Genomic DNA, 72,089 nt, shown 5'->3' on the forward strand with positions numbered 1-72,089 from the left:
TTGATGACAAAAGAGAAATGTTGCTCACTTGTTTGACAAAGTTCTTGCTCCATAAAAAGTTTATGGCTCATAGGACAGGATGCCACTTAACAACACAGAGGTAAACAGTGGAAACTGTTCTGTCTATGCCAACACAAGCAAGCTGTCCAAGATGAAATTAATCAGACAGACAACTGATTGCAGAGAGCATAAATCATTGACATGACTGTTTTGTTAGAGAAAGATGTCAGTCAAGTTCAATTAAATCCATGTGATCATATTATAAATAATGTAGTTTCATAACTTACAATAAACGTTACCATTCCTTTGAGGTTTTACCCTCTCTTAATAACAAACACCCATTGTGTCGTTTTCTGGAGTGGTTTATCGATAATAATATTTACATTACAGTAGTGGAAACATGCGTTAATTACACATTTTCTTTTATTGCTTTCTGAGGAAATTTGATGAAGTTCAGTGAACTAGCTAATATACAGGACCGGCTCTCCAAGGTATTGGTGAGCATTAAACAAGACATCACTTATGCAACTGCTGGGTGTGTAGTCTTTCTAATTACAGTTGTGATCAAAAGTATTATGGCTGGGTACTTTTGTCGGACCCAAATGCAGAGGACAGAGACAGATGTCAGTCTAAAAAGTGTTTATTTACAACAATACTAAGAAGCAGGGAGCGAGGAGGGCAGGCAGGCTGGACGGAGTCAGTTGGTGGCAGCAAGGAGAGGTTCCAAAAGTGCAGGTGAAAACTGTGGGCTAACCAGAGAGACGCCGGAGGATCTGCACACGAGGAGAGGAAAAAACACAAAGCATGAGACGATGTCCAGGCTGCTGCAGCAGGAACCACTAAGACACGTCCATGAACACAGGACAAACACAGGGAAGGAGCAGGTGAGGGTAAAGGGAGGGTGGAAACAGGTAGGGAAAACACAACAAACAAATACAACACATAAAAGTTTAAATACATTTGTAAAGAACGTGTATATCACAGCAGTCATTAGCCTCAATGATTTCTACAACTCTCATTTTCCTGTGATGGAAAGTTGTGTGACTCAAATGTTCTTTGTAGCATGGCCTCTTAACCTCTTCTGAGTGATTCTGATTGATAACAGCTGGTGACTTTTCTGGGCCCATTTTAATAGGGCTTGTTTGATACACCCATTAGACTCAGCCACAAACACTACAATGGGAAAGTCTAAGGAGCTCAGCATTGATCTGAAAGAGCACATTACTTATTTGAACAAGTCATGAAAGTCACCTGGAGCCATTTCAAAGCAGTTACAGGTCCCAAGATCAACTGTACAAACAACTGGTGGAAGTATGAAGTGCATGGCACAGTTGTGTCACTGCCACAATCAGGAAGAAAACACAAACACAAACACCTACAACTGGTCAGGATGGTCAAGAGTCAACCAAAAACCACCGAAAAGCAAATCTGCTATGAATTAGGAGCTGCTGGAAGACAGGTGTCAGTGTCCACAGTCAAGTGTGTTTTACATCAACATGGGCTGAGAGGCTGCTGTGCAAGAAAGAAGCTCTTGCTCCAGATGCAGCATCTTAAAGCTCGACTGAAGTTTCCTGCTGATCACATGGAAAAAAAGAAAAAACCTTCTGAAGGAAAACTCTGTAGTCACATTCAAACTGAGTTGTTTGGCCACAATGATGGCCACAGCAATATGTCTGGAGGAGAGAAGGTGAGGCCTTTAACCCCAAGAACACCAAACCTACTGTCAGGCATGGTGCTGGTATCATTATGATGTGGGGCTGTTTTGCTGCCAGTAGATCTGGTGCTTTAAAGAAAGTAAATGGAATAATGAAGAAGGAGGATTGTCTCCAAATACTTCAGGAAAACCTAAAATCATCAGCAGAAGATTGGCTCTTGGGTGCAGTTGGGTGTTCCAACAGGACAATGATCCCAAACACACATCAGAAGTGATAAAGGAATAGATCAATCAGGCTAGAATTCAGGTTTTGGAATGGCCTTCTCAAAGTCCTGACTTGAACCCCGTTGAGAACACGTGGACTGTGCTGAAGAAACAAGTCTGTGCCAGGAAGCCAACAAATTTAGTTGAACTTCACCGATTCTGTCAAGAGGAGTGGTTAAAAATTCAGCCAGAGGACGACCAGAAGCTTGAGGATGACTATCAAAAGCACCAAACTGAGGTGAAAATGGCTGACAGACATTTAACCAAATATCAGAATTACTGTAAGTATATTTTTGACCCAGCAGATCGATAATGAATTCATTGGAACTGAAGACTGCCATGATATACATGTGCTTTACAAGTGGGATGTAAACTTTTGACGACGACTGTACATAATTCCACAGTCTTGTACGTGATTAGTTTGATGATAAACTGCCACTTTCTTGAGTTGAAAATGTATATTTGAAATTGACAAATATTGCCATTCTCTACCATACTGTTTCTGAATTAAGGTCCCATGGTGGTCCACCAGAAAGGCCATACCTTTGCCTCTCTATATATGTGCGTTATGCTAGTAGCGGCTAAACTAGCTGCTAGCCTCAAGCACACATTATTATGGAACCCACTTCTGTTCTCGCAAGACCTGTCCTACTAGCCTTACGTTCTCCAGCCTTGATATACTGTAAACTGTTAACTCACTTAGTAGCTCGGGTAATGTCTGTTTTCTGCAGTTTTTAAGCTATAGTTCTGCAGGTCAACAGCAAGACACAGATGTCTTTGGCCTCCCTTCTGGTCTTCTGCTGCTCCTGTCGGGGTCACTCATTCTCCGGAGTCACTCTTCACTGTGTCTCTGGGCTTATTAGGTAGAGTGGACAAATGGGCAGCCACTGCTCCACAGCCTGGCCTATTGGCTCTACGTAACGAGCCCAGAGACACTGTAGCTGCGACAGCCAGTTGAAGTGGTGTGTTTACCGGGGCAACTATGGCTCGCAGTCCACTGCATGAACTCCACTGCTGGCTGTTTGTTTTAAACAACCACGAGAAAAGCACAAGCACAACCCATTGACATCTGACACCCACTGAATATCTAACTTGTAGTTTACAAACCCAATCGACACCGACCCAAGTGACATCACTTGAGGACTGTGTTGCATAGACCTTTCACATTTGTTTTTAATATATATATATCTGTCTCTTGCAAGTTCCCTAACTTTATGGAAGTGCAAAGCTTGATTGCTGGGATTCCCCTTTGTGTGTGAAACAAACATTGCTGACACTTCTTTGTGCCGGTCAGTCATCAAACTGTTCCATTCATGTCTTACCTCAGCAGCTGTATTTTGATTCTCTCAGTCATAAAACTGCTGTGATCTGATCTCATCTGTCCATGTCTGTTCAACTTCTCTGATTCTGATTGGGGATAACATGTAAGACATTCTGCCCTGTACCACCTGCTTGCCTTGTTTAGCAACTGATGAATTTGTCAACATGAACATGTCAACATTGCTGATTTGTCAGCATTTCTGTTCCTGCGTTTGTGTCAGTCTTCCTGTGGTTCTCTCTGCTCTCTGTTGGTCTGTTATGGCCCAAAATCACCCTGATCATCCATCCTCCTAATCCCCTCCTCAACTATTCATCCCCACCTACACCTCCTCCACTTAATGTTTTGGGTTTTCAGCTCTGCTGTGGACAGAAAGCCCATTTAGACAGTGTGTGTGTGTGTGTGTGTGTGTGTGTGTGTGTGTGTGTGTGTGTGTGTGTGTGTGTGTGTGTGTGTGTGTGTGTGTAAAACAGTCCTTCTGCGTCCATTTTAGGAGGCGAGGTGCGTCAGAGCGTGAAGGCTAGCTGTCGGTCCGAATTACATTCAGTTGTTGGGCACTCTGTGTGTGTGTGTGTGTGTGTGTGTGTGTACGTGTGTGTGTGTGTGTATACGTGTGTGTGTGTGTGTGTACATATGTGTGTATGTGTCTCGGAACACAGCCTGTGCTGTAAAACAAAATGAAGGAATCTCTGTCTTTCCTTACTCTGCCACTGCTACCTCTTAATTACCTCCAAAACACACACACACACACACACACACACACACACAAGTCTGTCTCTGTCTCATGGGTTCTCTGCATTGCACAAGATGCATGTTTTACCAACTGCTTTCTACTCTCATGCTTAACCCAGCTAAACCAACACACACACAGACACACACACACTCACACAAATCAGACACACTTCGCTGCCATCCTTACACCTCAAATTTGTTCCTGTTTTTCAGTTCCGCTGCTCAGACATGACCTCCGGTAACCTTTATGGGGACCCTCCTGCTGTGTGTGTGCTTGCTGGTGTACGGATTGGGCAAGAGATCAAGAAAGCATGCGGGAACAGACAACTTTTGAACTGAAATTGTGAAATGCAGCACCATATCACCAAATCTTGGAACATATGAGTGTGTTTGTGTCTGTTTTCAAGCTCCAGCAGCAGATAAAGATATCGGTCAGCATTTACAGTTCAGGCATTATGCTCCACAGGATGAATTACAGTGAACCTTACAGTACAATAAACAGATAGCTACCTTCACTGGCAGAAGAAGAACTCAGACTTTTTACATAAATAAAAGTAGTAATACCACTGTGTAGAAATACAGTGGAAAGTAGAAATTTGTCAGTGTGGAAAATAAAACAACAACACAACAATAAAGTACTATTATATTTCTTTAAAAAATGAGAAATGACATGATTAATATTTGGCAGATATGTATCTCAGCACATATTGCATCATTTCTTTGTAAATGGAGGAGCTAAAAGCTCTCAAAAGCGCAATGAACAGTGCAGCAGAGGTTGAAAGCAGGTTGAAGTGGGGTTCAGAGGACGGGTGGGCGAATCGAGACGACCGTGCTTCAGGCTGAGCTGCCACAGGGCTGCGGTGGCAATGTTCTCACACCACACACTTCCTCAGCCTTCTCACGCTATGAGGCTCACTGAGCTGTCAGAATCGCTCAGCGTGCACATAAAGTATGAGTGTGCACCATGTCGTTATGAAGGCTTCAATTAATTATATTTGTTTCAGGAAAGCTTTAATATTTTCTTTCCCACACAGGTAGATTTTTGCCTGAGAAAAAAATATGTTAACATTTCAGGCTTGTTTGGAATAGACAGGAAGCAAACTTGACGGGAGGAAATATAGGACAGAATCTAATGCAAACATGCTGTACATAGGGTAACACCCCAGCGGTGTGAACCCAGGACTAAAAATGGATCCAAAATAACAATCAGTAAAGAGGTGATTCATGCAGCCACCACCACCAAAAAAAACCAAGTACAGTTATAAGAGGACTGTAGAGTGGACCTGCTCTTTTATTAAACACCTGTGCTGTGATGGCCTCTAGTGGCTGGTTCTAGATATCGCAACAGGTCTGCAGACAAGAGGAGAGGGGTAAGCTGTGGACTGGATCAGGCATTCATAAAGCCAAATACTGTAAGACCACATAAGAAATGCAGCCTTATACATAATAACAATCTTTATCTCAACTTTTCAAACCAGAGTTACATCGTGATTCAAACAAGGGAACAATTACAAATCAGCAAATTAAAAAAGAAAAAGATTTTGTAACAAAACAAATCCAGAAATGAAAGAAAAAATAAAACAAAAGATGATGAAGGTAAAATAAAATAATAATAAAGCTGTATTTTCTTGGGCTCATGTGGATCCAAGAGTTCAGAACTATAAATAATTGTGATGTGGACACAGCTCTAAGTTCTGGCTAATGCCTGGCATCTGAGTAATGTGCATGTTATTTAGATTTAACTCTGAGTCCTTTGATTGAAAGGTTTACTTCAATCAAAATTCAAAATTAAGGCTGTCAAGCGAATAAAACAACTAATCTAATTAATTACAGTCTTTGCGATTAATGAAATTAATCATGTTTGTCAATATTTACGGTAACAATTTAAAAATATGTCAGTGCAAATGGATTTTTGCTAGATCAGTGAAGCAATGAATAGACATTCTAAACTTTGAAAGGAGGCGACAATCCTAATTTTGTAATACGCCGATAGAAAAATCTTGCATAAGTTGCACAAAACGGTGCTCCTGTCAACAGTTAAATCTGGGTGTTTACTGAAGCCCCACTCCAGTGTGTTTTGGTATTTTTATGATCAGTGTTTCATAATTTTTGACAAATAACTTAAATTAAAAACTAAATAAAAATACGTTCAGAATGGACTACATTAGAATCTGCTACAGTTATACGTAGAAAAGCCTCTGTCGTCCTGTCTATCCTACCGACTCTTCATCACATTTCTGCCCAAAAAACAGCATCTGTCCCCAACAGCAGAGCCAGGCGGCTCCCGCAGTTGAATGGAGGTGATTATGTGATGTGATTCAGAGCAAAAAACTTTAACTCACTGTTTCTTTGTCAACTTTGTCACAATTGCGTTGTTGTAGTTAATATCTCTGGAAACTTATATTGAAAAAATTTCTGCGACAGTCAGCCCTCCTGACCAAGACTTCAGTGAAATTTCCCCAAGTGAACAGCATCCCTCTCCATGAGTGAGAGCCAGACAGGGTCCATATTTACTGATGGTAATTATGTAATTATATAATTTAGAGCAAAACACTTCATTTTCCAGGATGCATGGTGGGTCAGGATCTCAATCACAACATTTTATAACTGTATCCATATGATTATAAACAGTCGATGAATACATGTTTCACCTGGCGGATGGAGGAAACTGGTCGCTCCTTTCCTTTGCAGGCATAGCAGCTCAGTTCTAACTTGCTGCATGTTCCTTGGATTGTGGAGTTAGCTGGCAAACTTTGTGTGACAACTGCTGGTGCTAACTGAGCTGGGGTACTAGCAGGACCTTGCATCACTGCTGCAGGGAGAAGTTCTGTGGGCCTGTTGGAACTGCAGCTGTCAGCTCAAGGCAGCTGTTGGGCCCAGAAGAATCCAGGAGAATGAGAACTTGGGGGCAACCCAGTGGGGGCAGAGCTAGAGAAGAGCCCTGAAGAGCGAAGAGGGCAGGCAGCCTGGAGGGAGAATAGGTGGAGAAGACAGAGAACAAAAGAAGGAGCTGGAGTTTTGACTACCTGGTCAGTGGGGGGTCTGTCAGGGATCCCTGCCCCAAACACCCAGGACCTGCTGCAGATGCAAATCAGCAAAGGGCATGGTGAGTAGGCACACAGTGTTGTAGCTTGAGCATGAAGTGGTAACATGCTTGTATGAATAATCTATTTTGAAATCCATCACTCTGTTGTAAATTATGCAAAGTTATGCCAGGTTCCACATACCACCTTAAGTTTTGTATTGACAGATTCTGAATCAGTAATTATGATCTAAAGTAGTAAATAAAGGCATCGCACTTGAAAGATGAAACTTTTGTCAAAATTGCTTAGTAAAAAGAAAATTATGAAATGAGTGTAAATGGCGCAATTTTGATGTAACAGAGGCTAATTCTGCTATCCTTTCTACAGGACAATCACTGCCGAGACTGTAGAGGATTGCGACAGCGCTATCAACAGCCTGACCTGTTGGCCAACACTGATCTGTCAAGAAACCTCTGGACATCCTTTTAGTGTTATTTATTTACGTGGTTTCCTTTTCTCGAAAAGGCATTTATCATTCTCAAGACTTTATTCAAACATGCATAATGCAAAACAAGGAATAATTAAAGAACAATGAATAAATACAATCTTATGTCCATCCAGTGGACATAAGATTGTCTAACCAGGTCTAACCAGTTGTTACTGATTAGACCCTGCTTGGAATTCCACCAGATCCGTGTTCGGTCCGTCTCTGAACAGTCACTGCAGCGTTGCGTATCTTCCCCCGTTGCAGCTCCGTCAGTCCTGACCCTTCCATAGCAGATAAGCAAGGCTTCTATTTCTGCTGGATGCCGGAGCACAGTGCATCAATTCAGCCGAATTCAGCATAGAGCAGACAGGGAGTTAGACACTGAAACAACAATATAACATCTGTTTAATTTTCATAATAAAACACTCTCAGAAAAGAGACAAATCCAAGCACTTCTTCTAATCCTTCGGTTGGGAACACTTCTTGTGGTTGTGTGAATAACACATACGTATAACTTGTCGCGCATGATACTGTAATTATCGCAGGAGCTCCTCGGTCTCGCAACTCCAGCTGTCCAGCAGTGTTGCACTCAAAGTTCAGCCGGAAACAACAATGCCTGGAAACAATGCCTGGAAACAAGGCAAAGCCAAACAACATATGAAATAATAAATTGTTCATTAGTGAGCAGATATACAAGTGTTAATTTATTGCTAATGTTTGCATGATATCAATCTTCTAAAGTGAAAACGTGTTGCTCTTTTAAAATGTTGGAATAATCCTTTTAGTGCTATTGACAACATAATAATCCAGTGTAATGATTAATATCTTTCATTTTAGTGGAAACAAAATGCAACAAAAAAATAAAAAGCACAACAACTTGATAGAGGAATGTAGTTTTGGGGGTTTCACTTTCAGGTGTTTGAAAATATAAAGAGAGGGCATTCAAAATGAAGGTAATTATTGTTAATTAATTTTTTAAATATGTTTATATTCCATTCTTTCTAGCATTAAATTGTACATTTATTCTGAAATATTGTTTTAAAGGCAAAATGTTAAATGTGTTTTATGTTAAAGATATACCTTACCCTTATACCTATATTTTACTCAAATAAAATTCTTACTTAATGTATTTATATCTCTGCATAAGCACACTACATAACTGAGATATGACCATGCGAGCGTCTTAAGCTGGATGATCTCATACAACCATAAATAATGACCAGACTTGGCTGGGTGGCGTAAAAATAACCCAGTATGTCAGAGCTGAGGAACTGGCAGCCATCTTGAATCTCCCTTTCTATTTCGGTCCCTGGCATCCCCTGGTTCACTGACACTTTATTTTTGCAGTATCTTCATTACAACTTTGGGCCACATGAGGGGAGCTTGTTGGTATCCAGTGCTTAACAGACATGATAGTGTCAAGTGACCACCATGTGACCTTATTTCAGGGATAATGTCCACAGTTGTTAATGGCAAGAGACAAATAGTTTTGTATCCTGTTTGAATTGTTCCATAAATGACACATATGAAGTTTGTTAGTTTAAATCCCTTTATGCTATATAAGAGAAACAAAAGCAAAGAAAAACTAATTTATAGAGTGGAGTGGAGTCCAGATGGTGAGTTTGTTCTGTGCACCACTCTGCAAGATTGTTGATTTCCTCCTGATATGAACTTTCATCATTGTTTAGAATGCGGCCGATGATGGTGGTGTCGTCCGCATACTTAACAATAGAGTTCTCTTGCTATCTGGGAGTGCAGGAGTACAATTTTTGTCCGGGGTCTGTTTTTGGAGAAGTACAATATCCAGTTGCAGAGTGTGGTACTCAAACCGAAAGTGTTAAGTTATCCAATCAGCTTCATGGGTGAGATTGTATTAAATGCTGAGCTGATGTCTAAAAACAGCATTCTGACGTAGTTGTTATTTTCAAGGTGTGTGAAGAATCTTGAATCCCTTATCTATACAATATGTTTTAATAATAATAAACATATTAACTGACAGTCTAAGGACATAATGTAATGTACTGGGAGGCAACACAGTTGTACTTACATCATCTGTAATGTCCACTTTCAAAACTACATTGACACAATATTTATATAATGTGCTTGGCTGCACAGATTGTAGTTTGTTTGGCCCAAATCATGTCATGTAATTTCCTCACAGTCCACAACCGGAGGGTTGGGAACAGGAACCTCTTCACTACACTTTTGTGTTTGAATATTGCACAGTGTAAATGTCGAACAAATTCAATGAAGATCTGTAACAAAATGATGCACAGTATGGTAAGGGATTAATGAAGATCTTTCAAGGATTCAATTTTATCTTATCTCATCCAACTCTTATTATTAACTGCTTTGAACAAAATAAAACAAAATAACCAACTGTGATGTCACAGTTGAACAAACAGTAAAACTGTGACGTCAGAGTGGATCAAACAGTACAACTTTGATGTCATAGTGGAACAAACACAACCAACTTTGATGTCACATTGGAACAAACATAATCAACTGTGACGTCACAGTGGAACAAACATAACCAACTGTGATGTCACAGTGGAAAAAACATAATCAACTGTGATGTCACAATGGAACAAACACAACCAACTGTGATGTCACAGTAGATCAAACAGTACAACTTTGATGTCACAGTGGAACAATCATAACCAACTGTTATGTCACAGTAGATCAAACAGTACAACTTTAATGTCACAGGAGAACAAAAATAACCACCTGTGATGTGACAGTGGAACAAACATGATCAACTGTGATGTCACAATGGAACAATCATAACCAACTGTGATGTCACAGTTGAACAAACAGTAAAACTGTGATATCACAGTGGATCAAACAATACAACTTTGATGTCACAGTGGAACAACATTACAACTTTGATGTCACAGGGGAACAAACATAACCAACTGTATTGTCACAATGGACCAAACACAACCAATTGTGATGTCACAGTAGAACAATCATAATCAACTGTGATGTCACAGTTGAACAAACAGTAAAACTGTGATATCACAGTGGATCAAACAATACAAATTTGAGGTCACAGTGGAACAACATTACAACTTTGATGTCAGAGTGGAACACACATAACCAACTGTTGTCACAATGGAACAAACATAACCAACTGTGACATCACAGTAGAACAAACATAACCAACTGTAATATTACAGTGGAACAAACATAACCAACTGTGACATCACAGTGGAACAAACATAACCAACTGTGACATCACAGTGGAACAAAGATAACCAACTGTGATGTCACAGTGGCTCAAAGAGTTAAACTGTGATGTCACAGTGGAACAAACATAACCAACTGTGACATCACAGTGGAACAAACATAACCAACTGTGATGTCACAGTGGAACAAAGATAACCAACTGTGATGTCACAGTGGCTCAAAGAGTTAAACTGTGATGTCACAGTGGAACAAACATAACCAACTGTGATGTCACAGTGGAACAAAGAGTTTAACTGTGTAGTCACAGTGGAACAAACATAACCAACTGTGATGTCACAGTGGATCAAACAGTACAACTTTGATGTCACAGTGGAATAAACATAACCAACTGTGATGTGACAATGGAACAAACATAACCAACTGTGATGTCACCGTGGAACAAACATAACCAACTGTGATGTCACAGTGGACCAAAAATAATCAATTGTGATCTCACAGTGGAACAAACATAACCAACTTTGATGTCACAGTAGAACAAACATAACCAACTGTGATGTCACAGATGAACAAACAGTACAAATGCAATGTCACAGTGGAACAAACATAACTAACTGCGATGTCACAGATGAAAAAACAGTACAAATGCAATGTCACAGTGGAACAAACATAACCAACTGTGATGTCACAGTGGAATAAACATAAACAACTGTGATTTCACAGTGGAACAAACATAACCAACTGTGATATCACAGTGGAACAAACATAATCAATTGTGATGTCACAGTAGAACAAACATAACCAACTGTGATGTCAAAGTGGAAAAAAGAGTTTAACTGTGATGTCACAGTGGAACAAAGAGTTTAACTGTGATGTCACAGTGGAACAAAGAGTTTAACTGTGATATCACAGTGGAACAAACATAACCAATTGTGATGTCACAGTGGAACAAACATAACCAACTGTGATGTCACAGTGGAACAAAGAGTCTAACTGTGATATCACAGTGGAACAAACATAACCAACTGTGATGTCACAGGGAACCAAAAATAAACAATTGTGATCTCACAGTGGAACAAACATAGCCAACTGCGATGTCACAGATGAACAAACAGTACAAATGCAATGTCACAATATGAACAAACATAACCAACTGTGATGTCACAGTGGAATAAACATAACCAACTGTGATTTCACAGTGGAACAAGGAGTTTAACTGTGATATCACAGTGGAACAAACATAACCAACTGTGATGTCACAGTGGAACAAACACAACCAACTCTGATGTCACAGTGGAACAAACATAACCAACTGTGATGTCACAATGGAACAAACATAACCAACTGTGATGTCACAGTGGATCAAACAGTACAACTTTAATGTCACAGTGGAACAAACATAACCAACTGTGATATCACAGTGGAACAAACATAACCAACTGTGATATCACAGTGGAACAAACATAACCAACTCTGATGTCACAGTGGAACAAACATAATCAATTGTGATGTCACAGTAGAACAAACATAACCAACTGTGATGTCACAGTGGAACAAAGAGTTTAACTGTGATGTCACAGTGGAACAAAGAGTTTAACTGTGATGTCACAGTGGAACAAAGAGTCTAACTGTGATATCACAGTGGAACAAACAGTTTAACTGTGATGTCACAGTGGAACAAACAGTACAACTTTGATGTCACAGTGGAATAAATATAACCAACTGTGATGTCATAATGGAACAAACATAACCAACTGTGATGTCACAGTGGACCAAAAATAATCAATTGTGATCTCACAGTGGAACAAACATAACCAACTGCGATGTCAAAGATGAACAAACAGTACAAATGCAATGTCACAGTGTAACAAACATAACCAACTGTGATGTCACAGTGGAATAAACATAACCAACTGTGATTTCACAGTGGAACAAGGAGTTTAACTGTGATATCACAGTGGAACAAACATAACCAACTGTGATGTCACAGTGGAACAAACATAACCAACTGCGATGTCAGAGTGGAACAAACATAACCAACTGTGATGTCACAGTGGACCAAAGAGTTTAACTGTGATGTCAGAGTGGAACAAACACAACCAACTGTGATGTCACAGTGGAACAAAGAGTTTAACTGTGATGTCAGAGTGGAACAAACATAACCAACTGTGATGTCACAGTGGAACAAACATAACCAACTTTGATCTCACAGTAGAACAAACATAACCAACTGTGATGTCACAGTGGAACAAAGAGTTTAACTGTGATGTTACAGTGGAACAAAGAGTTTAACTGTGATATCACAGTGGAACAAACATAACCAACTGTGATGTCAGAGTGGAACAAACATAACCAACTTTGATGTCACAGTGGAACAAACAAAATCAACTGTGATGTCACATGGAACAACATAACCAACTGTGATGTCACAGTAGAACAAACAGTAAAACTGTGATGTCACAGTGGAACAAAGAGTTTAACTGTGATGTCACAGTGGAACAAAGAGTTTAACTGTGATGACACAGTGGAACAAAGAGTTTAACTGTGATATCACAGTGGAAGAAACAGTGCACTGTGGAACAAACATAACCAACTGTGATATCACAGTGGAACAAACATAACCAACTGTGATGTCACAGTGGAACAAAGAGTTTAACTGTGATGTCACAGTTGAACAAACATAACCAACTTTGATGTCACAGTGGAAGAAACAGTGCACTGTGGAACAAACATAACCAACTGTGATGTCACAGTGGAACAAACATAACCAACTGCGATGTCAGAGTGGAACAAACATAACCAACTGTGATGTCACAGTGGAACAAAGAGTTTAACTGTGATGTCAGAGTGGAACAAACACAACCAACTGTGATGTCACAGTGGAACAAAGAGTTTAACTGTGATGTCAGAGTGGAACAAACATAACCAACTTTGATCTCACAGTAGAACAAACATAACCAACTGTGATGTCACAGTGGAACAAAGAGTTTAACTGTGATGTTACAGTGGAACAAAGAGTTTAACTGTGATATCACAGTGGAACAAACATAACCAACTGTGATGTCAGAGTGGAACAAACATAACCAACTTTGATGTCACAGTGGAACAAACAAAATCAACTGTGATGTCACATGGAACAACATAACCAACTGTGATGTCACAGTAGAACAAACAGTAAAACTGTGATGTCACAGTGGAACAAAGAGTTTAACTGTGATGTCACAGTGGAACAAAGAGTTTAACTGTGATGACACAGTGGAACAAAGAGTTTAACTGTGATATCACAGTGGAAGAAACAGTGCACTGTGGAACAAACATAACCAACTGTGATATCACAGTGGAACAAACATAACCAACTGTGATGTCACAGTGGAACAAACATAACCAACTGTGATGTCACAGTGGAACAAAGAGTTTAACTGTGATGTCAGAGTGGAACAAACATAACCAACTGTGATGTCACAGTGGAACAAACATAACCAACTTTGATCTCACAGTAGAACAAACATAACCAACTGTGATGTCACAGTGGAACAAAGAGTTTAACTGTGATGTTACAGTGGAACAAAGAGTTTAACTGTGATATCACAGTGGAACAAACATAACCAACTGTGATGTCAGAGTGGAACAAACATAACCAACTTTGATGTCACAGTGGAACAAACAAAATCAACTGTGATGTCACATGGAACAACATAACCAACTGTGATGTCACAGTAGAACAAACAGTAAAACTGTGATGTCACAGTGGAACAAAGAGTTTAACTGTGATGTCACAGTGGAACAAAGAGTTTAACTGTGATGACACAGTGGAACAAAGAGTTTAACTGTGATATCACAGTGGAAGAAACAGTGCACTGTGGAACAAACATAACCAACTGTGATATCACAGTGGAACAAACATAACCAACTGTGATGTCACAGTGGAACAAAGAGTTTAACTGTGATGTCACAGTTGAACAAACATAACCAACTTTGATGTCACAGTGGAAGAAACAGTGCACTGTGGAACAAACATAACCAACTGTGATGTCACAGTGGAACAAAGAGTTTAACTGTGATGTCACAGTGGAACAAAGAGTTTAACTGTGATGTCACAGTGGAACAAAGAGTTTAACTGTGATATCACAGTGGAAGAAACAGTGCACTGTGGAACAAACATAACCAACTGTGATGTCACAGTGGAACAAAGAGTTTAACTGTGATGTCACAGTGGAACAAAGAGTTTAACTGTGATATCACAGTGGAAGAAACAGTGCACTGTGGAACAAACATAACCAACTGTGATGTCACAGTGGAACAAAGAGTTTAACTGTGATGTCACAGTGGAACAAAGAGTTTAACTGTGATATCACAGTGGAAGAAACAGTGCACTGTGGAACAAACATAACCAACTGTGATATCACAGTGGAACAAACATAACCAACTGTGATGTCACAGTGGAACAAAGAGTTTAACTGTGATGTCACAGTTGAACAAACATAACCAACTTTGATGTCACAGTGGAACAAACAAAATCAACTGTGATGTCACAGTGGAACAAAGAGTTTAACTGTGATGTCACAGTGGAAGAAACAGTGCACTGTGGAACAAACATAACCAACTGTGATGTCACAGTGGAACAAAGAGTTTAACTGTGATGTCACAGTGGAAGAAACAGTTTAACTGTGATATCACAGTGGAAGAAACAGTGCACTGTGGAACAAACATAACCAACTGTGATATCACAGTGGAACAAACATAACCAACTGTGATGTCACAGTGGAACAAACATAACCAACTGTGATGTCACAGTGGAACAAACATAACCAACTGTGATGTCACAGTGGAACAAAGAGTTTAACTGTGATGTCACAGTTGAACAAACATAACCATCTTTGATGTCACAGTGGAACAAACAAAATCAACTGTGATGTCACAGTGGAACAAAGAGTTTAACTGTGATGTCACAGTGGAAGAAACAGTGCACTGTGGAACAAACATAACCAACTGTGATGTCACAGTGGAACAAAGAGTTTAACTGTCATGTCAGAGTGGAACAAACATAACCAACTTTGATGTCACAGTGGAACAAACAAAATCAACTGTGATGTCACAGTGGAACAAAGAGTTTAACTTCCGATATCACGGTGGAAGAAACAGTGCACTGTGGAACAAACATAACCAACTGTGATGTCACAGTGGAACAAAGAGTTTAACTGTGACATCACAGTGGAACAAACATAACCAACTGTGATGTCACAGTGGAATAAACATAACCAGCTGTGATTTTACAGTGGAACAAAGAGTTTAACTGTGATATCACAGTGGAACAAACATAACCAACTGTGATGTCACAGTGGAACAAACATAACCAACTGTGATGTCACAATGGAACAAAGAGTTTAACTGTCATGTCAGAGTGGAACAAACATAACCAACTTTGATGTCACAGTGGAACAAACAAAATCAACTGTGATGTCACAGTGGAACAAAGAGTTTAACTGTGATGTCACAGTTGAACAAAGAGTTTAACTCCGATATCACAGTGGAAGAAACAGTGCACTGTGGAACAAACATAACCAACTGTGATGTCACAGTGGAACAAAGAGTTTAACTGTGACATTACAGTGGAACAAACATAACCAATTGTGATGTCACAGTGGAACAAACATAACCAACTGTGATGTCACAATGGAACAAACATAACCAACTGTGTTGTCACAGTGGATCAAACAGTACAACTTTGATGTCACAGTGGTACAAACATAACCAACTGTGATGTCACAGTGGAACAAACATAACTAACTGTGATGTCACAGTGGAACAAACATAAGCAACTCTGATGTCCGTGGATGAAACAGTACAACTTTGATGTCACACAGCAAGCGCACATACACGCTCCCACATAGTGCACTTATGTTGGAAGAGCAGCAGGGATGGTTATCATACACTGTGGCAGTCCTGAAAAGGCTTGCACAAATAAGACAAATGAGAGTCTGAGCACATGACAGCTTATAGCACATTTGACAGCTCTCTTAAGTGATCAGTCTGGGCCAGGATCTCTGCGGCCGCGCCAGGAGCCCTGTGTGTGTTGAGAATGGGATATTTCCTCACTCTGTCTGCTTCCTCGGTGGCTTGTTGTATGTGATTCACCACCTCAGGGAGGAGTGGCCCAAAGAACCCATCGGAGCTGATGGGACTGTCCAGCAACTCTGTCCATAACTACTCTGGAAGCTGGGACATGTGGAGCCATATGTTGCGCTGCAGCATCGTCATCAAGGCCATGATGCAAGCCTATGCCACCGCTGCAGCCGTGAAGAGGGTCAGGACTTCAGGAGGTTCAGTAGCCCCCTCAACTCTGGTGAACGGGTCATAACAGGCTACTGGAGCTTTTAGTTTCCCAGGCTCAGCTGCTGCTTCGGAGAGAAAGGACCGAAGCAGGGGAAAATGTGGCCTCACAGGAGGTCACCTGGTCTCCTGCTCCAGGCAGTAATGGTCATCACACATGGCGCTGGGAGCAGGTGCGGGTGGCTCCGCTGGCATAGGGACACCTTTTCTCTCAGCCGCATTATTAATGATGTTCAGGAGGTCGCAGAAGAGAGCGCTGCTGGTGGGCAGGGGGCCCTCCAGTGGTGCATTGAAATTTCATCTTCACTCTTTTTAGTTATAACTGCTAGAATACGCCGAAGGAAAAAAAAGGAAGGAGAACTCAGGTCACGCAGGGTTTTTATACTGCAGTCGCAGACCAGAGGGAAGCCCTATGCAGGGCACAAGGGCGCAAAAGAAAATTTCACGACTGCACATGTGCCCATCACAAAATGTTAGTGATACTACCAATTCAGAGGGGTTCAAAAAATGATTTGTCTCTCGCCATTCACTACCATACATATTTTTTGCTGAAAAAGGATCCCGTGGTGGTCCACTGGAAGGGGTGTGACTTTGTCTCTCTATAAAGAATCCTGGTTCAGGTGTTAAAATATAGTGCATCATATATGTATAATATTTGTATGTTATATGTTTTTAAATGAATTTTTGTTCAGGAAAATCTTGTTTGTTTTTTTGTTTTTTTAACCATTTTTTATATGTATATGTATAAATTGTACATTTATTCTGAAATGTTGTTTCAAAGGCAAAAATATGTTTCATGTACATATTTTACTCAAATACATTTCTTACAGAATTTATTTGAAGTATTTTCGCATATGCACACAACATAACCAAGGGGTAATGATGTGGGGTGTTGAGCTGGATATCTCATACAACCATGAATAATGACCAGACTTGGCTGGGTTGTATAATGATAAACCAGTAATTTACAGCAGAGCAACTGGCAACCATCTTGAATCTCTCCTGGGTGTATTTCTGTCTCTGGGATGCCCCGGTTAACTGACACACTTTATTTTTGCAGTAGCCCTCCTGATGACTCAGAGCTTACTATCTGTCTTTTCTTTGTCCAACTTCAGACCAAATGTATGTATCCAACTCAACATAAACACATAATAATCTAATTTAACAAAAGCCTCAAGCCAAAAGTGACGACAGTTGAATCAACATCTCTTTCACACTTTTAGAATAAAGGAATGCTTTTGTTAAAATCACACAAAAAAATGTATGAACGTTTTTGTCACAGCACACAGTAAAAAAGCAGAAGTGAGATATGCCACGATGGAGCAACTGGACTTTTAAGCAGTTTTACAGCGACACCTTGACAGCCACAAACAGATATGACACAAGCTCCTTGTAATGTTAGTGCACTGGCTTTACACACACGTGCAGACAGATTCTGGGAAATGTTTGTGCTCTGAGCTCATCGCTCGAGGAAACAGCCATGAAGCCTTGAACCCGAGACAACTCTACATGCTCAGTGCTGGCCAGCTGCTGAAGTCTGAGTCATGGTTGTGTGTTTGTATTCGTTCACAGAAAAAAAATATATGTGTGAATACACAATATTACAATTACAAAGATCACCCTTCTGTTCTAATAACTACACTTTTGCCAATTAATTTAAACACATTTGGTTGCACTATCAATTTTAAAATGAATGTTAGCCTCTTATCAAGTAGTCAAAGTGAATGTAAGTTATTTTGTCTCAGTTTGACAACCTTGTCCTGGCAACTTTGACAAATTCAAGTCTATTCAAAAGGATATGCTATTTTGGGGGAAACATGCCTATTCCCCCTCTTTTCGAGTTAAATGATAAGTTTTATACCACTCTCTTGTCTGTATGGCAAATATGAAGCTGTCACCAGCAGTTGATTATCTTAGCTTAGCATAAAGACTGGAAATAGTTGAAAACATGAAAACATGAAAAAAACACGAAGCATGAGATGATGAAATTTACAGCATCACTCTCCTGAGGTCATTGTCCGTGATGATTGTGTCATAATAATTTAGATATTTAATTCAAATTTTTAATTCTGTGTGTTGGATTTTGAGTTGTTTGCTATTTGAAATGTTAGCTGTTATATTTTGGCCAAAAAAACAGTTTATAACAGGGGCCTGTACCACAAAGCTATTATAAATTAGTCATCAAATACATTTCTATGCTTTTAGCTTTTTAATATATTCAAATATGTCTCTGGATGAAAATGTATCCATCATTTTTCTCATGCTAGACAAAAGTGTCAATTCACCTGTTATAAGGAACCAGAATAAAGGAAATTAAATTTCCTCTGTTACATAATGTTCTGTGGGCGAACCCCCAGAACGTCTTTAGATTGTCCCATCCACATTTTAAATGCTTCTTATACACGATTCTCACCCTTTATGCTACTGTACCAGAGGGGTGCTTCAAGAAGTAATGCCAAAGGGGTGATTACAGCTGCAAACATAGAAGCATATGGCCACTGACCCAGCTGCTATATTTGATATGTTGGGAGTGAGAACAGGCTGCTCCATTTATAAATAAAATTCAGAAATCAAATAAGTGTACCAAAAGTTTAATGCCTTCAAACCTCAATTTATTTTCACATATATCTTCCCCAGGTTAGTCTTTGTCTTATAGAAACATATCAATGCAAGGAAAGGTCAAAAAAAAAAAAATTAGGAAAGGCTAACTAAGTTTGAATTTTGGCACACACTAGATGTTCATTTAAACACAGTCACACTCTACAGATGTATCTAGTGATGCTACAAAATCCATCAGTCCTCTGAAAACACCCGGATCTGAGCGTACACTTTCATCATGGCCACGCAGGGCTAGCTCAAACACACCACACTTTACAACTTTACGCGATCTATTATTTTAGACAATATATGCCTGTTTTTGTAAACAGTCTATGTCATATATTAAGTAAGAGTCAGATATAAGACTGCAGTGTGGACAAGGCCACATGCACACAAACCCAAACAGGATATGACCATGAGCTGTCTTTAGCCTTTGGATAAGTTACAGGGCATTCCTGACCTCGCTCGCTCATGCTAACTGTGAGCTCATGGGGTGTAAATATCACAGTGGGAGGGACGGAGCCGGACATCTGGGGTATATAAAGGAGAGAGGTCTGGAGTCATGTCCCAAACAACCTGGTAGAACACCGACGCGAAGAAGAAACTCTAGAAACTCTCAATCTTTACTGGGGTCCAGCAATCAAAAAACAAAGAGGCTGCCATACACACACAGGTTGCCTTGTAAGCAAAGCAAAGTTTTCGTCGAGAACTGTCTTCCGACACTGACATGATGGAATCCTTGACCAGCCTGTACAGCAATGACCCTTTCTTCAGCCAGGAGAATCTGCTTTGGCCGCTGCGTCACAAGGCCCTCTCCTCTCTGCAGCAAGACTTCTTTAACCAGAGAGCCAAGCTGGTTGACAGTCTTCTGACGGAGCTCCATGATGGGCCCCATCTTCGGCAGTTTCCCCTCATTTCCTCTACTTTGGCGAGGTATGTACAGTTACTTTGTATCTCAGTAGTTGATACACCTGATTGGCTGTGTTAGGCTACATTCAGACCAAATTCATGTGGCTAAATGCCGCAGGGTGGCGAAGCGGTGTTGGGGTGTCACTCCATGGGCCCTGTGTGACATGTTGTGAATCCCCCGCTGATCAGTTTGCCGAAAGAAGAAGCTGGTATGTTGCTAGGTGGTACTAGGAAGCTACTAGAATGCTGGTCCTACTAGTGATTGTTTGTCCCCATCAATGGATTAAAAATAATGGTAAACAACAAGGACACAAGGGTTAATACAACTTAATGACATACCTTGTGTGCTACATAAAGAAATGTCTGTTGTGTTCCCATTGTAGCACTATGCCATACTACTGACCCATTCTGATCTGTTGTCATGCCTGTGCCAGAGTAGGTTAGGCATGCTGGTCCTACAGTGATCATCGGCATCCATCGGCATTCAGTAGATGTGTGTTTTAAATTGGTGCAGTGCCAAAATGAGTGAATACAAATAACACATTTTTGCTGCAACGGAACAGGATTTGGTCTGAATGCAGTCTTAGGGTGTTTTCAAACCAAGATACATTTTCCTTATTGTTCAGTTTCTATAAGTGAACCAAAATGCTAACTTAAATTCTTGTGAAAATGTCACCTCGGCTCATTGGATGGTAGTTGGATGGAAAGTAAACACCGGAATCTGCCCAAACATCTAGAAGACTACTAATTCATTGTTAGACCAGATCAGACCTCATTCTCAAGTTTGCCGTGAGCAAATTTTGATTTCACACACGCTGCAAACACTACAGCTAGTGGCCAACTAGCTTGCATGAAAGACAATATCTCTCCATACCACCAGGTAGCAGTAGTTTTGTATTCATCATTCAAAATGGGAAACCAGAACTGGTATGGAGCCAAGAGGTTTGTTAATTTGAAAAAAAAAAAATACTGGTGGAGTCCTGGGGCTGATTTTGATCCAGTTCCTGATTCTCTTACAGGCTTAGTGATGGTAAAGAGCAGCAGAGAGAGACTCCCAGCATAGAGCTGCGCAAGGACGCTCAGCCAGCCACAGAAAACAATGGCGACCTCCTGGTTACCCTAGATGCTCGCGGCTACGCCCCCAATGACATCACAGTCAAGCTGGAGGGCAGGAGCCTGGCAGTGGTAGCCATGAAGCAGGCCGGTGCAGAGGAAAGCCAGTCCTGCTCCTCCTCCTCCTCCTGTGCCTCTGTCTGTTCCTCTGCCTCGTCTAAGATGGGATTTGCACAGAAGATCGACCTGCCAGCTCACCTTGATCTGTCCGGACTCTCCTGTTCCTTGATGGATGATGGACAGCTGCGCATCCACGCCCCCAGGGCCAAGCAGCCAGTCACTATGGAACGACAGGTGCCCATTCGGTTCAGGACATCGCTGGAATTTCCCATTACGAAGGACAAGGCAGAGGAGGGCCACACAGACTAATGCACAGACAACACACTCCTCACATACTGTTTGACACACACACACACACACACACACACACACACACACACGCACACAAGCAAGCTTACACTAAAGGACTGTTTATAATGAATACAGTTTACCATGTCAAAATGAAGATAATATTTATTCTATAATTATTTAAGATTTGTATAAACTATAGTGTTTGGTTTTAAGAAAATGAACTACATTGTTATGGACCTCTGTAAACACATGGTGGTGCCAGTAACCAACTTACACAGAGAATGGACACATGGAGAGAGAGCAGGAGGAAGAAAAAGTCTCAAGTTCTTAATGCCAGCATTACCTTTAACTCCCCTCAGGTGACAAAATTAGTAGCTTTAAAAGGTTCCAGTGACGTTTGGTTTCCAGGGGAGAAGTTATTTGTTGGCGCGCTGGTGCAGGTGACAAACAAAAGCAGCAGTTTAATGTTTTATGAGTCATGCCCTGAGGGTGCCAAGACAGAGAAGAAATGAAAGCATTAGGAGAAAATAAGAAAAGAGAAAGGAACCTATATAGACTCTTTTTAAAGGCTTAAAAACAAAAAACAGATGTTCTTACTCATCTCCAGTGCTATCTACACATCCAAATATTTTCAATTTTATCTGCAAGCATCCCAGTGAAGGTAAATGGAATTTAGTTTGTAATGTTCAGCAAACAAAAAAATACTTATTTCTTTTCTAAATCGACAGCAAAACAGTGTACTAGAGAAAAGTGAATTATCCACTTTAACAGCAACATTGATTTTGAAATGTCATGATGTCTTTTTATTCATTTTTGAAAAACATTTTTGTTATTGTGAGTACTACAAAAGAACTTAATGCAGCATCTGAGATCTCAGAGGCATAAGTCTAAAAACATGCTTAACTACAGTGACACTCACTAGAGTGCATACCGCTGCCAATTCAGTCAAGCATAATAGCCCTGTATCACTCTTAAAATTTAAACCACCCATAACTGCTTAACCATAATTTAAGCTCACCAGATCTAGGATGGAGGACTGATTTTTTTCAACGAGATCCATCCATTTATTTGTATCAACGCCAAAAATTAATGGGGTTTTGTAGAAATCTGTTTGGTAGTTTTTGTATTCTGCTGACAAACCAATCAACCTACAGACCGACACAGGTAAAACAAGCCCTCCTGGGTGAAGATAATGAAAACCAAAGAGATCTGCACTTCTAGATAGCACTTAAGGTAGACCGAGCATCACCTGTAGCCAGAGCCACCGACTGCAACCACAGGCCGAATGGGTGCAGCCATTGGTGTTTCTGTAGCTGCTGACAACAAAACTTAGCTGGATTCATAGCAGTAGTATGTCTCAGGTAAAACTTCTGTGACACTTTAGCAGTCTTGTCAGCCTTATTATAAATGTATTGTACTTTGGCTATATGTAAAACTCAGCAAAGTGATGTGGTCATTTTATTACAATAGTTAACATTATCTGGTCTGTTTGACTTGAGAATAAAATGCCTTAAAAAATGACTAGCACTAGTCATAATGTTGTGATGTATCATTGTCTATAAAGGTAACTCTACAAGTCTAGTTCATGCAGCTAATGTAATCATAACTGGTGGATGAATAAATATGATGACCGGCCGCTGTGATTGTAATTGTGATTGGATCTGGCCATGCTAAAGATATGGACATTGCTGTTGCTGTGATAATGGCTATAGTTGTAGCTACTGGTGGGGCTGTCTGATTAGAAGGCTGTGAAGGTTGTGGTGTTCAACGCGTAGCCTCACATCAGCTAACTCGCATGTTGGTAGGAAGTGACATGGGTCAGCTTTGTGGTGAAGCATATTCTTGGACTCCTTGATTGTAATGGTAACACATCTTGGTCAATGTTACTATCAGGGCTGTTAACCTTCACAATGAAGGTGAAGTACACCTGGCACTGGTACGCTGCAATGGTCATGTTGTTTTGTGAACAGTGATATATTTCGCTCTGGGAGTCACAGGCAATCGACCTATTCAGTTGTCTCTGTATGAGGATGTGTTGTTGTTAGGTAGCTTTTTCATATGGATTTTTGTTATTGATCATGTCAGAGGTGCCTTCAACTCATTAATTGATATGACCTCAAAGGCATTTCATCTCTTGACACCTTGGCAGATACATTAAGCTATTAACCAGTCGTAGGCCCAATTCTGAACCTATCACTACACACTCTGGACGGAGTCACACTCACGACTGTAGAGGGTCTTCTAATTAAGGGAGAGGGTATAAATACACTGGCAAACTATGGGACACTCACCTGTTCTTACATATTTCTATTTCTTATTCTCTCTATGTTTTGTTATAAATAAAACACGTTTTCATTGTATTCTATTTTATTCTTTTAATTCTATTTAATCATATTTCTCTTCTGTATTTATATTTTTTATAATTTCTCTTTGATGTTACCTTTCTATTCTTGGTTGAAGCAGTTGTAACATGACCCAGTTTCTCCCCTTGGATCCATGAAGAAGCCTATTTGTTATTCTTATTTCATATTAAGCTTGTGACAGGAAAATTATGAATTGAATAAATGAAAACTCACACATGCCTTCTTTTGTCGCATTTTATTTTTGTAAGACATTTTTTCGTTTGCAATTCTAAATCTGATTGGATAATGTGATTGTTACTTTGCAAATTTGCTAACACATGGTAAATGATACTCTGTGTGTGTGTGTGTGTGTGTGTGTGTGTGTGTGTGTGTGTGTGTGTGCATGCGTGCGTGTGTGCGTGTGTGAGTGTGTGAATGTGTGTACAGGTGTGGAGTGAAGAGTGTAAGACTTGCAGATGACAATCCCTTGGCATCACTGATGATTTGGGACACTTCAGCGTGCACACATACGCACTTTGCGGGAAATGACTGCACATCCTCCACGGCGACAGTCATGAGGGTATAATGATGATGGATTCTCCAGGCCAGTGAGGTGGTAAACCTCGTTTCTCCTGGAGACAGATTCCTCAGAGGAGGATGCTATTTACACTGGCAGCCAGTTCACTCTAAACATACAAAACTCATCTCAATAATCTGATTTGTGCTCATATGTGCTCCAGGCTGAGTGTTCTTTTGGCTAAAGTAGTGTAAGCAGCAAGGGCGAGCTGTCAAATATGTAAGAAAAATTATCAAACCTTCTTTCCTTTCATGTGACTGGGAAACCAGCCTCAGCTGCATGCTGGCAACAACAGCATGCATGGTGCACCTGCTCCACCTTTCTGAGTCCACAAAGTCAGGAATCAAGAAACGAAAGACTGCCTGCACAACCCTCCAAAGGGTGCATGAAACGGAGAGAGAGCGAGAGAGAGATGCAGGAAACCACGCCAGCAAAGGCCGATAACGCCTCCTCCCTCTTCATCCTCATCAGACGTAACGTCTCCTCTTTGTATACCAAACTTTCCAAGGGTTGAATAATGTGGTTGATGGTGTATTATTATGTGTATCTAGCTGTACACTGTCGTGGCAATTTCTTGTGAACAGAGGACCGAACACAGGAGAGAGTAGTCTTCTGTAGTTCATACATCACACCTCTTGACAGAATTACCTTTTGTGGCTCCAAGCCACGAATAAGACAAGGTAGTAGGTAACAAAAAAAACACAAAAACAACTTTGTTCATGAGTAACTCCTTACTCCTGTCCATTTTTGGACCAGGTTTATGTCCCAAATAGCATTTAAGGCCTGACAGGTGATGTAAGGAATGTCAGTCACTTAAAGAATGTCACATGTGCAGTATATTCCCACTACACTCCACCCTTTTGAGCATGTATTGCTCACATCAAGTGAAAATACTAGCACAAGGAAGCCAACTTGTTGTCCTGTCACATGTGTCTGACATTCTGATTGTCCAATTATCTGCCCCGTACCGTTGTTGCATTCACAGGTTATTCAGTATTTGTATCTCAGTTGGAACTTCCACCGGCGTCCCATTTCTTAAATTCAAAAATGGTTGTGGACCAAAGCTTTCTTCACAAAGCATGTGCCAACATTTAATGGTTCTCTCTGGTGGGTTATTGAAGAAACGTGATCGTCTTGTGGATCTGGAATCCTTCTCCTATCCCTATAGTTAAAGGCAGACCGAACAATAAAGGGCTAAGTCCACATTTACTCCTAATCCTTCCTCTCATATACATCAGAATCAGAGGAAGTGGTTTAGTCCATTGAAGACCTGTTTCTGTACAGCACTTTGCCAATTAATTCTTCTATGTTCCATTTTCCCTTTCCACAGCTCCGGTGCTAGCAAGGTCATATGAACAATGTGTCCTCATATCAATTCAATTTCTAAATACTCACCTACTGCCTCCAAAGCAGCGTTCACGCAGTGTCGTCCATTATAACTGCCAATGTTTATCATGGAATTATATTACTTACCAAAACCTTGGCGACAGCATTTGCATTCACCTTGGATACTGGAAAAGCTTTCACCCATTTACTAAACATATCCACTACTACAAGACAGTACTTTTTACCTTCACCCAATGTAAACTCAATGAAGTCCATCTGTAAATGGTCAAACGTCATATCAGGTGGTAGGTGTGCACTTAAAGGCATTTGTTGACCTCTGCCAATATTATGTGCAGCACATACAAGACATTTTTGACAATAATTTTGAGCATAGATTGAGAAACCCTTAGTTAACCAAAACCTGTTTATATCTGTTTGCATCTGCCCCTTTGATGCACGATCCCGGCCGTGGATTAATTTGGCATAAACCGGATACAGAAATTTAGGAAAACAAGGTTTTTTATCAGGCCCATATTATGCACCAAACACCAAGTCAAAATCCTTCCTCTAAAAAGGACTGTTTTTTTTAGTATCCACTATTCCACTAATATTTTGTTTTTGCACTACAGCATTTGTATTTATGGCTGGTTTCTTGTACCTTTGTAATAAATGGCAAAACATGAGGCTTTGTGTATTGACAATAGCTGAAATGAAACTTTCCAACATCCCATATAGGGAGGAAACCTAAAGAAAGTGTGTAAACCTAAAGAAACTAATGTTTCACAATGTTAACCATGTACATCATGTATCAGAAAGGCTGTCTGGCAGAAAGTCCCGCAGGCAAACTTCTTCCTTCTGCGCAAAATTTTAGCTGAACAGATCTGCAGTCGTCAGCTAGAAGTAGGAGCACACTTATGTCTTCTTCTGTGTGAAATTGAGGACCTATTTTTTTTAAAAACTACAAATTATTGGGAGTAACAAAATGTGCCACCGTCATCATTTTAAATTGCAGATGTGCGATGGAAAGCTTGACAGGTGTAATAAGAGTAACTAAGAGAGGCTGGGTTTAACCAAACATAAAAGGTATTCATTTTACAGGGATGATTGTGATGAGATACTTCTACGCATAATAAAATTATATTAAATAAGAAAATATTATGTGAGCACACACAGAGAGAGGCATGGCTCAATAACTTAAAAACATTGCCTCGCTCTGGGCTGTTGCGTTTTAATGCTGCGACACTGCCTGGAGCAACAACATTAGTGTGTACAGTCGTGAGCGATTCGTCCTGCAGGCTTAATTTTGTTCCTCTCTTTCCAGTTGACACAATAAGACAAGCAGGTCATCACTCTAACTCACATCACCGTGTGCGCTGCCCTATAACAAACTGCCAAGACCTGATTGATCACTTGAATAAACAGAAGATAGATAGAAGAGACTCTATCAACTTGTGGTCTTAACTTGTGTGGATCTGGATAAAGGGACAGATCCTTTCTGGAACATGGCACGATTTTAGCGTTTTTTGACATTTGATGATGATGCAAGAAAATTAGGTGGCTGGTTTCTCTGAGTGAGCACAATTTGATGCAGACAATAATAACAATACACATTCCTGCCAAAGGTTTCACACTATTGCATTGTTCAACTGTTGGTGGCAGTAATGTGCAATAAATGTAATGTGCACAATTTGAAATATTCAAAAAATCTTGCTGGGAATTGTGGTGTATTATGTTTATGTATATATAAGTTGCTCAACCAAGACCAAAACATTTGTTTCACTAAATGACATTATTCATTGCCATCTATATTCTCTGGATGTCTTTCTCCTTAAAAAAGCTTGAACTTCAGCCCATCAATCATAACATTTCTTAAGTGACTTTGTTGTGATTGATCAACCTCATCACAAAGAACGCACCACTACCCACAGCAGGGAGGGTATGGCAAGTAAATAGAGTATATTGTATATTTTGAGCCTGGCTCCACTAGTAAAGGTCCTGGGCTCCTAACCTAAAGGAATGGAATTAAACACTGAAAGTAAAGGGAAACAACCAAAATGTCCATTAAATTCAACCTAGTCCATTTCATTACTAACTTGCAAATCAGTTCCAGTTGCAGGATTAATGGTAATTAACACACAAAGGAAAGTCTGTGTCTGTTTCTATCTAGTTGAAGACAGAGTTATTGCTGACAAATTTCTGACATTTAAAACAAATTTAGGCCATTTCAGGGCTGGAGTTCGAAGTCTCATGTTGTAATATCACTTGACACCATCTCCTTGCTTTCTCTCTCCACATTTTTATTTTACTTCCTTGGGTGTGTTGAGTTGTGTGTCTTTTGTTGTCTTTCTTTGTTGTTTTTTCTTTTTCCATTGTTTGTCTTTTAAAAAAATGTTTCACCTCCGTCCTCAAAAAGGCCAACAGGTGTGTTCAGGATGTGGGAAGATCAATGGTTGAAATGAGAATTTTGATCGAAAGAAAGGCTACCAAACAGGTAAGCCATGGGGCTCCCTCCTTCTCACTTCTTTACCCCTTTATCATTTAGTATCTACCTTTTTTTATACTAGTTTGTTTTCCTAAATACATCCCCACCCCACCCCACCCCACCGTTTATTTAATCTCTTTCTGTCTGTATCAATATTGTTTTCGAGTGCCCCCTTGCCCCTCAGAACTGAGTTACTAGGGGCAGTGGTTGAAATCTTCCCCTTTGAGATGGGACAACCCTTCAAGACCCTCATACGTTATCAGTTGTCATTGCTGCCGTTTATGTGGACATTTTGCCCTACCCCTATCCAAAAACAAGAATTGAGACACGCTGCCTTAGGGCTAAATTGTAGGGCAAGGGGTGTATTGGGATTGGACCCAATATAACAACCTACAGTGCCAAAAGCTGCCACTTATCCTGATCCCAGTCATTGGGTAGCAGACTACCATGGAAGTTTGGCAAACCTTCTAGCTAACCATATCCTCAAAATCTTCCTTGGTGGATCTCAAGGTGTTCTCAAAACAGATGAACACATATAATCCCTCCAGCATATTCCTTCAAATTGAGTCCTTCAAATTGAAATTGTCCAGATAAAAAGAAGGTCTCTAGGAGGCAACCTGATCCTATACCCTTGCTTACCCAAACTACCTGAACTGGTTTTCAATGAAAAAGGTGCAGTGGTCCTACCCCACTGTCCTTCTGAATATTGGAGCTCCTCACCCGGTCTCCAACAGTAAGCCCAATCACCCTGCAGAACATACCCATTTTTTCCTTTTGTATCCACATTGTCAGTATCTCAGTCACAATAGTGAGTCTATTGTCAGTCATGACAGTAGATCAGTAGAGCTAGAATGTAGATTGACACAAATAAAAAGCTTCGGCTTGAGTTTCAACTCTTCACCATGACAGTCCGGTACAATGCCTATATACAGCTGATGCCAGGCCAGTACACATGTGGAATTTTTGTTACATCTTACCTTAACTTGAAAAGACATTTGGTTTCTTCACTTGGAGAAAGGACTAAAGGCGTGGGTCTGCTCAAAAGAACTCCAAGTGTTTGTATTTAACTGTTCATCTACACCTACATTTTAAACACTGGTGAAAAGCCTGGTTAACAATAAGTTGCTCAGTATGAGTTAATTTAGGTAAACAGAACAAACCAATATCATCATGTCCTGCTGTTACAAACTTTAAGTATAAAGTGACATGTTCTTCAATTAAGTGAAACTGGGCACTGTGGTTTGAGCCAACCCCACATTCAACATCCTAGTGTCATGAATACTCTGAATTATTGAAATAATTATTAATAATGTGAATTCCACAGATTAATACAGTCCCTACAAAATGCACTATTTACTCCTGTAAAACAATTTAAATGACTACGCCTTTTTAAAAAATGAAACTATGTATTTTTGGTCCAGTTAATGTCTTTATTGAGAACAAGTGGGCCACGCACAGGGGACGGAAGTCATAAGTCAGAATTTATTGAGAGGCGGACATCGTTAGTTTTGGTCTTTTCATATGATTTGTTCACAAAAAGAAAAGTATAACCTACGCCAGTCATATCCTTTAAGGTAAAAAAAAGGTCCCTTAAAGTCTTAAAGGTCAACTAACAACTCACTAAAAAGTACTGATTCATTTTCTTCACTCAAATAAAAGTACAGACTCTGAAATGCACTCAAAGTATGAAAGCAAAAAGTATCCCTCTGAAGGACATCTCTGTGCGAATCTAACTAAACTTCATGTCATATTAATATAATTCCAAGACTATCAAACTTAAGGTAGAATCAGTCAGATTTGCCCAAGCTGTTTGTTTCTCTCTGTTTCCGTCTTTTACATTGTTTCATCTTGCCGTGTATGCCGTGCGTGATATGCACTCATAGACCGGTCTTGATAATTCCCCTAAAATGCATTAAAACCAAAGTTAAGAGCCTGTTTTGAAAATGTAAGAAGTAGAAAGAAGATATTTGTGTTAGAATGTAGGGAGTAAAAGTAAAAAGTTGTCCAAAAAATAAATTCTCAAGTACAGATATCAGAAAAATCTACTAAATTGCAGTTACTAAGTATTTGTACTTCGTTACTTCCTACCTAACAGGTCTATAGTACTCATTTGAGTAAGATAGAAACAACCTGTTCCTGTTTATTGTGTAATCTGAATTTACTTCCCAAGCTCACTTCTGACTTGCATGTCAAAACACTATACGAAGAAAGTTTTCTTCTTCCTTTCCTTTCTTTAGCATACGTGGTATTTTTTAGTACTCATTAAGAGCATGTGTTGCTTATTAATGCGATGCTGATATTAAAGGAGGCGATAAGAGACTGTGATAACACACGATTCATCAATGGGAAAAGATAACTTAGTTACCAGCGAGATAGAATTTCATTAACTGCATGGTAGTGGAAAAGGAAAACAAAAGTGTAATAATGTGACTATGAAATTTAAGCACATTAATCTCAGCCATTAAATTATCTGTTGTTATATTTAATAAAAGGGCTGAGGCATGTTTCATGACACACTATTGGGATTCTGACTTGCACCCATCACTGCAGTAGGAACAGAGCTGTGCAGAGAAGGAGCTAACGCAAGCATGCAAAAATATACGATAAGAGGCGAAGTGAGAGCACACACACACACACCGGACACACACACACACACAGCAGAGTCCATTAGAGCGATGTGTTGTTTTTGGTGCTGATACGACTGGTTATCGTTGTCTGGCTGTCACACTGTCCTGACAGAGCGGAGATACAGATAGAAATATCACAGACTTAAATAAACACTGAAAGGCTCCTGAAAATCAAGACAGGAGATGGGCTTTAAAAGCATTTGTGTGTGTCTTGTGTGTACGTTATTGTGCTTGTTTGTGTGAGTGTATACGCATGCTGACTAATATGTGTCAAGATACCTGAATTTACAGAACCTGTTAGTGTTATGTGTATTTGTTTTTTGTCAGTGTGATTGAGGCGCCGCTGAATGACGTGCAGTGACAGCAGAAGCACTGTGTGTTTTATCAGCGCTGGTTAAATGTTTCCTGCCACTCTTCCTCCCCGCTTTCAGTGACTCTAACCTTTACAAGGCTGCTGCTGATACAATCAGACACAAACACACAGATACGTACCCACACTGATGCAGACGCACTAACATGCCCTTTTTCATCTATGTTTTTTTCTTATTAATACATATGTTCACATTCAGGACATGGTACGAGCACAGTCTTCTTCTGCGGGAAATCTAGTATGGGGTAGCTTACTCACAACCAACCAAGCAAACAAGACCTGCCCTACTCCTCCTTTGATTGGTTGGCTTTGTTGGTTGCATTCTCTACTCAAACTGTTAACTCACACAGTATCTCTGGTAATGTCTGTTTTCGGCAGTTTATAAGCTTTAGTTTTTAGAAAAACACAGGCACAACCCAGACAGCCAACGTGTCAGTTACCCTGACAGAGATTTTCATAGCCTTGGTAGTCCACTGCACAAGAAGGAGGGAGAACAATGGGACCCATGCCCACAGCCGAGTACCTGTTCTTGGCTGTCCTCCTGTGTCTACACCCCCCTGGGTAACCTGGTAGTATGCTGTCCAACCAGAGAGAGGGAGTGAGCTCACAATGTATTTACCATTTAGTCAGACTACAAGAATTGTCTATCTAGCGTGCTATTTCCTAACTATATTTTCAGTGGCTGTCTAGTGCTAATGGCCTGTGCTTGTGTTTTACTTGTGGTTGTTTAAAACAAACAGCCAGTGATGGAGCTGATGCAGTAAACATACCACCACGACTGGCTGCAGTGTCTCTGGGATCATTAGGTAGAGACAGGCTGGGTGGCAGGGCCAGGGACACCACCAAGGATTTTGGGCCCCATGAAAAAATATCACATTGGGCCCCATCACCACAGGCCATGCGGAAAAAAAGGTTTACGTATCTCTATCTTTGAAACTGTATTGTGTCTTGTAGTCCAATACTTACAGTATGATGTTTACTGCCAGTGAGCTGTGCAAATATAACACTGTGCAGACATACATGCAACAGTCTGCATACAGTGGAATTCACTATTTGATGCAAGACTAATACACTATAAGAACTGTACTTAAGGCACAATATAATGTGTACTGTAAAATTATTTAATGGAAAATGAGGTTTAAAATATGATCATAACTGTGTGAACACAAGGTAGTATACATGAAACAAACAAACAAACAAAAAATAAAACAATAGGTATCAGTACGTCAAATTAAAGGGTCAGGTAACTTAGTATGAATAAGAACAATTAGGTTGGGGAAGGGTATGGGGAGACAGGGCTGCTGATGAATCTGTTGTTGAGTCTGGTAGGAGCGGCAGGGACACCTGATTTAGTATAATTAGCTTGCTGAACACCTACCTGCACTGATTAAATGTAGGTTAGAAAGGAGTGACGTGTAACCATGAAATGTAGCTTATTTTATGTGGGCATCAAGCTAACAGGTTAATTTAAACCAATCACAGACTACAGCCACCTTTCTTCGAGAAAAACTGGTTGACATACTGTCGCCCTTTCTTTACTCTCTCCTGACTTTCCCTTTTTTCTTTCCTTTTTTAAAAAAAAACAGATTTCCTTCTTGGGAGCATGACCGTGGTGCTCCTCTCAGGGCTCACTGTGCAACTCCTATCTGCTAGCAAGTACCACACAGGCAGAACCACGTTCCATGCAGATACAGGGGAGGTGGTCAATATGGATGTTTACTATTTGCCAAAAAAACAAGAAAAGACAAAGTGAGTTTTATTACTATATTTTGATTATGATGGGTTAATAATTTAACATTGTTTTTTTTTACCTAATTTTTGGGGACCTAAGAATCCTTCTAACTTTAACCCCCATACAGTTGAGTCCGCCAGTGAGCGGAGCAGTGGCAGGGCACCCCGGCGGCAGCCTGTCTGTCCAGCCAAAATGTAAATTTTCCAAATACTTTGCCTTATGACCAAGTACCTGGACTGATGACTTCAGCCTCAGCTGAATTTTGTGATAAGTGCTAATTACCAGCCGTCCACAGAAGTCTGTCTGTGGCAAGATTTTTGTTAGCGAAATAGAACTGTGCAAGACGCAGTCGTGTAACATTACAGGTGTGCAGTTGAGATAACCATGAAGGCTGACTTCAAAGATGGAAGTGGTCCTATACTGAGCATCTAATAATGTTATAAGGGTTACAGAGTTGTAGTGAGTTTAAACGTCAGCATGTTGACAAGTGTCTCGGCTAGTGTGTGTGTGTGTGTGTGTGTGTGTGTGTTTGTGTGTACGACAGCCTTGGGGCTGACCTGCAGCAGGTGAATGAGAAAGCAAGATAAAGAAAAAGCTGTCGAATTTAATTTGCATCCAGACCCACTAAAGACTGCACTCTGCCTCATCCTCTGCTGTGAGAAAACACACCTACACTTAAGGTCACCTTCCCACCAACACTGGCCTAAAATCAAGTCATTTCAATAGAATCACCATAAGCAGAAGTGTACTCACAGTGGCAAGTAAATCCTTGTTGTTTGTTCCTCTGAGAGAACAACGCTAAATTACTGTCCCAATAAGAGTCACTATGTCACCTAACATACAGCCAAACAGCCAAAGAAGTTTCACTGTTCCACGTTGTGGATTGAATGTGTTTAGACTGAGTGCAAAATGGATTTTAGAGACATGCAGTATTTTCTGCTAGTGCATACAATGTCCAGCTGAGTGAAAGTATCAGTAGCAGAACCTTAGTCTTACTATATTCATTTTATTTCATTTAAAGTAAAGATGAAACTTGGACCTGGAACTTGGCCTACTATATAAAACATAAAAAATAAACATTTGGCCTACTGTAGCATAAACATTGAAAATACAATAAAAAGGCAAATAAACATTTCTCAAAAAAGCATCTGTCCTTTTCTTTTTTCTTCTAATGTTGCCCAACCTTTTATGCCTCTCTGTAATATGTTAGAATCATTTACATGCAGTGAGAGGGATGAAGCAGCAGACATCTGTGGGCCTGTTATCTTTTTCTTATTTTTTTCTTTTTTATAGATTAGGCTAAATTATAGACTACACAGTGCAGGGGTAATTCTAAGTGCATTTCCAAATGTTTCTAAACAACTCAATAATATCTCATTACAAACAGATCTAAAATGTCAATAAATTAAATCATATTCCTGACATCAAAATAGTGAGACGGTTCAGTATCAGCTCCTTCTGTGCTGCTGCTGGAGGGGCTAACCTGACAATGCACTAGTCTGTGCATACAGTGATGCTGTTATTTTGTTCCTCCTTGCAAGTTTGTATAAACCACTTCAACGTAAGTCATCAGTTTTCTTCATCTCTCCTGAATCATCAAGCAAGACGAAATTCCAAAACAACTAGTAACTACTAACTTTATCAGAACTTTGTCATTTAGTGAAGGAAGGTAGTATGTCAGTTTTTGAGCTTTCTAGTGAAAACACCTGCCGCTGTGGCTCAAAACAATGCAATGAGCTGAAAGATGCTAAAACCCCCCCAAAGAGCTGTGGTCATTCGATCCATTGTTATTGTAAAAATGCTGATTATAGACACCTTAATTAGGATTGATTAGTGGCCAACAAACATTCAAGTCATTATCAGATTATGGAAAAGGTCAGTTTAGTTTGATCAGCAGTTATATCAGGCTCAATATAACACTGTCCATAAAATAGGCTTTTTGTCGACACCCTCGTTATGTTTGTATGTGCTTCTGTTTTCATCTCAATATAATTTTCCAGTTCACTTCAGTTTCATCCTGTGCAGTGTCATTCAATTCCCCATCTTTGCCGCCACTGATATCAAATCTGTTTTTCATTTGTCTTATTTCATACATTAAGCTGGAAGCATAAACGCAGCCTCTTGGGTAGACAGACAGACACACACACACACGAGTCAGTAATTGCCCTTTTTAGTACAGCATTACACAGGTAAAAGTATTTGTGGAAGGAACTATGGTGTATTGGCTTCCCCACTAAGTACACACACATACAAACACACACACACGCACATATACACAGTAGGCCAGCACGCTCCTGTGTTTGCTAAGGGATCACACAACGGTTAAGAGCTAATATCTGACATGTTTGTACAACTTTTCTGTGTGTGTAGCACACAGAGAAAGCTAGATTACAACATATGAATGGATGGTTGTTGGGAAAAATAAGAAACTGTATAAAGTATAATACATGGTCGTAGCCAGCCATGACGTCACCGAGGTCCGAAACTTGGTCATGATTTCCTAAAAATAATGGTCCGATATTTTTTAATAGGCCTGTGTAAAATAGGGGTGGACGGTATGAACGGTATATATGTTACACCCGTAGGAATTTGCCATAAGGTATGGATTTTGACACTGTGCATTGTCACCTAGTCATAGCAACGTGACCCTTTTGAATGAATCTGCCTGCCTTCACTTGTGATTTTGAACAATATTAGTGTTTTGGCTTTTTCCTGCCTGCCTTACCCCTTTACCTGTTCATCCTGTCTGTGTAATGTTTTAATGCCTGCTGACTAATTAAACCCTGTTTTAAATGGTCCTGCTGTGAGCCTGTGAGTCTGCTTTTGGTTCAAAAGCAGTGTTTCTCAGTTTTTACTGTCACTGTTACTAGAAAGTACTGCTACATCATTTGGTGGCATTCCTAAAAATAAGTACGAATGCTTGTATTATTTCAAGTACCTATGGAGCCCTTTAACTACTGAAACCACCATATATAAGTCTGTCTATTTTTCTAGATAGACATACATATATGTTACAAAACAATGTAGTTTTGACGGTATGGATTTTACCTGGAGTCACGTTCACTGCAGTAACTGAGCATGGTGTGGTATATGTATATGTAACAAAATGTTTTAGTTACATTCCATCATTGAGTATACCATTCAGAATTATGTGTGTTGCATTTAAGTAGAAAGGCGTATGACTGAAAATAATTGCATGACATGGCTGAAAAACGTAGTGAAGGCAGAGGCAGAGTGGTGTGGCACGTCTGAGCACTTATGTTTGGGAGGATTGAATTTTATATTGATTACGTCACAGGAAGGTTTGAAGAAGTAATGGCTACCCTGATTATTGCAGTCAATGACGCCTGAGCCACAAGTTTCTGTAATCAAAAAATAGACTTCACATTCGAAATGATATTAAAACAGATATCATTATCTTTTCAGTCTAATCTAACTGTAATAACAGAGCAGCAAACTGGGATTTAACTCAACTGTTTAACTGTTACCATGCAACTGCCAATTTAACTTTTTAACCTACCTTTTTGTTAACAAGTATTTTTGGGGTTCTGAAGGGTTAAGTTGGATCTGCACCAAGTCACACAACACAAACATTAACAGTCCTGTGTTCTGAGCCAAAATTACTGTTTTTTGGGTCTGGTGGCTGTAAAGAGAGATATTACAGCAGTTTTCTAGTTCAGTACAAGCGCTTGCTTGTGCCACTTATAGCTTCAGGTTTTTATAACAGCGTAATGAAAAGAATCCCTACAGAGGACGGATTCTTTTCATTAAGAATCCGCACAGACCTTTTGTGAAAGACTAAGATTGTTTATTTAACCAGAAAGGGCTTTCAAGACATGATCAAAGCACTGGATCCAAGATACATGGTACTGGCCTGCGAACACTAGCCAAATTGAATGGAGTGGAGAAAGAGAAAGAACTGAGTGAAATTAAACACTATGCAACTACCACTGACTTATGGTCAAGTCGTACCATGGAGCCTTACATCTGCCTCATATCCACTTTTGCAGCAAAGTTTACAGACTTGATATTTCCCTGAGGACCACACTGGAGAATGGATAGCCCCAGGATTAAGGGAAGCGCTGGAATCATGGAGTCTTGAACAGTCTATAATGTTTATAATTCAAAGGTCCAAACATTCAATAGACTTTGGAATAGCTTCTAGCCACGCTTCAAACTTGCACACTTTAATTATTTTTCCCATGGTGCAGAAGAAGGATCCTGAGCAACAAGTCATGTTGACATTCATTTGACTGTTATTCAGATTTGTATTATTGAATATGCTGGTATCTATATATGTGTTTGTAAAATTGTCTGTGTAAGTGTTAGTGTGATAGAGAATGCAAGTAATGTAATGTTGCATGTAAATTAATGTTTTTAGTGTCTGGTGATTGTGTGTGTACCTGCCCAGCTACTGCAGATGGAAATAAGCTAATATCTAAAGCTGGCATAAATCATCTTTCATTTTGAGGTCAATGTTTTTTGTGCATGGTCCTTATTTAATAAAGACTAATAATAATGACACAAATATTGTTTTTGTCAACAGAAAGAGGTGTCAGAACCTGTCAGAACATGCAGTTGGCATATGTTAGAAAATTATGAGTGCCTTCTCCTTCACATAGAAAAAAAGAGAGAAATGTCCAATGCCCAGACTGAACTGCGCTTATCTACACTCCGCCTATTCACTGAAACGCCAACAAGATGGGGATCTCGACAGAAAATGATCGAGAGGGTGATCGAACAAGAGAAGGCCATATCTCAGGTCCTTAAAAAACCCGGCACCTGGCGCCAACATGGCAGGAGATGGATGTTTTGGAATCAGTGAGCAAGACCCTCAGCCCCCTGACTGAGTTTACAGACGCACTGTCCGGGGAAGATTACGTCAGTGTCATACCTCAAACCTGTGCTCCATCTTCTCAATAACACTGTTCTGACTCCAGCTGAAGATGACAAAGGCCTGACAAAGGACATGAAGAGGGCCATCCTCCAGCATTTAAATGAGAAATATTCTGCTGCTTTGAAGGCAGAGGCAGTTAACAGACTTGTTTTCCTGGCTAGTAACTTGCAATGAGGCTGGCAAAGTAAAACAGTAACAGTATTTGTTTTTGCACTGTTGTATTTCGCACATGCACTATTATATGTTGAGTATAAGCAAGAAGGCCAACCAAGTAAAGATGTATCAAGGAGAAGTTTGGACTACGCAGGCCTATTCCTGCGACTGTGTCTGCAACTGAAAAAAAAAAAAAAAAAATTTGTATTGAGTGTTGCACCGTGTAGCTCATGTTGGTTGGGAAAACAGTTCCTGTCCTGCTGTACTTGCAGTCTGTTTTTCACTTTGTGCAGCTTGATTTATTAAGTGTTATTCCAAAAATGTAAGTTTAATTGAAGGTTTTGCACTATTGTTAAATTTATTATTGCAGTTTTGCACAATAAATGTTCCTAAAATACCTCTGCTCTATGTGAAATATGTCCTAGTAATACAGTTAAGAGTACAGTAATACCAGCCATGCAGTTCGAGTACCAGTGCATTACCCCTTTAGAAGTATTTATATTGAAATTTGAAGAAAAACGAATATATGATGTGCTTCAAATTATACCGTGATATAAATTTTAGGCCATACCGCCCAGTCCTAATGTAAAATTCGAATTTAAAAAGTGGCATTATGTATCTATATAATCAGGAGTTGAAACGTCTGGTCAATCCTTTAGGCCAAAGTGTCTTTGTGGCAGCACTACTATGCTATTTAGTTTTTAATAATTTTGGCGCTTTACTTTGCTGTTAAACAGCCTTTTCCTTTGGCACTACATTCCCTCAACCATTAAACGTCCATATTCCTACACACAAGCGGGAATGTAGTGCCAAAGACAACAAGATTACATTTCTGTAAAGGATTTGCATTTTATCCATTTCAATACAAACTGCATTTTCTGCATCTGCACTTGTTGAAGAACATTCGAGACTGATTTCTTAGCTTCCAAGCAGCCGCTAGTTTTGCTCCATACAAACACAACATAGGTTATCCATCATAGGAAGCAAGTAATCTCCTTTATGTAATTGTATCTTCTGTCAAAGCTGTATCAGAATCCAGCAAAATAATGACAACTTATATCTGATTGCATTTTTCTCTATACGGTAATAATGGAATGGTGTTGTGTTACATATGTAAGTGTAACACATCTACCTTCTCTGTGTGTGTTCAGACATATCCTTCATATTAGTTATATTATGCAGATACATGATACCTCATTCCTATTAAAATTTTCATCCTGATATTGAGATGTTAACTGCACCAACACTTTAAGCAGGTCATTTGCTGTCCCTGTAGCATTATCCACACTGGCTAGGAGTTAAATGAAAGTTGAAACTGAAGGTGGAGGATAACTGAGAACAGCAAATCCATTGGTCTGTCTTCATTAGCAGCCCTACCCCAGGAAATATGCAAATGCCAGAACACTTTCACTTTACAAGAAAGGCCAAAGCAGACTCTACATGGTGAAGAGACTCAAGTTCTTTGGAGTGCAGGGGGCACTCCTGAGGACCTTTTTTGACTCTGTTGTGGCATCAGTATTTTCTATGAAGTGGTCTGCTGAGGCAGCAGCATCACAACTATGGACAGGAAGAGACTTGACAAACTGATCAAGAAGGCCAGCTCTGTCCTGGGATGCCCCCTCGACTCAGTGCAGTTGGTGTGAGAAAAGGGGGGAGAATAGACTCCACCCTATGCAGGACACTCTGAGCGCACTGGAGAGCTCCTTCAGTGACAGGCTGCTTCACCCTAAGTGTGTGAAGAAGGGATATCGCAGGTCCTTCCTTCCTGCTGCTGTTGGACTGGACTACCAGCACTGCTCCCAGTAGACCACATACACACACCAAAACTGACTGCTTACTGCAAGCTCAATATGCCAATAGGCTATTTCAGGATCTAAATGTGAAATGATGTAAATATGTTTGTCAATGTGCAATTATGTAAATATCTTTGGAGTTTTTGTTTCCTATTTATACTGTTTATATTGTTCTTACTGCCTTTTTTACCTTTATTTTTCATATTTGATATTTATTTATGATTACTGTTTTTAAATTGATGCCTCTATTTTTGCCATTCCCTTTATAATGCAAATGTTCCTGTTGTGGGACTAATAAAGGATTATCTTATCTTATCTGATTATCTTACCCGACAGATAAAAAAGTCATGGTGTTTTTTAACAGCTTTAATGTTAACCATCTTCTCCATCTTAATCTTGGTGAGTTATCTTGTTGATATGCTAATAAACAGAAAGTACAGCTGAGGCTGATTCGAATGATAGTTTTGCAAATATTTGGAAAAACCAACTAGTATTGGACAAATTCAAATTTGACCAGATGTTGTTGCTACAAGAAAAGCCAGAGGATCACTGAAGTTGTAATTGTGGTTGTCTGCACCAAATGTCATGGCAGTCCATCAACTTTCAGGTCTTTTCACTTAAAACAACAATATCAACCTCATGGTGGCAGTATAGTTGAAGTTAGAAGTCAGCAGGGTCCATTATGAATGTCTAAATAATAGTTTGTGCCGGTCTATCTAATAGCTCCTTGGGGCTGGATTAAGATGTATGATGATCTTTGTTTAGCATGCAAATTGGCTCGCATTTAATATTTTACATGCAAGTATTTAGTCAAAAACCACATAGGACAAATTAAAATTTTGACCTGATGATGATACTAGATGAAAAAGCAGTGAAAAATATGTGAAGTTCAGAAGCCTGGTCAGTAGCCCAACGTTTCTAAGTTTGACGCTGTAGGTACCTCTCTTTTTGTGCCTAACCTAACCAAACTGCGACCATTTCACAGTGTTTATAGGCCAAAAGTAATGATACATCATGAAATAGATATGTTTGATCAGTAAACTTTATTTTGAAAGTGTAACCAGACGTTGATGTGTTACTGCTTACTTGACCTTGGAGCCCTTCACATGCAAAGCTGACGCTACAAGAGCAGATAGAGCGTTAGAGCTTGAAGTTTAAGGCCACTGACCAAGCTGCCGTATTTAACAAGTTGGGACTCAGAACGCATTGTACTAAACACAAAGTAGCTGAGGCTGATGGGAATGATAGTTCTGGAGGTATTTGCCAATAAAATTTGACCAGATGCCACACGAAAAGCCAGGGGATCACCGAAGTTGCCATGCAATCCATCCAACAGCAAAAACATGTAGCTCAAAAAAAATAACTATATCAATCCCATGGTGCCACTAAAGAGAAAGTCAAACTTTTTTGGAGCCGTAGTCAGGCATGATCTTATGTTAGCTTTTTAGCAAGGATTAGCACTCAATAGTTTTGTATGTATTTAGTCAAAGACCAAGGTATTGGACCAATTCAAATGTTGTCCTGATGGTGGCACTAGATGATAAATCAGAGGATCACGCAAGATATTGGGGGCATCAGTGTCTGCAAAATATTATGACAATCTATCAAAAAGTTGTTGAGGTATTTCAGTCTGAAACAAAGTGGTGGACTGACCAACCAACTTAATGAAACATAGAGCCACGATGAGCCATGAAGCCAGAAAAGCATCAAAGTCATGTAAAAGTTTGGTAGAGAGTGAAATCAGTTAAGTCACTTGCATAATTAAACACACACCAATTGTGACTGTACTGACCTTCCCGTGGCTAGCCAGTGTTGCACTTTTATACAACATTAATAGGGAATTTGGGTTAAATATGGCTATCAATAATAATGAAAGATTATCAGGGATAATTATTAATTATGATAAATAATAAGATCCAATTTACATTAGAGTACCTCGGGGTCACCACCCTTGAAGAAGGGAAGTGATAGCCAATTTAATAATTCAGTCTCATAAAAAGGTACTAAACTGTCACTTTGTAACTTAGATTAATAATTAACTTAATAACTACAACCAAAATTACCATAACAGCTAGTAATGGTCGAAGAATTTTGTAGTCCTTGTAGAGGTTGGCAACATTTACTCGTACAATATTAAAAAGACAGCATGTACGTTCAAAAGTTTTTAATTTAACACAAAATGAAAACACACGAGTGTGTGTGTGTGTGTGTGTGTGTGTGTGTGTGTGTGTGTGTGTGTGTGTGTGTGTGTGTGTGTGCCTGGAAGAACACTTGGTGTCTGGTGGATCAGCACTTGTTTATTTAATAGGAGAGAACAAAGAAACAATGGTCGTGCTCACTGATATCACATGTAGGTGCGATATGGTCCAGGCTGAAGGAGTGTGTGTGTGTGTGTGTGTGTGTGTGTGTGTGTGTGTGTGTGTGTGTGTGTGTGTGTGTGTGTGTGTGTGTGATGCCAGGTTAGCTGGCAAGCTTTCTGTAACAGCTGCTGGTGTTAACTGAGCTGGGGTACTAGCAGGACCTCACATCGCTGCTGTGGGGAGAGGTTCTGTGGGCCTCCTGGAACTGCAGCTGACAGCTCTCAGCAGCTGTTAAGCCCGAGAGGAACCAGGAAAAGAGCTGGCAGCAAGGCCACCCAGTGGGAGAAGAGGTGGAGAAGAGAGAAGAGAGCTCGGGGCAGGCAGCCCAGTGGGGGAAGAGAGAGAACAAAGGAGGGAGCTGGAGTTTTGACTACCTGGTCGGTGGGGGGTCTGTCACCCTGACCAAACTTGGGTCTCTTGGCAGTCTTTGCACCTAGGTGTGAAGAATGGAAAATTCTGGGGAACTGAATTCAGTTCAGTGTCCATTTTGAAATCCACAATTGTAATGTTTCAGGGTGAAAGCTCATTTGGCCACACATAGACATACAGCTAGGAGCTGTATAGCCCAATTCTATGTCTAGCTCTCTAGACATTTGTTACTTAATTCTCTTTATCTATCTCACTCCCATGTGCTTTGTCTCTGTTACGATTTGTACCAACTTAAATGGTATGATAATTAGTCCCCACAAGCTTGTGTACAGAGAGAAGGATCAATATGTGTTATTGATCTGGATCAAGAAGGGTTCAGCTGGAGCATGTCTATTTAATTTGTCTTTTTATCATTAGATCGTGTACAGTGTGTGTTGTACATGGAAAAGGGCTCTTATTTACATTCTCACACATTCTTCAAAGAGCAGCTGAGCCTGGAGTTTTCACAATTCTTACTTTTTGTCCAGGAGATGGAGCTTTAGCTTCAGCATTTCAGTGCAAAGTACTTTATGTAGCCATTAGTGTATATTTAATATCACTTAAGAAAGTCCACCTTTTTCAAACAAGTTAGCTGAAAACAGAGACAGCCTTTTCAATCGACTCATTAAACTAATGTTAGCTTAATTAGGTAATTAGCTACTGATAAAAAAAATCTGACAGCCAGATTTGTTTCAGACTAACTGGAACTACGGAATTTCATATCACATGTCACATTATCTTTGTATGCTGTGCATGTTCTGTGTGAGAATGGAAAATTTGATGACACAGCAAACCATAACTTAATGGAAAATCAACACATCCTCATACCTATATGACTGAACAGGTTGATTGCCAATGACTTCCAAAACAACATGACCGTTACAGTCCTCCAGTGAAAAGTGTATTGGACCTTCATTGTACGCTCACAGTTCGGTTAGGTCTTGGCTTCAAATAAATGGGTTACTTATGTAACTTAAGTTAGGAACATACATGCGAGACTTTAGTTACGTAATGTACAGAACGTGTTTTCACTAAGTTCAATTAACTCACCGTTGACTCTTGGTTTCACATTGGATGGCGGTTTTCTGGGTTAAAGTCTTTCTTGCTCTTTGTACTATTTCAACTGGCTTCCTCCTTTGCTGTCATAATAATTACTACGGCCACTAGAGAACACTAACGAGAAACATAAATGTGGGTCGTAATAGATTTCTTTCACAGTATGATCATTTTTCTGATGAGAAAATTATCCGTTTATTATTTCTCCTTTCCATTGGAAGACTACAGGACAGGAGTCCATGTGGCTGCACCCAGACCCTGTGGAGAGAGCTGGGCAGTTGGTAGGGATGCCAAGTAACCCACCTTGATCCAACCCAATCTCCAGAATATATGTTGGCAATGTACTTTTCTGCAAACCACAGATATGTTGAAACTTAACATTTCATGTTCAATATTCAATTTCATGTTGTGACATCACAAAGATCATGTTTAGGCTTAAAGTACCTAGTTCTCTCACATCATGAACAGTGGTTTCTGGCACCTGGCCAACTCCCAACATGACAGTCAGGTCATATGCTGTACATGTAATATGAACATGTTATGATGCGTATTGTAGAAATGTTCATTTGATATGTATGACAAGAACAGATGCCAAAATTTTGTTCTAGCAAATGGGCTGGTTGAACAATCTCTAAGCCCTCAGGATGGGCCCAATCCATTAGGGACTCAGAGCCTCAATTAGATACAGCAGATTAACTTTACTGTCATTACCTCTGCCGAGGAGGTTGTGTTTTCACTCGAGCCCCTTTGTTTGATTGATTGATTGTTGGTTGGTTGGTCGGTTTCCATGAAACTTGGAAGGAGTATGGGTCTCAGCCCAAAAGAGATCAACTTTTGGTGAGGATCTGGATTAAGGGACGCATCCAGGAATTTTTTGTGTTACTAACATGGCGTTTTTCCACATTTTCAAGGAATAATGCATGGATCTTGATGGAAAAAAATCATGTCTATTTAAGTGGCTCATATCTTTGAGTGAGTGGACTTTGTGGTGGATCCTAGATCTGTTGATCTTAAATTAAGGCAAAGCAGTAATAGGTTTACATTTTTGAGTGATACAGGGCTATGAAATTTGATATTGGGGTAGGCTTGAATGACTTCAAGAGGACTGTTGGTCCTTGGCAGAGGTATGAGTTCTACTGAATGCCGTGCCATTCATTCCATTTTTCGTGTTAGCCAGGTGAACATCACAAATTCGACCCATTTGGCACCAAATGTGGCCTTGAGCTGCAGATATAGACCGGACATGCAGCTGTTGTAGGACAATCAGTGCAGCAAAACACTGATGTCATAATATGAAAGAGCAAACTCACAGGGGAGAGGGGGTGACACAGGAGGTAGATACCTGAGGAAGGCTGGATAGAAACGTCATGTACCAAACCATAGCACGTATGTGTTTGTGCGTCAACGCTTTGGACAGCTAAGACTCTGCGTCATCACACTTCATTATTCACCCTGGTGCAGCTACTTTCCAATGAAATGCCTCCATGGCTGTCTCAGAATGCTGTATTAAGAGCAGAGCTCCACCTAGTGGCAGGAATCAGACCAGCTTGGTGCACCCTGTTCAATCGTCTTTAAATAAGTCTGCACAGTGTTGAGTGTACCAGAGTAAATATATGTAACTAGGACCAATATGTGTATTTTTCAGCTGTTAACCAAAAATTACCTGCTTCTCATGACCGATACGGACAAGATACATTTTTGTATTTTAGAAAAAGGCTGACCTGCAGTGTGTGTGCACTTGAGGGCAAGAAAGGCTCACATGTAGTGAGCAAAGATGGATGATTACATTTTCCATATCCATCTTCTTGTTGTTGTTCTTCTTCTTCTACTTCTTCTTCTTCTTCTTCTTCTACTTCTTCTCTGTGTTTATTGGTGGATCATAAACCAACTTTCAAGGTGCAAACAGCCACTTACTGTTTCAGTGTTTGTAGATGCTGCCCTTGTTAAGTCAACTAAAGCATCTAATTATCAGTTCTTTTCTCTGCCAGAATACTGATAAATAGCCGATGTATACATTTCTCAATATCTGGCTGATAATCTATCTGTCCATTATATATCTTGCATCCATAGGTGTAACCTGGACATAATTATGTTACAACTTTATATTCTTAGAATCATACTGTACAGCACTTATAAGCAATAGCTAATATCTCCACACGTCAATCTAATCCAATCAAAATTACATCCATTTTCTTCTAAAAAGACACATAGTCCCAGCTGATCATACAATTAGTCAGTTTCATCAGTTTATTCCACACAGCTGCTGCCCTCTGTATCCCTCTGACGGTGTTGCCCCAAATCACGACATTTCAGCAAATGCAGACAAACAAGCAGTAGACCATCTGAAGGAGAAAATTGGATAAAAAAGTGATACTTTGATTTTAATGATTTTCCATGTTGCCTTTTCTCCTCCTTTCTTATTCAGGAGGTCGTGATGCTGCTCCAGATGCTTTACGAGCGACGGTGCCTGATAGCTGGAACGAAGTTGGGGAAGCAGGATGCGAATGAACACAGTAAACATTTTTTTTCTCCACTGATGCAGAGTGTCAGGGCCCAAAATGTCATCTGTTGACTCCATCAAATACACAAGACTGACTGACTGCGTGATCGGCGCGTTCGTAATGTCTCCATCACCATCACCATCACCATCTGACGCATGTGGCCTGTTCACACACAGCTTTTTTGGCTTCACACACACACGCACACACACACGCGTATACACACACGCGCGCACGACAGCATACACGCGCGCACCACGGTGTAGCCCCTCCCTCCTCCGGTGCTGCTAAACTATATAAATCACCTCTGTCGGAGTTTGGAAGCAAAGTGCACCGACCTGCAGAAGACAAACTGAGCCAAGTGAAGAGACGAAAACAAGCCCTGACGGCACAGACAGAAACCACCTGTGTCCCCCGACTTCTACCTGTTGCCTCCAAAGTCTTCTTAAAGTAAGTTCTCACTCTTATTCATTTACGGATTTTAAACATTCGTTTACGCATTTTTAACATGTTCACTGGGATGAGTTAGGTGCATTTGATTTCAAAACGAGTAATACATTTTAATGGACTGTAATGCAGACAACGATGAGGCGAGTAGATGGCATTTTTACATGTTATAGTTCATTTATTTATTTTTAAAAAAATCTTTTTCATTATCATTTTTGAAAATACACGCAGACCGAACAGAAGGCAGTTTTCAACTTTAGTCATCAGTTCTTTCCTAATAAAAGCCTCACTGTGACGAAATGTTTGGATCAGCCAATGCCGTTTCTGTCTTCAACTGTTTGCACATAGGTCGAGAAGAAAGAAGTTCCTGTCATATTATTTCACCATCGACCCTTAAAAGCTCTAATCCAGACTTGTCAGACAAAGTTAAAGTTAAATAAATCGCAAAATCAATAGCCTTGATACATGACAAAGACTTAAGAAGATGGTTAATGTAAGGAGGTATGAAAAAAAATCACAGCAGACGTCTTTTGACTTACAAATGCTATAGTAACTTACTATAGTGCTGCCTGTGCGTAAAACTTCAGCTGATCGCCGAGGTGAGGTGATGCTGCGTTGCGTTCAGCACCACGGAGAGCGCCGCCATGGCACAGATTTGAGCAAGTCCTGACAGTCGCTGCTTTTTGCATAATATTGGCACGACATTACAGACACACAAAGTAGTTGACTTGCTCGTTTAAGGAGTGATTTACCAGTTAGGGGAGGGCACTCAGATGCCACTTTTCGTGCTTCAAACATCACAGGCAGAAGTAGAAAAAAGCGCAGAGAGAAGCTGGAGGTTTCTCTGCAACCAGTGCGTTTTGCGCGCATCTGAAGTGCTCTTCAGGATGCTGGATTTAGGCACTGAAGCGTAATGATGGGATGAGGTCAGAGCGGAAATGTATTCTTTGCTAAATTAACTTTTCATCTAATTTGTGAGTTAGGAATTTCTTTGTGCGAGCTTTTTGCAAAACTTGTTTAACTAAGTACGCTCTTAAAAAGTGATGGGGACATTAGAGCGCAGTGATCTGCTGCTAATCACAGCCAGGGTTCATCTGTTGAACAACTGCGGCTGTATTTGTTACTGCCTAAAGCTTTTCAAAATAAAAGGGGGAATATAGGCCTATTTATGCACTTACCATAAACTCAACAAACCTAACAATATTGACCTTCGCTATGGGCTGAGCTCCCCAAACTGGTACAATTCCGTATTGCTCTGACCTGACTGCTGAATTCTGAAAATTTAGAGCAAAAGGAAAAAATAAAACAGCCAACAATGGCGTAGTTATGCTCTAAAAAACAAACAACAACAATAATGCATAGATAGGCTATATCCTGCAGGTGGACAGTGAGAAGGCAAATATTAAAGGTCCAATTTGTAAGATAGTTGATTGTTGAGTTCCCAAATCGTCAAATACTGACATTTTGGGTTTGTTCAGTCGGGCTGGCCACCAACCTAAAGCGTCAGCCCATTTGACAAGTAGGGAATGAGACTAGATAATGAACTGTCTTACAAATTGGACATTTAAATGGTCAAAACGTTAGAGTAATATCACAAAATTAAGTTGTTACGCTTAAAGAGTTGTTGTTCAGTTGAATGTGTTGTCTAGTCTGCCTGACTGATTGATCCGCTAACTGACAGAATGTTAAAAATGAGCAAATTGCCCACTGGTTGTAGTTTTTTTTAATTAAAGTTTATGAATGTTTTATAATGGGGATTGTTTAATTGAAAGAGAGACACTCTGGGCTCGGCGCAGTTCCAGAGTTCCAGACCGCAGTTTCATTTTCACGCCCAGCGCCCACGTTGCGTAAGCAAATGTACTTGGTCTCAGGGTGAGGTGTGGTCAGGCGCACTGATGGCACACTGCTATCTTGAGGCAGCAGAAAGCGCGAAATGCGCATGTTAATGTAGAGATACACATATGGTTTCTGATGGAGGATCGCTGCATGTAATTTCATTAATATTTTCCCCATTAAGGTGACGTTTAATTTCACCTCTGTCATCCCACCCGTTATTGTTCAGGTTAATAATTTTAAATGACCCGTCCCGTCTGATCCACGGACTGAGAATCGCGCACACACACAGGGACACGCAGCAGCGCTCCTCCTCCTCCTCCTCCTCCTCCTCCTCCTTTAAACCTCATTATATTTTTTCATATGCAGTCAAACAGAGTTATTGATGTGACAGATGATTGATGAAACAGTGGGGCAGAGGGTTCAGCAGCCGAGGACCACATCCCTTTCATCAGCTAAGACCAGTGCCACCGTTAAATATGTGCCAGGTCCTGGCGCACCTGGCTCTTAAAGGGAATGGAAGACGACACTGGGGTTGGTTTGATTTATGTTCCGCCCAAAACACACCCATGACTAATTCAGAGTATAAATACAACCCTTTTGCGCAGTGCGCCTCACTTTGCGCCCAGATTATCCGCCCTTTAACTAGCAAAATGGACTTGGACACGCCCTAAACGCACTAGCCTCGCGCTTTAGACCATGCGCCAGAGACCATCTGAACAGGGCCCTCTATCTCACTTGTCAACGCAACTAAGATAGATGAATATTTAGTTCCTTAACTAGTCTTAATAATAGTAGTAGTAGTAGCCTTAAAACTCACATAAAAGAAAAATAGAAGTGCCTCTTAATACACTTTAATAGAAATGAAGCTTCATAATAACCATCAAGCCCACAGCCTCCCTGATGATGTGTGAAATTAGTTTCCTCAGCTGCAGGCGATCCATTCTTCTCTTCTCCTTCAGGTACAAAACAACAGTCAGCCAGGGGAATCTGAGAATAAGTCTATCTACAGTCTGAAGAGGGTTTTTCTTCTTAACATCAGACATATTGACTTGTTGAGCTGCTCCTCAGCCAACTGAACCAGAGTAGACATCTTCTGGGAAAACAAGTGACACCATTTTTCTACCATGTGCTCCTATGGGGAGGTTCGACATGCACCAAACATGTTTCTCATTAGAGAAGAACTCTCAATTTCCTTTAAAGATTTTTAAGGTGTCACGGGATTCATTCAATCAAAAAGCTGTGATAGGAGGTGGATTTTATTTACTAAGACCAATGATACAATGGGAAATAGGAGTTAGGACCACAATTAACACAATCAACTATTATATAAAAAAAAACCCATTAAAAAATCAAATGCATTTATTTTTTTAGAGAAACCCAAACTGGTCCTCCTGATTATTGTATTGGACTCTCAGCTTCCATAACCCCCACATCTTGCTCACCTGTTACAGATGGCTGTGATGCTGAAGCCATGGACGGTGCTGGTGGCCGTAGTGCTGTGTGTGCTGGTGTGTCTGGGAACACTGGCTGATGCCTACCCCCCCAAACCTGAGAACCCCGGTGACGATGCTCCACCCGAAGAGCTGGCCAAGTACTACACTGCCCTGAGACACTACATCAATCTGATCACCAGGCAAAGGTATTAACACACACAATCATGTATTCCTGTACAGTCCTCCACGTCTTATGTGCTGTATTCAAGTCATTACAACGACTGAATTCTATGAGTATCCCACTCATACTGGAGCCTACAGATCTGCAGATGTGTGATGCCCCCCCACTCCCACCCCCCAAACCCTTCGCCTGCACACACGAGCTCTGTAGATTAGATTACTGGCCACTTTCCAAAACCTCCAGGCCTTGAAATCAACGGGTCCAGAGCAATAATCGGCACGGATGGACCCAAGAAAGAATACCAAATCCAGTTAGCGGGGCCTGAGCCGAGGCCTGCTGCTTTCAGGTATAAAAGTCAATGAGGAATTGTCAGAAGGCATATTTTTTGATTTGAAGCAGTCTGAGCTCATCTGTTCATACTCATGAAAACCAAATAGGTCATTGATATTTAGATAGTTGGTTTAAAGAAGACTCCTAATGCTGTAGAGTCGATCTGTTTCAAGTTAAAAGTTTTTACATTTAAATGGCAGTTGCAGATGGAGACGTGATAGGAGAATTCATAGGGGTGTGGAGGTTTTTCTGTATCAAATAAAATGCTGGGGAATGTGATGGCTGTGTGCTTCAGGCTGGGAGCTCAAGATAAAATTGAAGGATCTAGGCTGTCAGGGGCCTTTGGGCGTAAGCAGTTCATAGCATTGTATTACTGGACAAATAAACTGGATATGTATTATAATTTACATTATACAATTAGTTTATTTTCTTGGCGGATTCTAGTATTTTTACACCACAATTCACTATGTACCAACAGAATTTCCACTGCTTTCACACTTTCTAAAGGCGCTTAAAATGGTTTCAGCGCTTAACTTCAACTAACAGTTCAACTGCTTCCCATTCAACATCTCACATCTGAACAATTTTCCAAAATCTAAACGATTGAGGAGGCATTCCATGCTCCTTTAGTTTTCAGTACACCTAAATATTCTGAAGAATATTTTCGCATTTTCAAGTTTCCAAATGATTTCTTAGGAAGTTTTCCTGGAAAGAACTTTGTAAAATGTTACTAATTACTAAAAAAAAATGGCAACGGAGTTCAGAGACATTTTCATTTTTTCTTGAAAGTACTGCTGCATTTGAATAAAACAAGTAAGAATTTATTTTTAAAAAAAATTAAAAATCAAACTATTTAAAACTATATCAGAGATTTTTTAGAATTTCTTTAGCAACCAACTTTGTGCATCTTATATTTTTTCTTTACATTTGATTCACAGAGGTGGCATCAGATTAAAACAACCAAACAGCCTTTTTGATAATACTCAGGTCTTTTAACCAGACTTAACGCTGTTCATTCCAGAATCCTCAAAGAGAAAAGAGAACAACAAACTTTGCTTAATTTGTACGATGAACCCAAATTAGCAATATATATATTTATATATACATAGACATTTTACATCCTGGGTTACATCCTGATGTGTTGCACTGTGTGACAGCTGAGGCCAAGCATGTGAGCTGCTTGATTGCTTTCCTAAAGGGAAAGAAATACACACACACACACACACACACACACACACACACCTCCCTGTGTGTGTAATGAAGCATAAGATGAGGAGTCATGGGGGAGGTGGAACAGGTGGTTGATGGGAAAACAGAGGAAGTGCGGGTCGCGCAGCAGGAGTTGTGTTGAATAGCGCTGTTTCATGCACACACACACACACACATTACCAAACAAGTGTAAAACGGCTCTGTGATTTTACATTTGCGGCTCTCTTGGAGCCCTGATTTCCTTATCAAGACAATCATAAGACTAACCTCTTGGAAATGACACCCTCTGACAAAGAGCAATATTTCAACACATACACACACACTTGCATGCACAGTCTGAATCTGCCTGTGAAATTCAAGGAACAAAGTGAGGGCAAGTGAACCAATACATTAAAGGCAGATAGATGGGGAAAGAGGGCACAGACAATCGACAAAGAGAGATGAGAAGGGAAAAACACATTTGTCTCAGATGTCTCAGAATAAACTGTGAACTAACATGACCACCAATAGCAAAGATTTTAAAAGAGGACAGTGGTATCCTCTGAGAAACGGGAGGAAGTGAGTTGGAAAAAGAAGTCTTGATTTTGAAAAACAGTGTTGCTTTAAAGGTTCACTATGTAGATTAAGGAAGAAATTTTAAGAGGAGGAAAGTCTTCACATATTGATTTTCATGACTGAATAAACTAAATAAACAAACTGCCCTTAAAGGACAACATAAGTTCACACTGTTCTGCATTTTTACGTTAGCAGGACCCTTCTAAGTAGCTACCACCGTCTAACAGTGTTCTGGGGATCTTATTGACAATGTTAATCAGCACTGAACAGAAAGTACAGCAGAGGTATAGGTATCATTGGTACCCATATACTGAGCTTTCATGATATTGGTGAGCTGAGGTGAGTGCTAAGGTATCTGCTGCCATACTACCAGACTACAGAACAGTTTCTCCTGTACTGTGGGCACCAAACAACCGATGTCAACCTCATGGTGGCCTACTGTAGATGAAAAGTTAGGGTCACCAAAGTCAACAGACTTCATCCTTGGGGTATCATGAACGTCAAAATTTTGTGCGAATTTAAGATTGTGATTGTGGAGTGTTGAGGATGGTTTCAGGAGTCTCAGCGCCTGACGTACGAAGCTGCTCCATAGTCTGGTGGTGTGGCAGCGGATACTTGTGTACCTTTTGCCAGACAGCAGCGGGGTGAACAGACAGTGTTTTCTTATGTTTTGCCACTAGCATGGCTAAAAACTGATCTCCTTATCCTTCTCCCAGGTATGGAAAGCGTTCAGCTCAGGAGGATGTGGTTGCAGAGCTGCTGTTTGGTGGCGACAGCAACAGAGACCAGAGATCAAGGTAAACCCCTTATACTTAAGCTGCAGGAGTTATGTGACCTGTAATGAACACATATGAATGTTAATCATTTGTACACTCAATCACACATTCTTCCTTGTGTCCTTCCGCAGATATGATGACTCCTATATGTGGTGAATCCTCCACACCACCCCTCCCCCATCATCGGGCATTCCCTCTGGGTGCTTCCCACAATGCACCCAGAGGGGCCGACATGTGCCTCTCACCTCCAACCCCCTGAACCCAACCCCCAAACAGTGACCATCACTGACCGGACCACAAGCTCTCTCTGTCTCTCTTGTTGCTTTCTCATTCCAACAAAATTGTACATAATTTATTATTGAAATAAAATATATATATATGAGATCAGAGCTACTAATCAGAAGGTGGAACTGTGTCTGTGTGTGTGTGTGAGCGTTAATCTCCCTCTACTGTCCAACACTATTAAGAGCAGGAAGTCCTTGTGTTACTGTTGCTACTGTAAAAAGTGACATCAGAATAAATGAATAAAATCTTTTCTGTGTGATACTATTTTTTTTTTTTTTTGATGAATCAGAATATTTTGGGGGATTCTTGTAATGTTGCTGTAAGTGTGAAGAGGTTACCTGTTTACATACTAATTAAATCTTGAGTGGGATTAAAAAAAAAAATTAAATAATTAACTTGAGCTAAAAAAAAATGCATCTATGGCTGTTCACACAGCATTATAATATTAATTTATCTTATTTTATTTTTTTTTACTGACAATAACAAATCCAACGAAAAGACCAAAATCAACAATGAGCCCGATTACATGACCACAATAATCCAATAACTGGGAATAATCAGTGTGTTTATATGCACTTAAGTAATGCAATAATTGAGAAAAGAAAAAACAGGTTTACATGATTCAGTCAAATAGTTGGATTTCTTTCCAAGTACATGACGTAGAACTGTTTTTTCACCTACTGGATGTGCGTTAGGAGCAGGGACTGGTGGGAGAGAGTTGTTAGTCATAATGCTGATGACATCTAATAACAGATTCCCTCCACATGATGCTTATTAACTCTCTCACTGGTTTCTAGTGTACTGTACATACCAGATCACACAAGAATCATCAGCTCCTGTTTAAACTGCAGACTGTTCTCATGGTTCTCATTTGTTCCCTTTTTCATAGCATTCTTCAACAAATTATGCTTTTTAAAGCTGATGGGAACCAAATGGGACATTTCAAAAAATGATGGGAACATGTCACCAGTTTAAATGACACCTCTGTTGACCAGACAAATATTGAATATAAATGAGGAGAAAAAAACACCAGGTGTTGCAGCTGTATCTACATTGTCTAATGGCATGCAGTGTTTTTGCATTACAGTGCAAGACTGTAAATGTGTTTGTTAAGAATTCATCAGCATTTGAGGTTTGAGGCTCATGATTATTGTTGGAAGGACTGGCAGCCTGCACAGGGAACTAACAATGCATTTCTCATAGTGACCCATCAGTTTGCAGATGTTCTTCAGGAACTGGGTTGTTTCCAGGACATGTAAGAAAAAGGAGTCTCTTCTTCCAGAACAAACAATAGGAAAAGCTGTGAGGGTTTAGGACAGACATTAGAAGGGGAGACTGATGGTAAGATCAGTTCCAGTATGTTTAGCCTCATTACAGTATGTTTACTCATTATAGCCAATGAAGAGACGTTGGTTGTAATCAGAAACCACACACGTTTAGATTACTATTGGTGTGAGACAGAAGCTGGCATCCTCAAAGACCAGTCATTCCCAAATGTAAGAATACTGTGGCCACTTTAAAATCAGAAAATCTTTATCTATAGTAATATTACATTAACTATAGCAAATATTTAATCATAGATATGTTATGGTAATTTAAAATTTACTTACAAAATTGAAAATTAAAACTTTTTATTATTAATTGTGAATTACCTGTTTTGGCCCACCTGCAGTACCTGCATAGCCCAACCAGTAGGCTGCATCTTTGGGAATCCCCCTGTTAGACCACAGTTGAGACCAGCTTGCTGGTTATAGTAAAGTAACATAACATTAGTCACATCAGATTTATCAGATTTAAATCCCAGGCCACTGCAGCAAGGACACAGTCTCTGTACATGGTGCATAAACTCTACCAACGGAGCTATATCAGGGGAAAAATTGCAATAATCTAAACAATAAATAAAAATAAAAATATTACCTAATTATTATTACTATATTGTGATGTTGAGCTGTTTTTGTGCATTAACCTGAGATTTTGCCACATCATCACGCATTACAGAAAATAAAATCCTCATTTTACTAGTACCCTAGAATTACCCTGTTGTTCCCAAAATATTACTCCAGTTTTTTAATTTTTTATTAATTAATCAATTCATTCATTCATTCATTTACCTTTATTAATACCCATCACTATTCAATCCATCGAAACACCACAGCGGACACACCAGTCCACTCAGTTTAGGTGTAATTCACACATCTCTCCACTGCATGCTGCTGCTGCAGCACTGGTTCCCCATATGGTAGACCCATGTACAGCATCCCTTCAACTACAGGGCTGCACAAGAGCTGGATTTTTATCCTCAGTTTCCCTGCTCTTTTTTTAGGGTTTAGGGTCAACAGACAACACTCAGTTGTCAGTTCATAGAAATGGAGCACACATGACAGAAAAGAAAGACAAAAAAAGTTTTTTTTGCCTCACACAAAGAGCGTCTCAGAGACTCAGGGTTGCAGTTAGCCCACTGCTTTCACTCCTTACAGTTCAGTTTGGTTTCTGTGCTACAGCTGCCACAGTTTCAGCTCCTGTTAATTAAATTGCTCGTTTCAATTCAATCAAAAACATCGCACTGGCCCTTTAAAATGATACTGAGTACTGCATCGATAGATGTCAAGGTCCCAGAAATATGTAGAATTTAACCGGAAATGTGCTGGATCTGCCTTCAAAGCTAAGTTTACATGTAAAACCTGTTCAGCTCCTACTTCCTACTGACCGCCTTCATACGGCACATGGTAAAGTAATGACAACAATACTAGTTTAACATTCGTTCTTCATCGAAACGTAATACATATTTGCTGAAAAAAAAGTTAAGTAAGTTTTACTTTGAAAATATCCCGGAATTCATGTGCAGTTTCCTGTTGACTTGACGCTGTCGCTGACGCTTCAAAGAAGCCAGACGACAACAAGGAGTGCACGAGACATCATCACAGACAGCGGGAAGATTGTCTCATTGTGTTAAAGGTAGGCGAATGGCTTTTTATTCAACGTTTACATGGTATATTGGCTTTATTCGCGTCTCTTACACTTACAGTTACTGTTGAGCACAGGGACGTTTAATTATATCGGATGAGCATCTTGTGCTTCTTTCTCCTTTTTCGCCTCCCCCTGAGGTTCGTTCGCCGACTGAATTGACAAAAGGTGGAGTACAGCTAGCTACTGAAGCTAGTGAAAGTGTGTTTGTGTGTTAGCATGTTGGTTCTCCATCAGCCTTTGTGTGCCATATGCTTTGTTATATGTGACCCCTGAGGCTAATTAAGACCCCTCTGCGTGTGTGTGCGCACCGTGGGCTATTGTGTGTGTGTTGGTGAGGGACACACTTGAGTACAGTGGGATAACAGTAATACAGGGTTAATAAAGAGAAGAGACTATGAAACACAGTCACAACACTGCTGGTGGGGTTCAGCTGACGTCAAAGGAACCGTGACCACGGACCTGACACCTCCCACTCTCAGACACACACGCACACACACACACACACACACACACACACACACACACACACACAAGCGAGCATGGATACGTTAACATCACTGGGAGATGGAATGAAAAGCTACATTTTATTTTCTTAATTTATTTGTGTTGGTACAACTGAGCAGATGGATTGATGGTGGGAGGCGGAAGGAGGAGGAGCATAGATGCAGAATGGTGGGGGGGTAAATAAGGCAGTAATGGAAGGAAGGGATGGTGTCAGGAAACGGGGAGGAGAGGAGGGAGGGAACAGTAAGGGGCATCTGAGCAAGGGAAAACAGAAAAGAGTAGAGAGGGTGATGATGGGGCAATGGGGGAAGTTGATTCTGATGAGAGGAGGAGGAGCAAGGTGAGGAGGAAGAGGGAGACAGTGGGTAGCAGATGGAGTTCACAGCAGTGTGAGATCAGTAATTAGTATGAGCAGGCCTATGTTTGGCTGTTCTTTGTAGCTGCGCAAGGTTTTTTATTTATTTATTTATTTTTACTCTATTTCTCTCCAAATATTCTGTATATCGGTTTCACCAGCAGTGAGTTGCTCATTTGTTTACTTACTTGAGTCCTCATCAGCTGTTAGTTGTTCACTAGAACATTTCCATGTAATTATTCAAATCAAAATGATGTGAAAATAGTATTTCATGCATATATGCATACACATACTGTACACTGCACAGTAGGCCTCTCATCTGGAACATTAACAGCAGTGCTGCAACATGCACATCGCAAACAAATCTGCAATTAAGATATGCAATAAAGAACAGTTCACTTTCCTATTATATTTTTGTCATAATTAAAAAAACAAACTGGCAGTATACAACTTATTTTCTTTAACTTACCATTCTGAAGTAGTGTAGTGGCTGTAGAAAAATGACGCAATCCACTTATAGATTGGTCCCCTGTTAACTATGCCTTTACCATGCTATTCGGCCAAAGAAAGCACTGCGCAACCAAACAGGAAGTTTTCCCAGGACTAACTGGAATAACTGTGGAAACTACAAAAGATAAAGAATCCTGCTGATGGAGGAGGAAAAAGGGAGAGTGATAGAATTTGAGGTGAAACCAGAGTAAACAGACATTCAGTCGATGCAGAGTGCGCCAGTGTTGTGTCCAGGTCTGTTTCTATGCTGATATATGTGTTTCCCCTGACCGCAGGGTTTGAGATGGTTCAAAGACACCATTCTTTCTACTTGATCAGTAATATCCCTTTCACAGTGGACAAGAAATTCACTAAAGCCTGTTTAAATCTGGATTTGTTCTTAAATTCACTGCATTCACTCCACTCTACACTGCAGAGTCACTCTGCAATAGTCATGGTTCAGCTCAAGCTTCAGTCGGCTGCGATGAAAACATAACAACTGGGGTGACATGCCCCTCTTCAGGCGCGATGCCACGACTTTTGTTGGAGTTAAGGTTGTTGGCTTGTTAATACTTGTCCATCCAGCTCTGTTCAAGCAGCGCTTGAACATTGTTCAGTCAGTGCTGAGTTTGAGAGAGAGACTTGAGTAAAAGATATTTAAAAAGTAACCACCTTTAGAGGCTGTGATGCCTGGTCGGTACTGTACATGTGCAACTCTCTACAGAGATTAGAATGAAGGGAGATGTTATACTATACCAACTTCTGTTATCAGCTCTGGAAAAAACAATGTGTATGATTCAGAATTGTATTGGTTAGGACTTTTTAAAACAAGTTTTCAATGTGTTCTTGTCTGATGAGGTATATGATCTGCTGCTTTCTACTATTCCTTTTTTCCCGGCGCATTCGTGATGACGAACGTGACACAGAGTAGTAAAGTAACAGAGTAAGAGTGGTATAAGTAACAAAACCTGCCTATGTATTAATACAACCAGGTGTTTTAATCTGACTTTTAGCACTGAGATTGGAGTTTCAGGGTGATTATTTTCTGGTTTATTTCCTCCTTTATGACTGAGAATGTCATCTTGGGCTTTAGGAGACACTGATTTTCACCATTTTCTTTCATTTTACAGACCAAAAAAATGGATCAATTAATAGATACAATAACTGACAGATTGATGGGCAATCAAAAGAAGTTGAAAATAGTTGCAGCCCTACCCAAGAGTTTAGGTTCTGTACCCTAAATTTTGACTTTGAGTCATTAAATCCAGATTTCCTCTAAATAACCTAGTTAGCTTGGTTTTTAGATTTTTTTGTCCTCTTAAGCTTTTCTTTTAACACCATCCTCTCTTCCGCTCTCTCCTGCAGCTCTTGCAGCTCCTGGTGTTGTGTAATGCCTACTCCAGCATAAGCATCAGTGTGTGTGTGTGTGTTTGTGTGCGTGTGCGTGTGCGTGAAATAGGCAGGTTTCCATGGCAGCCATGAGCTGTGGCAGCAGCTTTGTCACAGCAACACGCTGAGATAGATAGATAGATAGATAGATAGATAGATAGATAGATAGATAGATAGATAGATAGATAGATAAGGCTGCAGACATAAAGGGGATTTATTTCATATATAGTTAAAGGGTTAGTATGCCTCTTTGTTCTCCTCTCTCTTCCCAAATTTTGCCATTGAATGTTGTCATGGCAATGTATAGATTAGTTACGCCCACATTCCCCACCCCTCTCTCTCCCCTTTCCTCTCCCTTTCCTTCCCTCTTCATTTGTACTTCTCTCCTGCTCTTTCGGTATGGCTGCTCAATTCCAGATCGACAGAGAGCTGCCCTTCTTTACTGATGTCACCTACTGCCGTGTGTGTGCATGTTTGTTGTTGTGAGAACAGGAGGAGTTTGCCGTAGGACGATAATATTAAACATGCACACACACACACACACTGCCAGCTGGCTGTAGCTTCATTAATACAGACACGAGAGCCGTACCGATCTTCTCACCTAACTCTCTGCAAGAAAGTGAAAAAGTGTCTTTCCAAAAATGATTTTTTTCAGGTGATTCTGATAACTGATAAATACCTGCTTCGCAAAGCCGATATTGATAATATAAATTTCCCAATATTGGACCAATAATTTATCAGGCTGATATATATCATGCTTTCCTAATTTAAACGTTTGGTTATGTTACGACTGCGATTCTAAATTAAAAATGGATTGAAATATGCTTTCAATTTCGATCATCGCTTTTTGGCGAATATTACTTAAACATGCCAAACCTGCAAAAAGCCACCAGGATCAAGTCAAGCTGTCATTGTAAAATACCCCTACCCTTATCTTTTTAAAGACTTTGAAAATGTAAATGACAGTTGTCAGGGCATAAAACCAATGATCAGAAGATCGTAATGATTCCAGATGTGAGTCTAAATATTGCATAGCCGTTTGCAGTGAGAAACATCTTTTCAGCGACCCTGCAAAAGATAAGCTGTCAGAGATAATGGATGGATTGTGGTTGGGCATATGGAAATGTCCACAGTGAACCATCACAGTGGACAATATAATCGACAGTGTAAAACTTTGGCTCCCATCACCAGCAAAAACAGCAGGCCAGTCAACTTTCACATCCCAAGCGTCTGACATCATTTCTGTGCCAGGTTTAAAAGTGTCTTTGTCTCTGCAAAGATGTTCAGCCTCTGAAGCTTTAAACTAAGTTAGCTAACTAGCTATTATTATTTTCTATATAAAAAGAAAATAATAAATGAAACATTGAGACTTAACGTGCATCACAGTGACAAGCAGTGACAGCTTCTTTTTATTATCTTTGGCCTTAAAGTATCCGCTGGTTCATCAGCCCAATCCTACTCTACAACTGCATGTTAATGGAGGAGTTTTGACAATATGTTGTTTAATATAGTTTGAAAACCCTGTATATTGAAAATGTCACTTACAGTACTTAGCTGCTAAAACTAAAAACCTCACTTTCAAATCTCCTGTTTTTTGGACTCACTGTAAAAGATGGACTATCTTCTCTATCCCCCCCCCCTCTCTTTCTCTCTCTCTCTCTCTCTCTCTCTCTCTCTCTCTCTCTCTCTCTCTCTCTCTCAGATTGACTGAAGCTCTACCATGCCTGTGGCCTCCACCAGGACAGAGCCTGGTGAGACCATACACCTTCCACCCCATTGGCTTCTAACGCCATATCATTATTTACTGTGCTTTTTGTTTCTATTCATGCTCCCCCTTTACACCAAATTTACCAAAGGGTTCTTCAATGGATATCAACAGCTAACTAATATACTCAAACTCAAACTCAAAATGTATTTGTATAGCACATTTAAAAACAACCTTAGTTGCCCAAAGTGCTGCACAACATACATAGAGTCAAGCAATATAGATAAAAACAGCATAAGTCATCAACATAGAGTAACAATAAGTTAGGGCAATAAGAACAATTACTAAGATAAGGTAAACCAAATAAAAGCTATACTAAAAGATGAAAATAACAGGTCAGGGTGTCAGGGTGAGTTGAAGGCCAGTGAGAAGAGGTGGGTCTTTAAAAGTGATTTAAAATGCTCCAGAGTTTCAGCTGCTCTAATATGGAGTGGTAGGTTGTTCCATAAATTAGGGGCCACAACTGAAAATGCTCTGTCGCCCTTGCTCTTTAGTTTCGATCTGGGGCAAACCAACAGTAACTGGTTGCTTGACCTCAACCAGGACCGGCTCTCCAATGTGTAACTGTAACGCTCCAGTAATGTCTGTTTTCGGCGGTCTTTGAGCCGTAATAACAGTCCAACATCTTCACAATAATTCTCCGAAGCCTTCTTCTTTTACTTTTTAAATATTGTGATAAATATCTAGCGTGGACTATATAGCGTGACAATCTTGTACCGAGTTTTTGGTATCGTTACATCCCTACTTTTGACTGACTTCACCTCTCGATTAGATAAAATAGCGAGGAAACATAGATAGAATGAGTTAACCTAGTTAAAGCCCCTTTGTGTAGGATTTAAAAAAAAAATCCCAGTGGCAGGGTCAAAAAAGACACAGTGGCAGACGATGTACATGACATCCTTCTAATTTGACCAAGACTTGCAAATTTACACCAGGATTGTTTTAAGTTCTCTGTAAATAAAAAGCTCTGTGGAAGATGCTATACTCGCATACAATTTTTACACACAGCGACAAACCCATGACAGTGTTTTTTTACATGTAATATAACCTTCATCACAATGAGGATTTCCCCCATAATGACCAGAGGTCATCAAAGAGTATAAACAAAGCTTTTATTTAAAGCAGTCCTATAGTTACAGCCATAACGGTTGAATTCCTTGTTTCTCCTTCTTATTGTCCTTCTGTCCCTCTTCTGTGTGTGTGTGTGTGTCTGTATTGGTTTGTGTGTTTGTGTGTTATAGTGCCCCAGGTGTTGGACGCGATGAGTGACAGCACCACCAGCTCCACCACTGCCAATGACCTGGACCTCATCTACCTCAAAGGCATCATGGAGAGCCCTGTGGTGTGTTACACACAAATACACACACACTTGTTATTACAGCCATAATGAAGCAAATACTTTTTATGATATGCATCATCATGTTGTGTCTCTTTTTGTCATGTGTCTATGTATATGTCTTTGTGTGTTAGGAGCAAGAGGAGAGCCTGAAGGAGCCGCGGCTGTCACCAGTGCGGGAGAACAACGTGGAGCTCCTGCAGGAGATCCTCAGAGACCTGGACCCCTTTACACACCGCTCCAACACTGCAGCTGAGCTCTCCCGAATACTCACACAGCCTCACATCCAGGTGTGGAACCAAGCTGTTACATGTAAAGCAGTGAAAAATATAGATGTTTCAAAAATATTTTTAAATTTTATTCAATTTAAAATTGCAAAAACCTTTGCAAACAGGAAAGATCAGACTATTTAATCTTCAGACATTAGTTAAAACAGGGAATTAGAATTTGACAAAAAGGCAAATAGTGTTACATATTTTGATATTTTATGCCTAACACTGACTTTTTTCCTTTTTGACTTGTCAGTCTCTCCTGGAGACTCATGATTCAGTGGCATCCCAGGCGTGTGATAGCACACCCCCCAGCCCATGTGATTTTGTGGATAATGAGCAAGAGGATGGCCACAAACCCAACCTGTACCCACCACCTGACGCAATCCGCATGGTGGGCATACGTAAAGGGGCGGGGGAGCATCTGGTAGGTAACACTGAAACATGAACACAACTGGAACAGCTCAGTCAATTCCATGTTGATTTGCACTTTCTCTGCTTCAGCTTAATGTTTGTGATAAAAACATTCAATTACATTTAAGTGATTCAAAATGTATTGAAAATTGACATTGTAATAAAAACGAGAGAACCAGTTCCTTATACCTGAATGTCGTGCTTTTCATAAAAACAGTACATGACAGAAGGTCATGTATACATGAATTGTGTTGAAGGGTGTGACATTCAAGGTGGAGGGTGGTGAGCTGACTATAGCCCGCATACTCCATGGAGGGATGATAGACCAGCAAGGACTGCTGCATGTTGGAGATATCATCAAAGAGGTAAGGTAGACCATTAAGTATCATGTATACTAGGGATGTAACGATTCTCCCAATTTCGCGATATCGCGTTAAAAAATGCTGCGATACCGTTGTGGGACTGCGACGATATCTACCAACCTATCACGTGGCTATTTTGCTCATAAAGTTGATGGATCTAACAAGGGAAGTCAGCATGAATGCATTTTCCTGTGTCTACTTGTCACTGTCATACTGCCCAAGTAGACAGTCTCGTTCTCATAAGACCCGCCCTACTCTGCCTCTGATTGGGTGGCTTCATTTATTTTCTTCTCTTTGCCTCACACAAACTGTTAACTCACAGAAACTCCGGTAGTGTCTGTTTTCGATGGTAGTTACACTCCCCCCTCTTCACTCATTCTCTGGAGCCACTTTTCACTGCAAGAGTGACTCTTCGCTTGTTAGATGGAGCAAGCAGACCGGCTGTCTGCGACCGTTGGGCTGCCATGCTGCTACTCTGGCCCATCCGGCATGTCTGCTTTACCTAACGAGCCCAAAGACACTGCTGCTGTGACAGCCAGGTGGTGTGTTTACCAAAGGGGAAACTATGGTTCACAATCCCGTATCAGCCCCGCCTCTGGCTGGACAACCAGAGGGAGAGAAAGATTGCTACTGGCTGCTGTATTGTTTTGTAATTGTACATAGTCCAATGGCTACTTTTTAAACATGCGTTGGTCATGGTCGACTACTTTTATTATACTACAGAAGAAAAGCAGAAGGACCTAAAGTTAAAAGTAAAAACAAATTGTATACAAATAATAAATGCTGTACACATCACATTTATTATTAAAAGACATTATTCAAGTCATTTTTTTCTTTTTTTTAATATCGTGATAAATATCATACCATGGACTATATATCGTGATGATATCGTAACATGAGTTTTTGATATCATAACATCCCTACCGTATACTGATCCCTTCCATTTAGAGGTGCAGCATTAAATTGATTAGTTGTCAACTATTAAATAATTTGCCAGCTATTTTGGTATTTGATAATTGTTTTGAGTAATTGTTTAAGGAAGGAAAAAGTCAAAATTTTCTGATTCCAGCTTCTAGAATGTGAATGTTTCCTGGTTTCTTTTCACTTCTATGACAGTAAACTGAATATCTTTGCATTCTGGACAAAACAAGACATTTGAGGATATCACTTTGATCTTTGGGAAACACTGATCAACGTTTTTCACAATTTTCTTGAGTGCCTCAAGGCTCTGTCCTGGGTCCTCCATTTAAATTTTGTGTGCCAAATAACAAATTGTTATTTGCTACCCTGCATTCATTCTTTTGATTTATGGTGGACGTGCTTTGAAATTCCATTTGAGAAATGGTCTTTCCTCGATTTTGGAAAACATAGTTTCAATCTCTCCAGAAACACTGTATGTCTTCTAAAAGAATAGTTCATTTTTGGGGAACATGAGATCATTCATTCTTGGTAACCTGTCATCTTACATTAAGCAAGATGCTGCAAATGTGATTATTAAATGCATTAGTTCAGAAACTCTTTTGTCTAATGTGCTGGTAGGTGAATGGGCGAGAGGTGGGCCAGGACCCCAGGGTGCTGCAGGAGGAGCTACAGGCTACCAGTGGAAGTGTAGTTCTGAAGATACTGCCCAGCTACCATGAAGCCATACCTCCAAGACAGGTAAAAGACACAAACACGTAACACAGAGTAGATACACATGGTCATACTACCTGTCAAGTATTTCTGGTTAGTGGTAATTACGAAATGGCCAGACATGATATTCAATAATAGCATACATTGTCAAATACATCATTGAGGATACTTAAACAGAAACAAGTGCACATCGAGATAAAGACCTGTGTCTACGTCTTTGTTTCTGCAGGTGTTCTTCAAGTGTCACTACGACTACGACCCAGCTAATGACAACTTGATTCCCTGTAAGGAGGCGGGCTTAAGGTTTGAGACAGGAGACATCCTGCAGATAGTCAACCAGGATGACGTCAACTGGTGGCAGGTACAGTACAGCACAAAAACAGCATGTGTACATTGATTTTCAGTCGTTTGTGAAGCTCCAGAAGGTTGTTCAAATGCAGATTTTTTCAGATTAACATTTAATCAAACCATGAGTTTGATATTGATGTAGACATTCTGTGTGTGTGTTATACAGGCCTGTCATGTGGAGGGTGGTAGCGCAGGGCTGATCCCCAGCCAGATGCTTGAGGAGAAAAGGAAAGCGTTTGTCAAGAGAGATGTGGAACTGGCTCCTGCAGGTAACTGGAAAGACAAAGATTATTAATTAAGGAAAATGAAAGGATAAAAGTAAATTAGCACATAATGATGACTGGGAGCAGATAGCAGAACGAGAAAATAAACCCTCTTAATTTGTTATTTCATGCATGATTAATGAAAAAGCATTTTACAGCTTCAAAGTTAAAGGTCCCAAATGCCCATTTGAGCACAAGTATTGGTCGCAGTTTAGCACCATCATTTTAGAACAAAACTAACAGGCGTATTGGCCACACCTCCCCTATCCCTTAAGGGAACTGCTGTATCAAACCAGACCTTTAAGATTTAGGGAAAGAGGGAAATACACTTGACTTGACATTGCCATCTAGTGGTAAAATACTTGGTCTGCAAATAAATGTCAGGTAAATAATTGCAGTTGGTCCAAAGTACCAGTGATCATAGGAGATTTAATAAACTGATCTAAAGGACAGAGACATTTCTAGATTCCTAAACCACCAATACTTCAAATGTCCCTGCTCGCTGCATGGCGGCTGAGAACTGTAAAATAAGTACAATGATGTCTGAAGCTTTAGACTTGAAATGTTTTCAAAAGAAAAAAATATAGTAGGCTGTAGAGAATGACTGCAAAGCCAAAAGATGTGAGAATCACGTTTTTCCGTTTCATATCGCTGAGGACAAGGGAGAGTCAAATGAGATGATTGATACCACTGTTGAACTCTCAAGTTGTGTCCAGTTACTTCCTGGGGTCTCCTCTGGTTGCTCTGCAAATTGCACTGACCAAAAAATAGTATGGCGCATAACCTCTCCACAAAACTGTGTTAATCAGTGAGCTGTGAACAATCTTCTTGTCTAACCCGTTGGTTACACTGAACCCATGACGCATGTGGACTATTTATATAGTGGCTGCTTCAACACTATGCTTCCACTATAATTAATGAAACTGGCTATACAATATGTTAGAGCTATGCGTCAGTAGTGTGTGTATGCACACAGAAATCTGCTCTAACAATGTAAAAATAGACCACTCTTCTATTTATATGTTTTCCCTTAGATGTGTGCAGTCCTTTTGTACAGAAATGGGTCATGAAGTGTCTGTAGTTGCTTTTGATTTAACTACTGGTGTACAGGAAATAATAGTGTGAGTTGAGGATAAGTGTCAAAGAAAAACCTAACTTTCTTGTATTTGGGATTATAATGGATTTTTCCGAGTTGCCAAAATGTGAGTTTAAGGATATCACACAGCATTTCTGCAACCTTTATAAAAGATGTGTGCCTGTTACTGTGTGATATGGGGATCATGAATAATCATCTTTTAGGGGCAAAATAGTCAAAATGTAAGCTTTCTGCATATAATACAGTTAAAGTTACATGAATAAACATTTATAAAAAAGTGTGACCAATTTATTTGAAATATATTTAGACATTAAAAAATCGATTTAAAGGCTTCATTCAAACAACGGCTCCATTTTAAAAGTCTGTTTGTCTGTGCTCGGTGCAACAATATCACAGGATATATTATATATATATATATATATATATACATATATATATATATATATATATATATATATATATATATATATATATATATATATATATATATATAAATATATATATGGAGCAAGGACATAGTTTTGGTGAACAGGCATGAGTTATTGAGGGTGGAGATCAACGATGTAGGATCCTAGGATTTGCAATTAAACCTATAAGGATTTATTTTGCCAGTACCAGTTTGTGGTTGTTTTGTAACTTTATCTCTCACATAGCCTACTGTAGTCGTAGATGTTATCCATATGACACGAACTCGGTGAAAAGGTTTCAAGCACTGTGCTGGGTCCAAAACCTGAGGACAAAATCCCACACAACGCAAAAATGAAAGCTCACAGTGTGTGCGCCATTCAGTGTTTCAGTGAGACATGTATATCAAGTTAATGACCATTTACAGTAAATAGTTATACAGTTAGAGCTAGCATAAAATGCTCTACTCTTTAAGGGTGGTCCTAAAATAAGCAGAGGAGGAAGCAGAAAAGACAGTCATGCTTGTAGAACTACTTCTCGCAGATAACATTACATTTTAGTATGATACTAGTCAGCTGCTAACCAAACAGCTGATAATTGGGTTCAGCTAATGCAAGTCTGACTTCAGTGCCTGAATAATGCTGTGCTCAATTTATGTGGCAGGAAATCTTTGTACTGGTGTTGGTGGGAAGAAGAAAAAGAAAATGATGTATGTGACCACCAAAAATGCAGGTAAGAAGCCTGTCCTATAAAATATGTTATTTGTTTGGGTTGTTTAGTCATACCCTTACAGTGCTCACTCCTTTTTTTCTTACTCTTCTTTATTTTTTTCATTCACATCTGTGTCTGTCTCTGACTTTTTGTCCTTTAATCCTTTCTCTCTTTCTTCCTCTCAGAGTTTGACAGACATGAGATATTGCTCTATGAGGAGGTGGCAAAGGTCCCACCTTTCAAGAGGAAAACTCTCATTTTGATTGGTGCCCAGGGTGTGGGGCGGAGGAGACTGAAGAACAAGCTTTTACTGAGGGATCCACTTCTCTTCGGCACCACCATTCCATGTATGAAGACGTATTAATGAAATCCATTTAAGCTGTTATCCTTCAGCTTTTTGTGTCAACCTCATATAGCTTTATTAAAAGAACGAACAAGCTGATACAGATGATACTTGAGATTCTGACAGAAATCATTTTAACAAACTAAAAATGTCTTGACAGGAAACAAAATGGAAGGGGAAATTAATAAATGTCTGTTTTTTTGTGTCTGTTCAGACACCTCCAGAAAGCCCAAAAAGGGCGATCGTGAGAGTCGGATGTATGCCTTCACCAGCCGCAGCAAGATGGACACTGACATCAAGAATGGGCGTTTTCTTGAACATGGAGAGTATGATGGCAACCTGTACGGAATCAAGATCGACTCTATACATGAGGTGGTGGAGGCTGGACGCGTCTGCATACTGGACGCCAACCCTCAGGTGCGTACCTGAGGGTACCTTCCCAGTACCAGTTTGCAGCTGTTTACGTACCAACACAAATCAATTAAGAAGCAATTTTCCACCCTGTTTTAGTATAAACATGCATTCTATAAACACAACAGGGACATTTTATCAACAAATGTATATGTTAGAGTGGACTTGTTAGCAGAGATCATCATCAAGCAGACACAGTGATATTATTATTGATTTTCTGTTCACCTGGTAAAATTAAGTCCAGTATTAACTCTCTCTTAGCTGATACTGGCTGCCCAGAAAAATAGAAACCCATATTCACTGTAATGCAATTTGACAGTTCTATATACAGCATTTGTGAAAATGATCATTTTCAATCTTTGCAGTTACAGTGTCAGAGAGATGCTTGTATTGCCCTTTTTAGCCTGTAATTAGTAGAGTTGTTTAGGAATTCTTTACTCCTTGAAATAATTAAATGACGTAGACAAAATTTAGACACAGCTGTCATTGTAAAAGTGTGTTTACACCAAAGGCATAGGGAATTTTCACCACATCCGACCATCGGATCATTTGTGTTTATTCGTGGACAAACAGACAATTCCAAACCGATTCCTACTCATTCCTACTTCGGCCAGAGTAGGAAAGTAGCACTCCACCTGCAGATACACTTGCAGCTGTAGAGGGTCTTTACTTAAAGCGGAGGGTATAAATACATAAATACACTGGCAAGCTGTGTGTGTGTGCAAATGTGTTTTAAATTACCACAAATGTTACCTCTTACACAGTAATTAGTGTTGGTGTTGTTCACACTAATTCTACAAATGTTTGTTTAACATAACACTGTTGTGGTAAAAGACATTCTCACACCATGAGTAAAGTCATGTTCATGGTTATTGAGGTCCTGCCTGTGTAGCTCATACACAGCATGATACATCGTGCTCCTTCAGAAGGTAGTCACACTGCAGGTTTCCTCGCATCTTCAAGCCCCAACCTTCTACTATGTTAGAATCGGTTGTAGGTTTTGTCGGCAGGTAACTGATTAACAGATAACCGTTGAAATCCCTACATTCAATGTATGTACAGAATGTAATTTAAAAAGTGGAACACACCAAACACAGTCCAGGATAATACAGCCCCAAGATTGTGCAGCTGTGCAGTGCAACCAGTGGGTGTAGGCCACAGAGGAGCCCACTTCAGTCAGTTGAGTGTCATGTGCTTTGCTCAAGGGCATCTTACATCAAGTGACATTGAAGGAGTATAGGAGGAGTATAAAGTCAGTCATTCACTGTGACCAACAGGAATCTCCAGCCAGTTGGTGGATCTATACCAAAGACACTCTTCCTAATCAAATGTTTGTGTGTTCATATTGTATCTTCTAGTCTCTCAAAGTGCTGAGGACCTCTGAGTTCCTGCCCTATGTGGTGTTCCTTCAGTCTCCAGACTTCGAGGTGCTCAAGGCAATGAACCACTCTGCTGTAGAGGCAGGGGTGGTTGATAAGACACTGATGGTAAGAAACACGTAAGGTATGTTCATACACATGTAGACAAAACATATATCTGGAAGCAGCAAAGTGACGTTTTCTGTCTCAGGATGAAGAGCTGCAGAGGACGTGCAACGAGAGTGCTAAGATCCAGGCGGCCTACGGTCACTACTTCGACCTCTGCATCATCAACGACAACCTGGACGAGACCTACCGCACGGTCAAGGCCGCCCTTGAAACAGTTTCTAAAAATCCCCAGTGGGTTCCTGTCACATGGGTTTTCTAGAAAGAGGCTGTGGAGGTAACACAAGTAAAAAGAAAGAAAACAAAGACACCGAAAATATAAAACTGTATAAATGGTGGAAGTTCTTATTTAGATTCCCGAAAGTTTCCACACAGATCAAATCGGACACTAGCAGTATTTTAACATCATAAAGCTATTTAAGTAAGTAAATGCTTCACAAGATGAATTAGAGGAGATTTTGTTCAAAGTTCGAATAAGAAATCCGTTATTTAAACAGGATCATATTATTCTGTGAACGAGTCAGGAAGGAGAAAATGGAAAGAAACAAGAAAGAGAAGAAAAAGGAAGGTGGAAAACATGGCAGTCCTCAATGTCAGAAATTCAAAGTTTTTACCTGGGCACATCAAGGACTGTGTGTGTGTGTGTGTGTGTGTGTGTGTGTGTGTGTGTGTGTGTGTGTGTGTGTGTGTTGAGTGTTTGTTTGTGCTTTTTTGTTACATATTGGGGACCTTTTCTGGCATAAACACTCACCATGTCAGGACCAGTAGTCCTTGCCGCTCATTTGCCAGCAAGTGTGCCAAGTGGTGCATTTTGTGTCATCTGGCAGACTTACTTTATTTTATATTGCCCGCCAAAAGCAACTACAGACACTTCATGAAATAAAGAAGTTGGATCAAGAGACAGAGCCACTATTCTCTCTCTCTCTCTCTTGCCAAAACCTCAAAGGCAGCAAAGGGCGTTCTAATTGTTGTAGGTTTTCTACCTTTTGAGCTAAAGGGAATACAACAGCCCTCTGTCTCTGTTTTCTCTGGTCATGAACAACCAATTTCAAACATATTTGCATCTCTTTACTGCACAGACAGCCCCTCTCTGAAATACTTCTTCAGTGGTTAGGTTATAGTTAGTCTAAGCTGAGGGTAAGGGGGCAATGAGGCAACGAGGATCCTCACAAGAGTAGAGTTATGAACATGTGTGTGTGTGTGTGTGTGTGTGTGTGTGTGTGTGTGTGTGTGTGTGTGTGTGTGTCCCTGTCTGTGCATGGATTTTAGAGCTTTTTAGACTTTTGTATATTTTTAAATAATTGTGCCATTACTGATGATCATCAGCAGACTTTGTCATTGTTTACATTTCATGATCAGTGGCCAGTACTGATGGTTACACTATAACTGCAAACTAAAAGCAAAAGCCCATCATAACTTTAAATAAAACAATACAGATATCTTAAAACTGCCTATGTATTTGTCCTGCAGTCCAAAAACCCAATAGTCTTCAATTTATAGTAACGTGAAATGAGAAGGGCAACCAGTTTACATTATTGACATTAAATCATTTTGTTATGATGGATTATTTGACTAAAACATGAAAAAGCACAATAATGCAGAAGCAGCAGATGTCCTAGTGCCAAGTTATTTTTATTGGAGAATGTTATATTTGACAAATTGCATGAGATCGAGTGCCAACAACGACAAGCCAACCTCATAGTCATCTCATCAGCCTCGTCTGTTTGTTTTCTGTTTCAGGCATAGGCTGCCTTTCAAGACACTGGTCTTCTTTTAATGTAGTTACACACACACTCACAGGCACGCCAAAAACACAAGGAATTATGCAGGTACTGAAGAGAAAGAAAGCCGTACAATATGCACATTCATATATTCAAAATTACCTCCCATCTTAGTAGTTAGAGAAAG

At 40.0% G+C, this 72,089-nt stretch overlaps 3 protein-coding genes across 4 annotated transcripts; all 3 read left to right on the plus strand.

Moving 5' to 3' along the window:
* Positions 1 to 20,322: 20,322 nt before the first annotated feature.
* hspb9 (heat shock protein, alpha-crystallin-related, 9) lies at positions 20,323 to 21,983 on the plus strand. Its single transcript, XM_073494052.1, has 2 exons — positions 20,323 to 20,525; positions 21,521 to 21,983. Exons 1-2 carry the CDS (start codon positions 20,323 to 20,325, stop codon positions 21,981 to 21,983), a joined length of 666 nt encoding a protein of 221 aa, XP_073350153.1.
* A 25,003-nt stretch (positions 21,984 to 46,986) lies between these two features.
* On the plus strand, positions 46,987 to 53,818 carry pyya (peptide YYa). The gene is made up of 4 exons (XM_073494533.1): positions 46,987 to 47,036; positions 50,321 to 50,508; positions 53,294 to 53,374; positions 53,485 to 53,818. The coding sequence occupies exons 2-4, from the start codon at positions 50,321 to 50,323 to the stop codon at positions 53,507 to 53,509; spliced, it is 294 nt and encodes a 97-aa protein (XP_073350634.1). The 5' UTR covers positions 46,987 to 47,036; the 3' UTR covers positions 53,510 to 53,818.
* A 7,244-nt stretch (positions 53,819 to 61,062) lies between these two features.
* mpp2a (MAGUK p55 scaffold protein 2a) lies at positions 61,063 to 70,443 on the plus strand. 2 transcript variants are annotated; one of them, XM_073494768.1, is made up of 13 exons: positions 61,063 to 61,093; positions 62,349 to 62,449; positions 62,578 to 62,733; positions 62,969 to 63,139; positions 63,384 to 63,491; positions 65,028 to 65,147; positions 65,350 to 65,481; positions 65,635 to 65,737; positions 67,896 to 67,964; positions 68,129 to 68,290; positions 68,501 to 68,703; positions 70,056 to 70,184; positions 70,267 to 70,443. In XM_073494768.1, exons 1-13 carry the CDS (start codon positions 61,063 to 61,065, stop codon positions 70,441 to 70,443), a joined length of 1,662 nt encoding a protein of 553 aa, XP_073350869.1. The 2 variants fall into 2 exon arrangements, with proteins under 2 accessions (XP_073350869.1, XP_073350870.1); XM_073494769.1 differs by having other exon boundaries at positions 62,581 to 62,733.
* Positions 70,444 to 72,089: the final 1,646 nt, after the last annotated feature.

Source organism: Pagrus major, chromosome 23 (genome assembly GCF_040436345.1).
Source record: "Pagrus major chromosome 23, Pma_NU_1.0".
Taxonomy (NCBI): domain Eukaryota; kingdom Metazoa; phylum Chordata; class Actinopteri; order Spariformes; family Sparidae; genus Pagrus; species Pagrus major.

Coding starts and splice junctions, on each gene's coding strand:
- hspb9 (XM_073494052.1), top strand. CDS start 20,323: ATGGAATCCTTGACCAGCCTGTACAGCAATGACCCTTTCTTCAGCCAG. Junction 20,526..21,520: donor ATTTCCTCTACTTTGGCGAG/GTATGTACAGTT, acceptor ATTCTCTTACAG/GCTTAGTGATGGTAAAGAGC.
- pyya (XM_073494533.1), top strand. CDS start 50,321: ATGGCTGTGATGCTGAAGCCATGGACGGTGCTGGTGGCCGTAGTGCTG. Junction 50,509..53,293: donor AATCTGATCACCAGGCAAAG/GTATTAACACAC, acceptor TCCTTCTCCCAG/GTATGGAAAGCGTTCAGCTC. Junction 53,375..53,484: donor AACAGAGACCAGAGATCAAG/GTAAACCCCTTA, acceptor GTCCTTCCGCAG/ATATGATGACTCCTATATGT.
- mpp2a (XM_073494768.1), top strand. CDS start 61,063: ATGCCTGTGGCCTCCACCAGGACAGAGCCTG. Junction 65,738..67,895: donor TGTGGAACTGGCTCCTGCAG/GTAACTGGAAAG, acceptor TTTATGTGGCAG/GAAATCTTTGTACTGGTGTT. Junction 68,291..68,500: donor CTTCGGCACCACCATTCCAT/GTATGAAGACGT, acceptor GTGTCTGTTCAG/ACACCTCCAGAAAGCCCAAA.